This window comes from Ranitomeya imitator, chromosome 2 (assembly GCF_032444005.1).
Source record: "Ranitomeya imitator isolate aRanImi1 chromosome 2, aRanImi1.pri, whole genome shotgun sequence".
NCBI lineage: Eukaryota > Metazoa > Chordata > Amphibia > Anura > Dendrobatidae > Ranitomeya > Ranitomeya imitator.
This window is the reverse complement of record NC_091283.1, coordinates 305,340,848-305,412,936: the sequence shown is the minus strand read 5'-3', so window position 1 is coordinate 305,412,936 and position 72,089 is coordinate 305,340,848. Positions and strand designations below refer to the sequence as shown.

Genomic DNA, 72,089 nt, shown 5'->3' with positions numbered 1-72,089 from the left:
GTATCCAACACAGCCCACGTAGTATTTAGCAGTGTGGGCACATATCCCTGTTAAAAAAAATAATAATTAAAATAAAAAATAGTTATATACTCACCCCCTGGGATCCAGCGAAGCTCCGGCAATACGCGCGCGGCTGCCGCCATCTTCCGTTCCCAGGATGCATTGCAAAATTACCCAGATGACTTGGCGGTCTCGCGAGACCGCTAAGTCTTCTGGGTAATTTCACAATGCATCTCTGGGAACGGAAAATGGCCGCAGGCGCGAGCGCATCGTCGGACGATGGAGGGTGAGAATAGCAGGTTTTTTTTAAATTATTTTTAACATTAGATCTTTTTACTATTGATGCCGCATAGGCAGCATCAATAGTAAAAAGTTGGGGACACACAGAGTTAATAGCAGCGGTAACGTTACCCACGGCATAGCGCTAGCATTAACCCTGTGTGAGCGGTGACTGGAGGGGAGTATGCGGGCGCCGGGCACTGACTGCAGGGGAGTATGGAGCGGGCACTGACTGCAGAGGAGTATTGAGGGACTGATCGGACTATGCCCTTCGCTGATTAGTCGCGGCAGCCATGACAGACAGCTGGCGAGACCAATCAGCAACACCGGATTTCCGTTACGGAAGTTGCAGACAGACAGACAGATGGAAGTACCCTTTAGACAATTATATATATATATGGAGCGCCCCCAGACACAGGGCCACGAGTTCTCGGTACCGGGTCTCTCTGGTTCGGTTCTGAGGCTGTCACGGTGGCTAGACCCGGTCCGCGACCCTGCTAAGGGGCGTCCAATAAAAGGTGATAGGAGTCTGTCAAGGTTTAGTGACGCCACCTGTGGTGTTCGGTCAGGGTGACCGACGCTGCTGTGGGGTCCGCTGGGGTGATGGAATGGCAGCTGGATGGTATAACAGATGAAGTATGTCCCCAGGGCTTCCCAGTAAGGTAGATGGTGATGGTGTGAGGTGCAGTCAATAACGAGGACACAAGGTTGCAGTCTCTTTACCTCTTTACTGAAGACTTCAGGATCCTCAATCCAGAGCACGCTTAACAGGGCTATCTGAGACCGGCCGGTCCGATGGGCACTTTCAGAGTTCCCTTTGCAGGTGGAAATCAGTGCCTACCATTAGCGCCTGTGTGTTGTAGTGCTACCCTGCTGAGCATTCGGAATAGTCCTCACAACTGCTGTTCTCGTTCATTCATTCTCTACAGCTCTCTCTCTCTTTAGTTCCAGATGTTACTAGTTTCTCGTCCCCAGGTATGTTATGGCTAGGATGCACCCGTATGACGGGAAGGCTCGGAGCTCTTCCGGGAGCCTAGAGACGCCCCTCGCCACGCGTTGCCCCCTATGTCTTCGTAGGAAATTTAAGGTAGACAGCCAACCTATAATTAACTGTCCTGCGGAGTTCGAAGTAAGGCCTAGAGTCAGTTACTCCCGCGGTGTTCCGGCCACCGGCTACGCGCCTCAGTAGGATGTTGCCTCGGTCTCACGGCACGACTCCTACTGGTTCTCCTTTGTGCTTGATCTCGTTTCTCACTGTTCCACAATATCCTTCCCTTCGTGTCTCTCTCTTGGATACCGCTGCGGGGTGTGCAGGCGCGTGTTATGAACAGGTAATTCAGAACCACAATGGACATTGAAGTTCAGAGCACACAAAGTGACCTGACAAATACCAAAAACAAAGGACGAGCTCTGAGACGTGGGAACTCTGCTGACCGCAATCCCTAATCCTAACACACCACACTAGAGGTAGCCGTGGATTGCGCCTAACGCTCCCTATGCAACTCGGCACAGCCTGAGAAACTAACTAGCCCTGAAGATAGAAAAATAAGCCTACCTTGCCTCAGAGAAATTCCCCAAAGGAAAAGGCAGCCCCCCACATATAATGACTGTGAGTAAGATGAAAATACAAACACAGAGATGAAATAGATTTAGCAAAGTGAGGCCCGACTTACTGAATAGACCGAGGATAGGAAAGATAGCTTTGCGGTCAACACAAAAACCTACAAACAACCACGCAGAGGGGCAAAAAGACCCTCCGCACCGACTAACGGTACGGAGGTGCTCCCTCTGCGTCTCAGAGCTTCCAGCAAGCAAGAAAAACCAATAAAGCAAGCTGGACAGAAAAAATAGCAAGCAAAAATAACACAAGCAAAACTTAGCTTATGCAGGATAGACAGGCCACAGGAACGATCCAGGAGGAAGCAAGACCAATACTAGAACATTGACTGGAGGCCAGGATCAAAGCACCAGGGGGAGTTAAATAGAGCAGCACCTAACGACTTAACCTCATCACCTGAGGAAGGAAACTCAGAAGCCGCAGTACCACTCTCATCCACCAAAGGAAGCTCATAGACAGAACCAGCCGAAGTACCACTCTCGACCACAGGAGGGAGCTTGGCCACAGAATTCACAACAGGCGTGGTTCCGTTACGTTCTCTCTGTTCGCTAGGCATCTGCCAGGTTCCCACGCCTGACAGGGACCCCCCTGTGTCTTCTCCCTGCAACGCCCCCTGCCACGGGATGTTGCCTGAATCCAACTCAGTCAGCTTCTGACTAACTTCCTATCCAACCCCTAGTTTTACCAGTGTGAGGTGTGGCCCAATAAATAAAGCCTTTTGCTCCCCCTAGTGGCCGGAGTGTGAAGTGTAATGTGTGCTGGTGATACCTGGTCAGTAGAATTCCTTCAGTGCCATCAGACGTACCATCACTCCCCTTAGTGGCAGAGTGTCATACTGCAACGACCAGATCTCTGGAGCTGATAGTCCTACTGAATAGACTGTTAGAATTTGTATTATGGCAAAAAAAAGCAGCTAAGTAAAGAAAAACGAGTGGCCATCAATACATTAAGAAATGAAGGTCAGTCGGTCTGAAAAATTGAGAAAACTTTGAAAGTGTCCCCAAGTGCAGTTGCAAAAACCATCAAGCACTACAAAGAAACTGGCTCACATGAGGACTGCCCCAGGAAAGGAAGACCAAGAGTCACCTATACTTCTGAGGATAAGTTTATCCGAGTCACCAGCCTCAGAAATCTCAGGTTAACATCAGCTCAGATTAGAGACCAGGTCAATGCCACACAGAGTTCTAGCAGCAGACACATCTCTACAACAACTGTTAAGAGGAGACTTTGTGCAGCAGGCCTTCATGGTGAAATAGCTGCTAGGAAACCACTGCTAAGGACAGGCAACAAGCAGAAGAGACTTGTTGGGCTAAAGAACACAAGGAATGGACATTAGACCAGTGGAAATCTGTGCTTTGGTCTGATGAATCCAAATTTGAGATCTTTGGTTCCAACCACCGTGTCTGTGCGACGCAGAAAAGGTGAACAATGGATTCAACATGCCTGGTTCCCACCGTGAAGCATGGAGAAGGAGGTGTGATGGTGTGGGGGTGCTTTGCTCGTGACACTGTTGGGGATTTATTCAAAATTGAAGGCATACTGAACCAGCATGGCTACCACAGCATCTTGCAGCGGCATGCTATTCTTTCCGGTTCCCGTTTAGTTGGACCATCATTTATTTTTCAACAGGACAATGACCCCAAACACACCTCCAGGCTGTGTAAGGGCTATCTGAAAGAGAGTGATGGGGTGCTACGCCAGATGACCTGGCCTCCACAGTCACCAGACCTGAACCCAATTGATATGGTTTGGGGTGAGCTCGACCGCAGAGTGAAGGCAAAAGGGAAAACAAGTGCTAAGCATCTCTGGGAACTCCTTCAAGATTGTTGGAAGACCATTCCCGGTGGCTATGAGCTCTTGAAGCTCATCAAGAGAATGCTAAGAGTGTGCAAATCAGTCATCAAAGCAAAAGGTGGCTACTTTGAAGAACCTAGAATATAATATATTTTCAGTTGTTTCACACTTTTTTGTTAAGTATATAATTCCACATGTGTTAATTCATAGTTTTGATGCCTTCAGTGTGAATGTACAATTTTCATAGTCATGAAAATACAGAAAAATCTTTAAATGAGAAGGTGTGTCCAAACTTTTGGCCTGTACTGTGTATATGTATATATATATATATATATATATAGATGGTGGCCTGATTCTAAAGCATCGGGTATTCTAGAATATGCATGTCCACGTAGTATATTGCCCAGCTACGTAGTACATTGCCCAGTCATATAGTATTCAGCACAGAGCCACGTAGTATACTGCCCAGTCACGTAGTCACGTATATTTGCCAGTCACGTAGTATATTGACTAGCCACGTAGTATACAGCACCTCATAGGACATTGTTTGCAGACCGGTCACCATTCTGGTCGCTCTTCTCTGAACTTGCTCCAGATTGGATGTTGAGGTCTTTTTTTAAAATGTGGTGCCCAAAACTGGACACAGTATTCCAGATGAGGTCTGACCAAAGAGGAGTAGAGGGCAATAATGACTTCACGTGATCTAGACTCTATGCTTCTGTTAATACATCCCAGAATTGCATTTGCCTTTTTTTCTGCTGCATCACACTGTTAACTCATGTTCAGTTTATGATCTATTAGTATACCCAAGTCTTTTTCACATGTGCTGTTGCTTAGCCCTATTCCTCCCACTCTGTATATGCTTTTTCATTTTTATTGCCCAGATGTAGTACTTTGCATTTTTCCTTGTTAACCCCTTAAGCCCCGAGGGTGGTTTGCACGTTAATGACCGGGCCAATTCTTACAATTCTGACCATTGTCCCTTTATGAGGTTATAACTCTGGAACGCTTTAACGGATCATGGCGATTCTGACAAGGTTTTCTCGTGACATATTGTACTTCATGGTAGTGGTAAAATTTATTCAATACAACTTGCATTTATTTGTGAAAAAAACGGAAATTTGGCAAAAATTTTGAAAATTTCGCAATTTTCCAACTTTAAATTTTTATGCCCTTAAATCACAGAGATATGTCACGCAAAATACTTAATAATAACATTTCCCACATGTCTACTTTACATCAGCACAATTTTGGAACCAAAATTTTTTTTTTGTTAGGGAGTTATAAGGGTTAAAAGTTGACCAGCAATTTCTCATTTTTACAACACCATTTTTTTTTTAGGGACCACATCTCATTTGAAGTCATTTTGAGGGGTCTATATGATAGAAAATACCCAAGTGTGACACCATTCTAAAAACTGCACCCCTCAAGGTGCTCAAAACCACATTCAAGAAGTTTATTAACCCTTCAGGGGTTTCACAGGAATTTTTGGAATGTTTAAATAAAAATTAACATTTAACTTTTTTTCACACAAAATTTATTTCAGCTCCAATTTGTTTTATTTTACCAAGGGTAACAGGATAAAATGGATGCCAAAAGTTGTTGTACAATCTGTTCTGAGTACGCTGATACCCCATATGTGGGGGTAAACCACTGTTTGGGCGCATGGAAGAGCTCAGAAGGAAAGGAGCGCCATTTGACTTTTCAATACAAAATTGACAGGAATTGAGATGGGACGCCATGTTGCGTTTGGAGAGCCCCTCATGTGCCTAAACATTGAAACCCCCAACAAGTGACACCATTTTGGAAAGTAGACACCCTAAGGAACTTATCTAGATGTGTGGTGACCACTTTGACCCACCAAGTGCTTCACAGAAGTTTATAAAGCAGAGCCGTAAAAATAAAAAATCATATTTTTTCACAAAAATGATCTTTTCGCCCCCAATTTTTTATTTTCCCAAGAGTAAGAGAAGGGATTCAAGCTTCAGGAGGCTAATTTGCATATTCCAGGTGCCTTCTGGGAGAAGCGAAGTCTCCCTAAGCTAGAAGATCGTTGGGTACAGCCGGGACCAGCTGCTTCGAAAGCATCACCAAACCGCGCGCCGAATTTTTGCCTGTAGGACATTATTGCAAGAGAGCTTGGCTGAGTAGATTACACAAGAAGGAAAACACACAGCAAGTCAGCAGGATCTAGGAGCAACATGGCAGATGTGACAACCTACATGGTGAGCTGCAGCATGTGCTACATGTTCACAGATCGACCAGAAGAAGAATCCAATTTCACCTGTCAGAAGTGTAGACTAGTGGCCCTTTTAGAAGAAAAGGTGCGGGGTCTGGAAGAAAGAATAGCAACTTTGAAACTCATCAAAGAGAATGAAGACTTTCTAGACAGAACAGAAGCATCTCTACTGGTCACAGAAGGTGCAAAAAGTGTCAGAGAACCTCCAAAAGCAGATGAGTGGAAGCATGTGACCAAAAGAAGCAAGAAGACCATGGAGAAATCACCAACCACACAACTGAAGAACCGATATCAAATCTTTGTAGAGGATGAAGATGGCACACCTAAGAATGAAGCAATACCAGCAAGCAAAAAAGAAAAGGGCACACAGCAACAAGTGACAGCAAAAAGTACAGCCAAGAAGCAACGAAGAGTGGTGGTGGTGGGAGACTCACTACTGAGGGGCACAGAAGCAGCCATCTGCAGACCGGACATAACAGCAAGAGAAGTATGCTGCCTTCCAGGTGCGATGATCAAGGATGTGACCGATAGGATACCAAAGCTCTTCAGCTCCAAGGACGTCCACCCATTTCTTCTGATACATGTTGGCACCAATGACACGGCAAGGAAGGACCTACCGACAATCTGCAAGGACTTTGAAGAGTTGGGGAAGAAAGTAAAGGAACTGGATGCACAGGTAGTTTTTTCTTCTATCCTTCCAGTAGATGGGCATGGCACCAGGAGATGGAACAGGATCCTTGATGCAAACAACTGGCTAAGACGATGGTGCAGACAACAAGGATTTGGATTCCTGGACCACGGTGTGAATTACTGGTATGATGGACTCCTCGCCAGAGACGGACTACACCTCAACAAACCTGGGAAACACACATTCGCCAGAAGACTCGCTACACTCATCAGGAGGGCGTTAAACTAGAAGAAGAGGGGACGGGAAGAAAAACATTAGACTCGAACAAAGACGACCCAGGAAAACATACTCAGAAGGGAGGTAAGAACATTTCTAAAACAATCCACAGTGAGGAGATTGGAACAAAACAAAATCCTCTAAACTGCATGCTCGCAAACGCCAGAAGCCTGACAAACAAGATGGAAGAACTAGAAGCAGAAATATCTACAGGTAACTTTGACATAGTGGGAATAACCGAGACATGGTTAGATGAAAGCTATGACTGGGCAGTTAACTTACAGGGTTACAGTCTGTTTAGAAAGGATCGTAAAAATCGGAGAGGAGGAGGGGTTTGTCTCTATGTAAAGTCTTGTCTAAAGTCCACTTTAAGGGAGGATATTAGCGAAGGGAATGAGGATGTCGAGTCCATATGGGTTGAAATTCATGGAGGGAAAAATGGTAACAAAATTCTCATTGGGGTCTGTTACAAACCCCCAAATATAACAGAAAGCATGGAAAGTCTACTTCTAAAGCAGATAGATGAAGCTGCAACCCATAATGAGGTCCTGGTTATGGGGGACTTTAACTACCCGGATATTAACTGGGAAACAGAAACCTGTGAAACCCATAAAGGCAACAGGTTTCTGCTAATAACCAAGAAAAATTATCTTTCACAATTGGTGCAGAATCCAACCAGAGGAGCAGCACTTTTAGACCTAATACTATCTAATAGACCTGACAGAATAACAAATCTGCAGGTGGTTGGGCATTTAGGAAATAGCGACCACAATATTGTGCAGTTTCACCTGTCTTTCACTAGGGGGACTTGTCAGGGAGTCACAAAAACATTGAACTTTAGGAAGGCAAAGTTTGAACAGCTTAGAGATGCCCTTAATCTGGTAGACTGGGACAATATCCTCAGAAATGAGAATACAGATAATAAATGGGAAATGTTTAAGAACATCCTAAATAGGCAGTGTAAGCGGTTTATACCTTGTGGGAATAAAAGGACTAGAAATAGGAAAAACCCAATGTGGCTAAACAAAGAAGTAAGACAGGCAATTAACAGTAAAAAGAAAGCATTTGCACTACTAAAGCAGGATGGCACCATTGAAGCTCTAAAAAACTATAGGGAGAAAAATACTTTATCTAAAAAACTAATTAAAGCTGCCAAAAAGGAAACAGAGAAGCACATTGCTAAGGAGAGTAAAACTAATCCCAAACTGTTCTTCAACTATATCAATAGTAAAAGAATAAAAACTGAAAATGTAGGCCCCTTAAAAAATAGTGAGGAAAGAATGGTTGTAGATGACGAGGAAAAAGCTAACATATTAAACACCTTCTTCTCCACGGTATTCACGGTGGAAAATGAAATGCTAGGTGAAATCCCAAGAAACAATGAAAACCCTATATTAAGAGTCACCAATCTAACCCAAGAAGAGGTGCGAAACCGGCTAAATAAGATTAAAATAGATAAATCTCCGGGTCCGGATGGCATACACCCACGAGTACTAAGAGAACTAAGTAATGTAATAGATAAACCATTATTTCTTATTTTTAGTGACTCTATAGCGACAGGGTCTGTTCCGCAGGACTGGCGCATAGCAAATGTGGTGCCAATATTCAAAAAGGGCTCTAAAAGTGAACCTGGAAATTATAGGCCAGTAAGTCTAACCTCTATTGTTGGTAAAATATTTGAAGGGTTTCTGAGGGATGTTATTCTGGATTATGTCAATGAGAATAACTGTTTAACTCCATATCAGCATGGGTTTATGAGAAATCGCTCCTGTCAAACCAATCTAATCAGTTTTTATGAAGAGGTAAGCTATAGACTGGACCACGGTGAGTCATTGGACGTGGTATATCTCGATTTTTCCAAAGCGTTTGATACCGTGCCGCACAAGAGGTTGGTACACAAAATGAGAATGCTTGGTCTGGGGGAAAATGTGTGTAAATGGGTTAGTAACTGGCTTAGTGATAGAAAGCAGAGGGTGGTTATAAATGGTATAGTCTCTAACTGGGTCGCTGTGACCAGTGGGGTACCGCAGGGGTCAGTATTGGGACCTGTTCTCTTCAACATATTCATTAATGATCTGGTAGAAGGTTTACACAGTAAAATATCGATATTTGCAGATGATACAAAACTATGTAAAGCAGTTAATACAAGAGAAGATAGTATTCTGCTACAGATGGATCTGGATAAGTTGGAAACTTGGGCTGAAAGGTGGCAGATGAGGTTTAACAATGATAAATGTAAGGTTATACACATGGGAAGAGGGAATCAATATCACCATTACACACTGAACGGGAAACCACTGGGTAAATCTGACAGGGAGAAGGACTTGGGGATCCTAGTTAATGATAAACTTACCTGGAGCAGCCAGTGCCAGGCAGCAGCTGCCAAGGCAAACAGGATCATGGGGTGCATTAAAAGAGGTCTGGATACACATGATGAGAGCATTATACTGCCTCTGTACAAATCCCTAGTTAGACCGCACATGGAGTACTGTGTCCAGTTTTGGGCACCGGTGCTCAGGAAGGATATAATGGAACTAGAGAGAGTACAAAGGAGGGCAACAAAATTAATAAAGGGGATGGGAGAACTACAATACCCAGATAGATTAGCGAAATTAGGATTATTTAGTCTAGAAAAAAGACGACTGAGGGGCGATCTAATAACCATGTATAAGTATATAAGGGGACAATACAAATATCTCGCTGAGGATCTGTTTATACCAAGGAAGGTGACGGGCACAAGGGGGCATTCTTTGCGTCTGGAGGAGAGAAGGTTTTTCCACCAACATAGAAGAGGATTCTTTACTGTTAGGGCAGTGAGAATCTGGAATTGCTTGCCTGAGGAGGTGGTGATGGCGAACTCAGTCGAGGGGTTCAAGAGAGGCCTGGATGTCTTCCTGGAGCAGAACAATATTGTATCATACAATTATTAGGTTCTGTAGAAGGACGTAGATCTGGGGATTTATTATGATGGAATATAGGCTGAACTGGATGGACAAATGTCTTTTTTCGGCCTTACTAACTATGTTACTATGTTACTATGTAAATTGGACCTCAAAAATTGTTGTCCAATTTGTCCTGAGTACGCTGATACCCCATATATGGGTGTAAACCATTTGTTTGGGCGTATGGCAGAGCTCGGAAGGGAAGGAGCGCCATTTTACTTTTCAATGCAAAATTGACTGGAATTGAGATGGGATGCCATGTTGCGTGTGGAGAGCCCCTGATGTGCCTAAACATTGAAACCCCCACAAGTGACACCATTTTGGAAAGTAGACCCCTTAAGGAACTTATCTAGATGTGTGGTGAGCACTTTGACCCAACAAGTGCTTCACAGAAGTTTATAATGCAGAGCTGTAAAAATAAAAAATCATATTTTTTCACAAAAATGATCTTTTTGCCCCCAATTTTTTATTTTCCCAAGGGTAAGAGAAGAAATTAGACCACAAAAGTTGTTGTGCAATTTGTCCTGAGTACGACGATACCCCATATGTGGGGATAAACTACTGTTTGGGCGCATGGCAGAGCTCGGAAGGAAAGGAGCGCCATTTGACTTTTCAATGCAAAATTGACTGGAATTGAGATGGGACGCCATGTTGGGTTTGGAGAGCCCCTGATGTGCCTAAACATTGGAACCCCTCACAAGTGACACCATTTTGGAAAGTAGACCCCTTAAGGAACTTATCTAGATGTGTGGTGAGCACTTTGACCCAACAAGTGCTTCACAGAAGTTTATAATGCAGAGCCGTAAAAATAAAAAAATCATATTTTTTCACAAAAATGATTTTTTGCCCCCAATTTTTTATTTTCCCAAGGGTAAGAGAAGAAATTAGACCACAAAAGTTGTTGTGCAATTTGTCCTGAGTGCGACGATACCCCATATGTGGGGGTTAACCACTTTTTGGGCGCATAGCAGAGCTCGGAAGGGAAGGAGCGCCATTTGACTTTTCAATGCAAAATTGACTGGAATTAAGATGGGACGCCATGTTGGTTTGGAGAGCCCCTGATGTGCCTAAACATTAAAACCCCCCACAAGTGACACCATTTTGGAAACTAGACCCCCTAAGGAACTTATCTAGATGTGTTTTGAGAGCTTTGAACCCCCAAGTGTTTCACTACAGTTTATAACGCAGAGCCGTGAAAATAATTTTTTTTTTCGCAAAAATTGTTTTTAGCCCCCAGTTTTGTATTTTCACAAGGGTAACAGAATAAATTGGACCCCAAAAGTTGTTGTCCAATTTGTCCTGAGTACGCTGATACCCAATATGTGGGGGGGAACCACTGTTTGGGCGCATGGCAGAGCTCGGAAGGGAAGGAGCGCCATTTGGAATGCAGACTTAAATGGATTGGTCTGCAGGCGTCACGTTGCATTTGCAGAGCCCCTGATGTACCCAAACAGTACAAACCCCCCACAAGTGACCCCATATTAAAAAATAGACCTCCCACGGAACTTATCTAGATGTGTTGTGAGAACTTTGACCCCCTAAGTGTTTCACTACAGTTTATAACGCAGAGCCGTGAAAATAAAAATTCTTTTTTATTTCACAAAAATTATTTTTTAGCCCCCAGCTTTGTATTTTTACAAGGGTAACAGAATAAATTGGACCCAAAAGTTGTTGTCCAATTTGTCCTGAGTACGCTGATACCCCATATATGGGGGGGAACCACTGTTTGGGCGCATGGTAGAGCTCGGAAGGGAAGGAGCGCCATTTGGAATGCAGACTTAGATGGATTGGTCTGCAGGCGTCACGTTGCATTTGCAGAGCCCGCCCCCTGATGTACCCAAACAGTACAAACCCCCCACAAGTGACCTCATATTGGAAACTAGACCTCCCAAGGAACTTATCTAGATGTGTTGTGAAAACTTTGAACCCCCAAGTGTTTCACTACAGTTTATAACGCAGAGCCGTGAAAATAAAAAATCCTTTTTTTTCCCACAAAAATGATTTTTAGCCCCCCAAATTTTTATTTTCCCAAGGATAACAAGAGAACTTGGACCCAAAAAGTTGTTGTCCAATGTATCCTGAGTACGCTGATACCCCATATGTTGGGGTAAACCCCTGTTTGGGCGCACAGGAGAGCTCGGAAGTGAAGGAGCACTGTTTTACCTTTTCAATGTAGAATTGGCTGGAATTGAGATCGGACGCCATGTCGCGTTTGGAGAGCCCCTGATGTGCCTGAACAGTGGAAACTCCCCAATTCTACCTGAAACCCTAATCCAAACGCACCCCTAACCCTAATCCCAACGGTAACCCTAACCACACACCTAACCCTGACACACCCCTAATTCTAATCCCAACCGTAAATGTAATCCAAACCCTAACCCTAGCCCTAACCCTAGCCCTAACCCTAATGGGAAAATGGAAATAAATACATTTTTTAAAATTTTATTATTTTTCCCTAAGGCTAGGTTCACATTGCGTTAGGGCAATCCGTTTAGCGCTAGCGGATTGCGCTAACGCAATGTCTTTTTAGGTGTCGCGTTTAGTGGTCGTGTTAACGTCACCGCTCTGGAAGATCGGGAATCGGACCTCGGGCGCGCCGCGGACGCTGCAAGCAGCGTCCGAGGCGCGCCACAAAAGAACGGCACCTTGCTAGCGCGAGCCAAAAATGGCACTACACCCGAAAATCACATTGCTGTCAATGGGTGCGCTAACGGACTCGTTGCACGGCGATAATTGCAACATTTTCGCCGTGCAACGCTGTCCATTAGCGTTAACCCATTAACGCAATGTGAACCTAGCCTAACTTAGGGGGTGATGAAGGGGGGTTTGACTTACTTTTATAGCGTTTTTTATATCGGATTTTTATGATTGGCAGCCGTCACACACTAAAAGACGCTTTTTATAGCAAAAAAGTTTTTGCATCACCACATTTTGAGACCTATAATTTTTCCTTATTTTTGTCCACAGAGTCATGTGAGGTCTTGTTTTTTGCGGGACGAGTTGACGTTTTTATTGGTATCATTTTCGGACACGTGACAGTTTTTGATCGCTTTTTATTCCGATTTTTTGTGAGGCAGAATGACCAAAAAACAGCTATTCATAAATTTCTTTTGGGGGAGGCGTTTATACCTTTCTACGTTTGGTAAAATTGATAAAGCAGTTTTATTCTTCGGGTCAGTACGATTACAGCGATATCTCATTTATATCATTTTTTTATGTTTTGGCGCTTTTATACGATAAAAGCTATTTTATAGAAAAAATAATTATTTTGGCATTGCTTTATTCTGAGGACAATATTTTTTTTATTTTTTTGGTTATGATGCTATATGGTGGCTCGTTTTTTGCGGGAGAAGATGACGTTTTTAGTGGTACCATGGTTATTTATATCCGTCTTTTTCATCGCGTGTTATTCCACTTTTTGTTCGGCGGTATGATAATAAAGCGTTGTTTTTTGGCTCGTTTTTTTTTTTTTTCTTACGGTGTCACTGAAGGGGTTAACTAGTGGGACAGTTTTATAGGTTGGGTCGTTACGAACGCGGCGATACTAAATATGTGTATTTTTATTGTTTTTTTTTGTTTTTTTTTTAGATAAAGAAATGTATTTATGGGAATAATATTTTTTTTTTCTTCTTTATTTAGGAATTTTTTTTTTTTTTTTTTACACGTGTGGAAATTTTTTTTTTTACTCTTTCACTTTGTCCCGGGGGGGACATCACAGATCACTGATCTAACAGTGTGCACAGCACTCTGTCAGATCGGTGATCTGACAAACAGCCGGGCAGGATTAGAGCTGCAGCTGCAGCCTGCTCCTGACCCGGAAGTGCTCCCTGCAGGACCCGGATGCAGCCCCGCGGCCATTTTGGATCCGGGGACTGCAGGGAGAAGACGCTCGGTACACGGTGAGTACATCACCGTGTACCGATCGTCTCAGGGAAGCCCGCAGGGAGCCCCCTGCCTGCGCGATGCTTCCCTGCACCGCCGGCACACCGCGATCATCTTTGATTGCGGTGTGCCGGGGGTTAATGTGCCGGGAGCTCATAGGCAGTTGACACCCGGCCGCGATCGGCCACGCTCCCCCCGTGAGCGCTGCCGATCGCATATGACGTACTATCCCGTCACTGGGAATTAAGTCCCAGGGCACCTCGACGGGATACTACGTCATATGGGATTAAGGGGTTAAAAACACTTCTGTTAGTTGCTGCCCACTGCACCAGTTTATTTATATCTTTTTGAATCCTCTCTCTCTTCTCTAGTATTAGCTATCCCTCCTAGCTTTGTGTCATAAGCAAATTTAATCAGTTTACCCTCAATTCCTTCATCTAAATCATTGATAAAGATGTTGAACAATACAGGGCCCAGGACAGAGCCCTGTGGTACCCCACTTGAGACATTCTTCCACCTGGATGTGCAGCCATTTATGACCACTCTTTTGGGTCCGATCACTAAGCCAGTTATGAATCCACCTAACAGTTGCCTTGTGTGACGGGGTGTACGGCAGAGCAAGAAGGGACAACAGGCCGAGGGATGATTCAACAGATTTATTATCAAGAACGCTGGAACAACACATGCAGGTAGATCTACAGAGTCCACAATTAGTCCAATGGAACAGATTCGGGGGCACCTCCCGATAATCCTTGTGCCAGGTAACAAAGCAATAGTCCACAATTAGTCCAAGGGATCCCAAAACAATCTCACGAACGACGAGATATGTCCTCAGCTCAAGTCTCGCCCCGTTCGCTTCCACAGTCCTAGATGGGCGTGGGGTCTTGCCTCAGCTAAGAATCCCCACTCCTTCTCCTTCAACTCACATCTGATCTCAAAATAAGAATGGATTGTCTGAGCTCCTTGGATCCGCCCATGAAGGGGGGTAAGGGTCACACCTTCTATTCAATGGTTGGGTCCACCAGAAGATTCTAGACTGATGGGCTCCACTTAATCTATGTAGTATGTACATTTGACTAGCCACCTGCTGTGAGGAAGAATGGCTATTCCTCCACTAGTGATGTTGACAAAGCTTAATTACATTAGAGCTTAGGGCTGCAAGTATTGGGGGAAGGAGACATATTGTTACAGGTGAACTCCCAGCACAAGAGAATACATAAATTACAGCTGATAGAAACCAGAGAACAGTTACATACATCAAATGGCATATCATTCAAATACAGGACAGGGCAAAAGTACATATCATGACACCTTGTCCATTCCAGTTAAATAAATAGGGCAGCACACTGCAGCGCCAAAACATGCAAACTTGAAAAAACGAAATTTGAACTGCATTACTGCACTAGAAATATGAAAAATGAGAGCTTCGTTTTTTCAAGTTTGCATGTTTTGGCGCTGCAGTGTGCTGCCCTATTTATTTAACTATATACGAGTTGGCGACTCTGGGTTCAGCACCTGTTCACACTTAGTCTATGTTTGGATGTGCAGATCAGGTTTTTTGAAATGTATTCTCTAGCCTTCTGATCGTGCACTCCCCGCCTCCTAGCTTCAGGTGTTTTAATTATAGTAGGTCCAATACCCCTCCACATAGAGAGAGAATTTGAGTCCAAGAAGAGGTTTTCACATGTACCCATTCAGATGGAGACGTTTATTCTCAGTGAGGTAGGTCAAACGTAGGACCTCGTATAAGAGAGATGCCTTAACGTGGCTACGAGGTACACATAAAATTGGCCATTTTTGTGCGCTAAAAGCTCTCATTTTTCATATTTCTAGTGCAGTAATGCAGTTCAAATTTCGTTTTTTCAAGTTTGCATGTTTTGGCGCTGCAGTGTGCTGCCCTATTTATTTAACTATATACGAGTTGGCGACTCTGGGTTCAGCACCTGTTCACACTCAGTCTATGTTTGGATGTGCAGATCAGGTTTTTTGAAATGTATTCTCTAGCCTTCTGATCGTGCACTCCCCGCCTCCTAGCTTCAGGTGTTTTAATTATAGTAGGTCCAATATCCCTCCACATAGAGAGAGAATTTGAGTCCAAGAAGAGGTTTTCACATGTACCCATTCAGATGGAGACGTTTATTCTCAGTGAGGTAGGTCAAACGTAGGACCTCGTATAAGAGAGATGCCTTAACGTGGCTACGAGGTACACATAAAATTGGCCATTTTTGTGCGCTAAAAGCTCTCATTTTTCATAATTCTAGTGCAGTAATGCAGTTCAAATTTCGTTTTTTCAAGTTTGCATGTTTTGGCGCTGCAGTGTGCTGCCCTATTTATTTAACTATATACGAGTTGGCGACTCTGGGTTCAGCACCTGTTCACACTCAGTCTATGTTTGGATGTGCAGATCAGGTTTTTTGAAATGTATTCTCTAGCCTTCTGATCGTGCACTCCCCGCCTCCTAGCTTCAGGTGTTTTAATTATAGTAGGTCCAATACCCCTCCACATAGAGAGAGAATTTGAGTCCAAGAAGAGGTTTTCACATGTACCCATTCAGATGGAGACGTTTATTCTCAGTGAGGTAGGTCAAACGTAGGACCTCGTATAAGAGAGATGCCTTAACGTGGCTACGAGGTACACATAAAATTGGCCATTTTTGTGCGCTAAAAGCTCTCATTTTTCATATTTCTAGTGCAGTAATGCAGTTCAAATTTCGTTTTTTCAAGTTTGCATGTTTTGGCGCTGCAGTGTGCTGCCCTATTTATTTAACTATATACGAGTTGGCGACTCTGGGTTCAGCACCTGTTCACACTCAGTCTATGTTTGGATGTGCAGATCAGGTTTTTTGAAACCTTGTCCATTCCATACTGTAATTTTTTCAATAAGGATGGTGTGAGATACTTTGTCAAATGCTTTGCTGAAGTCGAGATATACAGTGCCTTGCGAAAGTATTCGGCCCTCTGGAACTTTTCAACCTTTTCCCACATATCATGCTTCAAACCTAAAGATCCCAAATGTAAAGTTTTGGTGAAGAATCAGCAACAAATGGACAATGACCCCAAACATAAAAGCAAAATCTACAATGGAATGGTTCACAAATAAACATAACCAGGTGTTAGAATGGCCAAGTCAAAGTCCAGACCTCAATCCAATCGAGAATCGGTCTAAAGAGCAATCTCCATCAAACCTCACTGAGCTCGAGCTGTTTGCCAAGGAAGAATGGGCAAGAATTTCAGTCTCTCGATGTACAAAACTGATAGAGACATACCCCAAGCGACTTGCAACTGTAATCACAGCAAAAGGTGGCCCAACAAAGTACTAAGTTAAAGGGGCAGAATAATATTGCATGCCCCACTTTTCAGTTTTTGAATTTCCACGAAAATTTAAAATAACCAATAAATTTAGTTCAACTTCACAATTGTGTTCCACTTGTTGTTGATTCTTCACCAAAAATTTACATTTGGTATCTTTATGTTTGAAGAATGATATGTGGAAAAGGTTGAAAAGTTCCAGGGGGCCAAATACTTTTGCAAGGCACTGTACTATATCTACAGCATTTCCCTGATCCACCCAGTCAGTGATTCTCTCATAGAAGGAAATTAAGTTAGTCTGACATGACTTATTAGTTACAAACCCATGCTGACTCTGGTTAATCACTTCATTCCTATCCAGGTACTTACATACATGTTGTTTAACAATTTGTTCAAAGATCTTTCCTGGTATGGATGTCAGACTCACCGTCCTATAGTTCCCTGAGTCCACCTTCTTCCCATTTTTGAAGATAGGAACATTTGCTCTTCTCCAGTCTTCCGGGACTTCTCCTGTTCTCCAAGAATTTTCAAAGATTATGGAGAGTGGTTCAAAAATTTCTTCTGCTGTCTCCTTCAGTACTCTGGGGTGTAATTCATCTGGACCTGGAGACTTGAATCCATTTATGTTAGCTAAGTGTTTCCTCACTATCTTTCTGTTTATAGATATCCTGGATTCTTCTATTCCTTTAATAGGACAGTGAAGATCAGTTGATGTTACATTTCCTTTCTGAGAGAAAACGGATGCAAAATAGGAATTTAAAAGTTCTGCCTTCTCAACATCCTTTCTTACCACTTCATCATTTTCATCCTGTAAAAATCCTATAGCATCTTTGACTTTTCTTTTACTTTTTACATATTCCAAAAATCCTTTTTTATTGTTTTTTTCATCTTTTGCAAGCCTTAATTCGTTGTCTGCTTTAGTTAATATGATGCGTGCCCTGCAGGTTTTGCACACAGCATTATAGTCTTCTTTAGATATGTCTCCCTATTTCAATTTGATAAACATTTCTTTCTTCCTTTTTAGCATGTGTTTAAGTTCTGTGTTCATCATCCTGGTTTCCTTAAATGCTTTGTATTTCCTTAAATGCTTGGTAATTCGTTACTAGACAGCTTTTAGATGGATTAAAAATCTTCATCAATGAAGCCATCGCTGTATCTACACCCCAAATGCTATCCACACTGCACTGCGCGATTCAATCTTTACACTCCCATCATTAGGAATCACACAAGGAACTTGTTACCTTAAAAAAAAGTTATCTTCTGATCCTTGAATCCATGTTGCTCATGATGTAAGTGATGTGTAGGATAAATGATTTAGCTGGATTGTAACGCTCCATATTTTTCTGCAAGAATTCTAATGATGTATATTACTCATTGCATAATAATACAACATACAAGGGAAAAATATTGTCACACCATGATCAGCGCACATATTACCAGCACATAGTGACTGAATAATACCACATACAAGGAGCAAATACCGCCACACCATGGCCAGGCCATATATAACCACCACATAGTGACTGAATAATACCACAAACAAGGAACAAATACCGCCACATCATGACCAGACCACATAATACCACCACATAGTGACTGAATACTGCAATACTGATCATTAATTAAAAAGAAAACACAATACTAAGAGCCATTGTATACAAAAACTCTGTATTTACTCTCAGTGTACAGGTTATAGTGATCACTGGTGACATGATACACAGGAGCTCTGTATATAGTGTCAGTGTACAGGTAATACAGGGATCACCAGTGACATTACACACAGGAGCTCTGTATAAAGTGTCAGTGTATAGGTAATACAGTGATCACCACTGCCATTAACATTATACACAGGAGCTCTGCATATAGTATACAGTGTATAGTGTCAGTGTACAGGTAACACACTGACTCACCAGTGACATCTCTAGCTGAAGTCCTTCATCTTTGCTTTTCTTTTTCCTCCATCCTAAACTGCCATCATGTTGATATGTGTTTGTTGTTATGCTTAATGTCCATTGTCTGTACAAGTCCACTCTAAAATGTAAAGTGTTGCGGAATATGATGGCACTATAGAAATAAAATTATTATTATTAACCCACCATTCCAAATATAAATTATAATTCACTACTGTGCACCCACTAACTATAAATAGCCACTTTCCCCATTTAATATATAAATAGCACCTGTCCTCTTTCCCCCAATTCATTACCAGTCACTTCATCCTCAACACCCCCCACTATGTACCTCCAGCTCCAACCCTTACTCCGATTCATTATATTTACATGTACCTCCCGCCCCAATACATTGTCATGTCTTTCTCGCCCACCCTCTATTCATTATCAACTGCTCTACCCCACATTCAATACATCATTTACTCCCCCACCCTCAAAATTCATTATTCTCTCCCTAGATCATCATTTGCTCTCCCCACCCCCTTCAATTGATCATTTGCTCTCCCCACCTCCTACCTTCAATTAAATTGGTGTCCCCCGTCCATCACACTGAATTCACCATTTGCCCGTCCTCTCCCCACTTCAAATTAAAGTGGGGGGACTGCAAATGATGAAGTCCCCTTACTTCATCCATTGCAGTCCCCTATCACCCCCTCACTTCATCAGCTTTGCCCTTTCATAATTTTCAGCTCCCTTTCCCCCTTCCCTTCCATTTCATCATGTGCAGTCCTTCATCAGACACTTCATCATGTGCAGTCTCCCTTACCCCCTCTTCATCATGTGCATCCCTCTTACCTCCCAATTCATCATGTGCAGTCCCCCTTAACCCCTACTTCATCATGTGCAGTCTCCCTTAACCCCCCACGTCATCATGTGCAGTCCCCCTTACCCCTTCACTTCATAATGTACAGTCCCCTTACCCCCCACTTGATCATGTGCAGTCTCCCTTACCCCCACTTGATCATGTGCAGTCCCCCTTACCCCCCAATTCATGTGCAGCCCCCTTACCCCCACTTTATCATGCGCAGTCCTTCTTAACCCCCCACTCCATCATGTTCAGTCCCCCTTAACCCCCCACTTAATTGTGTGAAGTCTCCCTTACACCCCACTTCATCATGTGCAGTCACCCTTACCCACCCAATTCATTATGTGCCATCCCCCTTACCCCCCACTTCATCATGTGCAGTCCCCTTTACCTCCTAATTCATCATGTGCAGTCTCCCTTAACCTCCCACTTCATCATATGCAGTCTCCCTTACCCCCACTTCATCATGTGCAGTCCCTATTACCCCCACTTCATCATGCGCAGTCCCTCTTAACCCCCCACTTCATCATGTGCAGTGCCCCTTAACTCCCCACTTAATCATGTGCAGTCCCCCCTTAACCCCAATTCACCATGTGCAGTCCCTCTTAACCCCCACTTAATCATGTGCAGCCCCACTCCCCCATCATCATGTGCAGTCCCCTTTACTCCCCCCACTTCATCATGCACAGTCACCCTTACCCCTCCACTTCATGTGCAGCCCCACTCCCCCTTCATCATGTGCAATCCACCTTACCCCCACGTCATTATGTGTGGCCCCACTCCATGATGTACAGCCCCACTCCTCCACTTCATCATGTGCAGTCTCCCTTACCCCCCACGTCATCATGTGTGTACCCACTCCATCATGTACAGCCCCACTCCCCCCACTTCATCATGTGCAGTCTCCTTTAACCCCCAAACTCCCATCATGTGCAGCCACACTCCCCCTTCATCATGTGCAGCCCCACTTACCCCCTACTCCATCATGTGGAGTCTCCTTTAACCCTCAAACTCCATCATGTGTAGTTCTCCTTACACCCGCCACTTCATCACTTGCAGTTACCCTCACCCATTGAATTCATTTTATAAAGAAAACAAAAAAGTGTTTCATACTTGCCTCACAGTCGCTCAACAGCAATGCCTCCGAACTTCCAGCCTCCGGGACATGTCGGCGCATTACCCAGAAGTACAGAGAACATGGAGGAAGTGGGAGCTGCACAGCTGTCAAGGTTAGATGGCAGTGCACAGCTCCCAGCCTCAGGGCAGACGTGTGCGCTGATAGACTGTGATGCGGCTGTGTCTGCTGCTGGCCGTATCGCAGTACAGCAGACATGGCCACGCACAATTTGCTGTGCATAGCCATCAGGCTATGGGCCCTGTACAGCTGCTGGGTGAGCAGCCTGGGGGGCATTTGCCTCTCTGCCCCCTGGCCCTGCCAGCCCCTGGCATATAATCACATATGTAACATAACTGGTGGAACATGACATGGGACATTGCTAGGGAAAATGTCACCTGTAGAATGAAAGGTGAGTTCAGAGAGACCATGGCAGATCGCGTGACAACATAGACAATTTTACATATCACATGTAATGATTTTATTCGGAAGACACGCCACTTTTAGTGAATCTTCCATCTTCTTTTTTATCTTTCTTGGTGCTAGGACATTTTTTAATGATGGAGCTCTATTCAAAATGTCAAAAAGGAGGATTGCTGGGTAATGTTTTTCCCACTCCAGCTGTCTGACATGCTCATGATGCTCCTGCAGAGTACGTGAGTAACTCAATATATTATACAGGTAAACTCCCGCAAATCTACTCACCAGTGAGAAAAACATATAATTTATGAAATCTTCAAAGACTGATGGAGCATTGCTTAATCCGAATGGCAGCACCAAATTTCAATCTGACCCTCAGGTGTATTGAATGCGGTCTTCCATTCGTCACCATGGCGTATACGTATAAGGTTATATGCCCCTCTCACGTTGAGTTTGTAAAATCATATATCTCCAGATAATTGGTTAAACAGGTCAGGTATAAGGGGTAAAGGATAGGGAGTGTGCACCGTGATTTTATTAATAAAAAAAGAGGGAGAAGCCAGCGCTGCTTTTGGTCAGAACGCAATACAAAAACTGCAACTGCACATATTAATTTCTAACTGTATGTCAAAATGAGACATTTAGCAAACAATTGATCAATTCTTTGAGCCACCCCGCCACGTCAAGGCATTCTCATAATGGGGCAGTCCTACTCTATGTTTTTTATATTCGCTCCTAAATGTATTAAAAGTGGGACCATGTTAAATGCAAACTGTAGAAACTGCAAGAAAGGGTACGCGCAGATAAAGATCGACCAGGTCCAGACAAACATTTCAGATCTCACCTCCACACTGCCTGACCAGCACCACAGATAAAGGATGAGACAGGTCCAGACACAGGTGCACAAATCAAACAGAGCCTGGGGCAGGGCAGGGCTACTGTATGTGTGTATGACAATGACATTTATGAATGTTTTAGAAGTATGTTAAAAATATTAAAATAATTAATTAAGATCCCCAATGAATAGAGCAATAAAATATATGATGAATATGACAATAAAATGTTATAATAATTTATGAAATCTAAAAGGTGCTCACAAAAATACATCTGTAAATCTGTAATTTCGCTGAGACCATGTGGAGTAAGGATGTTTAGTTTATAAATCCAAAAGATTTCTTTCCGATTTAGTTGTCCAGTGCGATTCTGAACCTGTGGGGGAATCTCCTCTATGGGGAATATTTTCAGTTGTGTGTAATCTTTATTGTGTTTGATGGTGCAGTGGCGTAAAAGCCCATGATTGAGAAAACCCTATTGAATATTGGAACGGTGTGGGTTCAGCCTCTTGAGGAGCGGTTGGTTAATCCTTCCCACATATACATTCTGACATTAGCATATAATCACACATATAACACAACTGGTGGAACGTGACATGGGACTTTTGATAGGGAAAAAGTCACCTGTAGAATTAAGGGTGAGTTCAGAGACACCATGACAGATCGTGTGACAACATAGACAATTTTACAAATCGCATGTAATGATTTTATTTGGAAGACACGCCACTTTTAGCGAATCTTCCATCTTTTTTATCTTTCTTGGTGCTAGGACATTTTTTAATGATGGAGCTCTATTCGAAATGTCAAAGGAGGATTGCTGGGTAATGTTTTTCCCACTCCAGCTGTCTGACATGCTCATGATGCTCCTGCAGAGTACGTAAGTAACTCAATATATCATCCAGGTAAACTACCGCAAATCTACCAACCAGTGAGAAAAACATATAATTTATGACATTTTCAAAGATTGATGGAGCATTGCTTAATCCGAATGGCATCAGCAAATGTTCAATCTGCCCCTCAGGTGTATTGAATGCGGTCTTCCATTCGTCACCATGGCGTAATAAGGTTATATGCCCCTCTCACGTTGAGTTTGTAAAATCATTTATCTCCAGATAATCGGTTAAACAGGTCAGGTGTAAGGGGTAAAGGATAGGGATTGTGCACCGTAATTTTATTAATCTTTCTAAAATCCAAGCATGGACGCCGCCCTCCATCCTTTTAACAAAAAAAAAACGTGACTGGAGAGGTGGATGGTCGTATGCGAGTCTTAGACGGACTCTGGAAGGGGTTAAATAAACGAGATTCTGGCATTTTAGCTCCTTATATGGAGTCGATAGCACAATCCTATCATACAATGAGGCCCCTGATCATGTGACCACTGACTCCTCCCCTCCTGTGACCTCTTCACAGGTCTTGTGTGCACAGAGCAGCCATACATGTGGACTGCGGCTCTGCGGGTGGAGGGTCCACACCAGAACTGTAGCAGGTAAAGACCCCAATATCCACAGGTGCCCCTTCTATTTGGGGGGGAAACAATCACCTCTAATAATCCTCAGACAATTCTGACAAACACGGTAAAGTGCCCCTTTATGGAGGTGACAAAGTCTGTTTAGTCACTTCAGCCTAATTGTATACATACCTCAAAAATTACCATAGGCCTAGTGAAATGTCACTTACATAAATATATAGTCCTACAGATAAAGGGAAATCAGCTGTCAAGTACTTATAAAATATTATTTACCTTTTTAAAATTTAAAACAATCTAATAAAAAATGTTCTCACGGAGATACAGGTGCATAATAGACTACAATGGCCAAGCATTATAGTTTCTATCCCCCTAAGAAAAAGCAAGCGCGAAACGCGTGTCGGGGCCCACGGCTACATCCCAGGTTATGTATTTGAACCTCTTTATTACTATTATCTTGCCATTTATCTCGCCTGTATATCTGTTTCACAGGTTTTACGCTGCACGCTTTTTGCACAGGAAACCTGCTTTCTCTCAATATATGGTATAAGGCATAGGGCTGACATATGAAGGATTTGCTTCTAATTCACCTTTCTATGTTGCTGCTTCATTCTAACTTGCTGCTATAAATCTGTTGCTATAAATATATCGTATGCACTTTACTGTGGCTACACATACTAGCGGGTCAAACAATTGCTGATGCACTATGCTAGATATATAAACCTATGGAAATTATTTGTAGCACTAAGCACTTTATAATACCCAACAACCCCTTTTTGTGAGACAAACTAATATTAATTGTACTCTACGTGCATCTACCTGATTTGAGCAGTAATCTAACTATGAATCATGGTTTTGATCCTGTGAGACCTAAATCCAGGAATGTGTAATTTGTATCTGTACTATCTAACAACAATAATGCACACCTGACCATTGTGGTCTATTTTGCACCTGTATCTGAGAAAAGATTTTATTAGATTTTTGTATGTTTAATAAAGGTAAATAATATTTTATAGATATTTGACAGCTGGCTTCACTTTATCTGTAGTATTTATATAATTGTATACATAGTATAGCGTTTTTACAGTACGGCCATCCTCTCGCGTACAGTATATTGTTCTCACAGTACCTCTATCCCAAAAGAAAAATGGAGAAAACTACAAAAATATAATCCTATCCAGAGACGAAAAAACCCAGTACAGGGAGACATTGGCATCAAATATATCCTTTCTTGGTTCTTACAAACAATTTTTATAAAAGCCTCAAACTTCTGTGTGTGAATCAGACCTGAGCTCTAACGTGATAGAAGATTACAGTGCGGGGAAGACGGGAATCCTTCATATAGACGGCCGGTGGGGATGGAGTCAGTGATGGACTCTGGCCAAATATGTTTCTAGAGCCGTAGTAGAAGATGAAGATGTCCTACTCATCATGAAGTAGTTATTTCTCCTGTCACGTGTAATGAATATCTCCTGCAGTATTGCTAATTCCAGGGTCGGTAATTGAGACGAGAATTAGCGTTATGGAAGATGAGTCTATGAGAAACGTATTCAGCTGCCGACTCCAAGGAAGAAACTGCTTGTTGTCTGTGGCCTAAATATATAGGTTTTATTAGTAGATGAAAAGAAGAAAACTAAATACTGTAAAATAACAAAAATCTCCTCATATGTTTCCCTTATTATCTCCAGTAGAGTTGAGCGACTTTTACTTTTTTCGGATCGAGTCGGGTTTCTCGAAACCCGACTTTGTCAAAAGTCGGGTCGGGTGAAATCGGCCGATTATTGCGAAAAGTCGGGGGCCGATCGAAACACAAAACCCAATGCAAGTCAATGGGGAATCAAAGTCGGCAGTGAGTAGAGGACAGGAAAACACCTACAGTGCCAGTTTTAAATGCCAAAAACATCAATTCGTATTACTGAAGCTTGTCAATATTAATTTACTTTATAATAATAGTTAGGCATTGAAAATTGGGGGTCATTTGGCTAAAGTTGTGGGGGAGGTAGGGCTGGCTCAAGATTTTTGTGGGCCCAGGAAACGCGGAATACGTCACGGCGGTGGAGCAGGGAGAGGTAAGTATTTCAACTTTGCAAGTGCTCTGATCCTGAGCAAGCACCGGGGGCCCACTCGTTGGCACTGGCACAGGGTCCCTCATAGTACGGCGGTGTGTTTGACGGTGGGTGGCGCCTCCCACTGGCAGAGACACTTTTGCCTACTATGAGGGGCCCTGTGCCAGTGACGTCGCCAACGAGTATGGCACTTTCATCTGCACCTTCCTCTTTGTCCCCATGTAAGGGGGTATAGTATGTGGGAAGGGGAACCTGACTTTCAGCAGGGTCAGATTCTGGCTGTGTAGAGTGCAAGGGGAATGTAGTGGTCTGGGTCAATGTACCAGCAGACTCATCTAGCAGTGGCTGGGCAATGGGCAGGATGAGAAGGAAACACAGTTAGTAGGCCCAAATAATAAAGTATGCTAAATGCAGTTCAAATGTGGTAACAGGACTAAACAAGCGGCATTGCTTTGTTCAGTGGAGGACAACTGTAATGAGTGGCAGACAGTTAGTAGGCCCAAGTAATAAAGTGGGCCAAATGCAGTTAAAAATTGGTAACAGGACTAAACTGGCGGCATAGCTAGGTACAAGGGTGGGCTCCTCTGCTGAGTAGCAGACAGTGGTAGTAGGCGCAAAGTATTAACTGGTCTAAATGGAGGCCAGGGCCCCTGTATATAATAATAATATTTATTTATAAAGCGCCAACATATTCTGCAGCGCTTTACAGTTAAACAGTTTCAAACACAACAGTCATAAGTAACAACGTTAACAATACAATAATTAAAGCAAAATAAGATGACCTTACTCATGAGAGCTTACAGTCTGCAATGAGGTGGGGGAGATACAAAGTACAGGTGTGTATCTACAATGATGTATTTACAATGATGTTCCAGCCATCTTCAGGGTGTGGGGGATAGATGGAGATAGAGAATGGGCTACACACACACAAACATAAAATGACTTTGATTAGTTACATAGTTACATAGTTATTAAGGTTGAAGGAAGACTTTAAGTCCATCTAGTTCAACCCATAGCCTAACCTAACTTGCCCTAACATGTTGATCCAGAGGAAGGCAAAAAAAACCCATGTGGCAAAGAGTAAGCTCCACCTTGGGGAAAAAATTCCTTCCCGACTCCACATACGGCAATCAGACTAGTTCCCTGGATCAACGCCCTATCAAGGAATCTAGTGTATATACCCTGTAACATTATACTTTTCCAGAAATGTATCCAGTCCCCTCTTAAATTTAAGTAATGAATCACTCATTACAACATCATACGGCAGAGAGTTCCATAGTCTCACTGCTCTTACAGTAAAGAATCCGCGTCTGTTATTATGCTTAAACCTTTTTTCCTCCAAACGTAGAGGATGCCCCCTTGTCCCTTATTCAGGTCTATGATTAAAAAGATCATCAGAAAGGTCTTTGTACTGTCCCCTCATATATTTATACATTAACATAAGATCACCCCTTAGTCTTTGTTTTTCTAAACTAAATAGCCCCAAGTGTAATAACCTATCTTGGTATTGCAGACCCCCCAGTCCTCTAATAACCTTGGTCGCTCTTCTCTGCACCCGCTCCAGTTCAGCTATGTCTTTCTTATACACCGGAGACCAGAACTGTGCACAGTATTCTAAGTGTGGTCGAACAAGTGACTTGTATAGAGGTAAAATTATGTTCTCCTCATGAGCATCTATGCCTCTTTTAATGCATCCCATTATTTTATTTGCCTTTGTAGCAGCTGCCTGACACTGGCCACAGAATATGAGTTTGTCATCCACCCATACACCCAGGTCATTTTCATTGACGGTTTTGCCCAGAGTTTTAGAATTAAGCACATAATTATACATCTTATTACTTCTACCCAAGTGCATGACCTTACATTTATCCCCATTAAAGCTCATTTGCCATTTATCAGCCCAAGCTTCTAGTTTACATAAATCATCCAGTAATATAAAATTGTCCTCCTCTGTATTGATTACCCTGCAGAGTTTAGTGTCATCTGCAAATATTGAAATTCTACTCTGAATGCCCCCTACAAGGTCATTAATAAATATGTTAAAAAGAAGAGGGCCCAATACTGACCCCTGTGGTACCCCACTGCTAACCGCTACCCAGTCCGAGTGTGTTCCATTAATAACCACCCTTTGTTTCCTATCCCTGAGCCAGCTCTCAACCCACTTACACATATTTTCCCCTATCCCCATTATTCTCATTTTATGTATCAACCTTTTGTGTGGCACCGTATCAAAAGCTTTTGAAAAGTCCATATACACTACATCTACTGGGTTCCTTTGGTCCAGTCCGGAACTTACCTCTTCATAGAAACTGATCAAATTAGTCTGACATGAATGGTCCCTAGTAAACCCGTGCTGATACTGGGTCATGAGGTTATTCCTCTTCAGATACTCCAGTATAGCATCCCTTAGAATGCCCTCCAGGATTTTACCCACAGTAGAGGTTAAGCTTACTGGCCTATAATTTCCAAGTTCAGTTTTTGTCCCCTTTTTGAATATTGGCACCACATTTGCTATACGCCAGTCCTGTGGTACAGACCCTGTTATTATGGAGTCTTTAAAGATTAAAAATAATGGTCTATCAATGACTGTACTTAATTCCTGCAGTACTCGAGGGTGTATCCCATCTGGGCCCGGAGATTTGTCAATTTTAGTGATTTTTAGATGCCGCCGCACTTCCTGCTGGGTTAAGCAGGTGACATTTAATGGGGAATTTTTATCACTAGTTATTTTGTCTGCCATGGGATTTTCTTGTGTAAATACTGATGAAAAAAAGTCATTTAGCATATTGGCTTTTTCCTCATCCTCATCCACCATTTCACCCAGACTATTTTTAAGGGGGCCAACACTATCATGTTTTAGTTTCTTACTATTTATGTAGTTAAAGAATATTTTGGGATTATTTTTACTCTCTCTGGCAATGAGTCTCTCTGTCTCTTTCTTTCAACTTTCTTTTTATTGAAAAAAAAAGGTATGTAATACAGGAAGAAAAAGAACAGGTTGAACGATACACAATATAATATGATAAATCTTGTAAAAAAGAAGAGACAATCATGTGTAATCATATATTTTGCATTGAATCAAGATGAAGGGCCCAAGTTTAATCTTAGATAAGTGAGCCAGCTCATTACAACGAAGAGTAGGGCATGGTGGATCAAGATTGACTCTGTTAATAAGTGTTTCATCAACTTAAGGATAAGGAAATGAGAGGGGAAGAGGGGGGAAAGGAAAAGGGGAGTTAAGGGTTAAGAGAGGATGATGGTAGGGGGGGAAGAAAATGAGGGGGAGGGGTGGGGAGGAGGTTGGTGATCCAAGGTCAGGCGGAAATTCAAGATTCAGGGCGAGCCATCCCATATAGCTTGAAAATAGTTAGTTTTCTGTGTTTATAGAGGTGTTTGAGAAAAATTCAGGGCTGGAGCGGTACACGGACCAGGGCCCCCAAATATTCTGGAAGGAGGTGAGAGACTCCTGGGTATTGGCTACCAATTCAGCTGTGTAATACAATAAATCTATTTTGTCTAGGGTTTGCTTTTTTGTGGGAATAAGAGTAGATTTCCACAGGGTGGGAATTAGGTATTTTCCAGCTGCTATGATATTACTGGCTAGTTTGGACATTGATGAGTCTTTGGGCCATATGGGAAAGTTGAGTAATACAGACTGGGGATTTAGGGTTGGAGCTCGGCCTAGTACTGAAAGTATGATATCTGTTATCAGTTGCCAGTAGCGCATAATTTTTGGACAAGTCCACCAGATATGTAGGTAAGAGCCCACATCAGTGCAGCATCTCCATCATGTCTCAGGAGTGGGTGAGTGCCATAAGTGTATCTGGGAAGGGGATCGATACCATCTTGATACCACTTTATAGGAGTTTTCTTGTAACTTCACACATTGGGAAGGTCCGTGTGAGTTGTTGTAAATAGAAGTGATTTGGTCTTGAGTGAATGAGATATTGAGATCCCGTTCCCAGAGTCCTATAAATGCTCTCTTAGCGACAGCTTTTTCGGCAATTAGAATTTTGTAGAGTTTGGATAAGACCTTTTTTGGCGGGTTACGTTGGGCGCAGAGTTGTTCAAAAGGTGTAATGGGGCGGAATAAATTAAGCTGGTCTTTCTTTTTATAGCAATAGTCCCTTAATGTTTTGTAGTGAAGGAAAGTAACATTTAAATGAGGATTAGAAGCCTGAAACTCGGGGAAACTCATCACTGAGCCTTCAGTGAAGAAGGTGTCTATTGGTAGTGGTGGCCTGGGCAAGTCATTATATGGTAATTTAGGGGGGATGGGGCCAATGACGTCCTGTATTGTCAAAATTGGGGAGATAGGTGGAGTTAGTTTGGGGAACACGGTTCTCCAAATTTTAAGTACAGCTATAGTTAATTCATTGGAAAGGAGTTGATTTAAATTGGAGTAGTCATGTAGTAGTGCCATGGTTCGTAGAGGGATAGGAGCGAGGTGTTCTTCAATGGGCAGCCAAAGTTTTTCAGTGGGTTTCCTGATCCAATCAACTACTCTAGAGAGCATAGCGGCTTTATAATATTGGAAAATATCAGGTATACCCATGCCTCCCTCCGACCTTGGTAGAACTAATGTGGTAGCATTAATTCGAGGGCGTTTATTATTCCAGACAAAGTTGATGAAAAAGGAGTTAATTTTGGCCAGGTAGTGTTTGGGGATATAGATAGGGAGCATCTGGAAGAGATATAAGAATTTGGGTAGTATAATGCTTTTCAACAGATTTTTCCTTCCCATCCAAGATAGGAAGGGAGCTTTCCAGGAGTTGACCGTGAGGGTAGCCTGTTTTAGTAAGGGTGCAATATTGAGCTCCAAGAGCTCCCCCATCGACCTCCCAATTTTGATACACAGATTTGTTATGAACTTAGGGGGCCATTTGAAGGGGTAAAGTTTTTTCAGTCTGTCAATTCCAGATTTGGAAATATTAAGGCTTAATGCTTCTGACTTTGTGATGTTAATTTTGTAGTTGGATAGTTCCCCATAGATTTCTATTGTATGGACAAAGGCAGGGATACCTCTCCCAGGATCGGACAGTACCACTAGAAGATCATCCGCAAATGCTGCAGATTTGTGATGGAAGCCGCCAACCTGGATCCCCTTGATATCTACATTTTGTTGAATGCTTTGGATTAGAGGTTCCATGGCCAGCACATATAGAATCGGAGAGAGAGGGCACCCCTGCCTCGTGCCATTTTGGATATAGAAGGGGTCTGATAGTAAGTTGTTAATTCTCAGTCGAGCCGAGGGAGTGGTATACATCTGAAAGATTGCATCTACTAATTGGGGGGGGAAGTGAAAGGTGAGAAGAGTTTCGCGTAAGAATGTCCAGTCCTCGCTGTCAAAGGCCTTTTCGGCGTCTGTCCCCAATAAAACAAGAGGAATTTTGTGCATTTTTGCGTATTGTATTAGGTGTAGGATTCTGGAGGTGTTGTCCCTCCCCTCCCGGCCTGTCACAAAACCCGTTTGGTTGGGTGAGATGAGTTGTGGTAGTAGTTCCGCTAATCTCCTCGCAATAAGACTGGCATACATTTTTAGGTCAACATTAAGCAAGGAGATAGGTCTGTAGCTTCCACAACTTTCAGGGTCTTTCCCCTCTTTATGAAGAAGGGAGATATGGGCTTCAAGTGATTGGGAGGGGAAAGATTTACCATCCAGAACTGCATTACATACATTTATTAGGTGGGGGCCCAAAATGTCAAAAAAGAATTTGTAATATATTTTAGGGAGTCCGTCCGGCCCCGGGGACTTCCCTTTTGCCCTACCAGACAGGGTGGACTGAAGCTCAGAGAGATCAAAGGGTCTGAGCAGGCATTCCTGTTGGGGAGCAGAAAGTTGGGGGAGGTGTAAGGAGGATAAAAAGGCTTTTGTTTGCCTTTGATTTTTGTCTTCTGTGGAATCACTCTGGCGGAGTTGGTATAGGTCTTTAAAGAAAGTCAAAAAAGCATCAGTGATCTGGTTATATTGTTGCGTAGTTTGACCTTCAGTAGATTTGATTTTATGAATAAAGGTTCGAGTTTGGCGTTTTTTGATCAAAGAGATCATGAGTTTGGATGCTTTATCCCCATGTGCAAAAATTTTGTTCTTCCAGGAAAGGTAATATTTGGAAGTGCGGGTGTTTAATAGATCTTTTAAAGATTGGCGTTTTTTCATAAGTTGTGAAAGTACGTCACCGGATAATTCTTTCTTATGGCAAGCATCCAAGGCCACAATGTCAGCGTATAGGGCTAGGATTTCTGCTTTTTTCTGCTTATTTAAGAACGAAGCAATTGAAATGAATACACCGCGAATCGTGGCCTTATGGGCTTCCCACAATAGTGGAGGGTCAATGTCAGGGGTAGAGTTAAGTTCGAAATATTCTTGGAGCGATTCACGGATACGTTTTTTAACGTCTTCACGTTGTAGTAGCGATTCGTTGAGCCTCCATGACCTGGAGTTAGAGTATGGTTTGTGGAATTCTAGGTTAATTAGAACTATAGAGTGGTCAGAGTGGATAGCGGGAATTATATTTGTGCTTATGGTAGAATGGAGGAGGGGTCTGGAGATAAAGATGTAATCCAGGCGATGATAGGAGTTGTGAGGATGTGAGTAAAAAGTGTAGTCAATATCTGTTGGGTGTAAATAGCGCCATGCATCTATTAGTTCAAGGGAGTGTAATAGTGATTTGAGACGGGCTAGATCTTTTAATGAAATGGAGCTTTTCTTGGTTGAGGTGTCTAGAGTGGGTTCTAGTGCTACATTAAGGTCGCCTCCTAGTATAACCGCGCCTTCTTGAAAGGTCCGTAATTTAGTTAAGGTTTTGCACAACCATTTTAGGTGATGTTTATTAGGGGCGTATATGTTACCCACAGTGACCATATTGCCAGCTATGAGGCCTTTGACAAAGATGTACCGGCCCTCAGGATCAGATAGGCATTCCACAAGGAGAAAGGGTATATCTCTAGCGAATGCTATTGATACTCCCCTTGAACCCTTTTGAGGGGTTGTAGCATGGTACCATCTGTCAAAAAAGCATTTTTCAAATGTGGGGGTTTTATCTTTAGTGAAATGGGTCTCTTGTAGGAGTAGAATGTCATATTTAGATTTTTTGAAAGAATTTAGGGTTTGCGATCTGGGGATTGGAGAGTTTAGTCCGTGTGCGTTGTGTGAAATAATCTGGAAGGACTTACGGTTCACAGCCATGACGTATGTAGTCTAGAACAGGTCAAGCAGAGGAATGGCTCGTCCCACGGATCATGAGGAAAGAAGGGGTGTCTAGGAGTGAGGGTGGATGAAAAGGAAAAACAGTTAAAATCATGAGAACATAGGAAAACAGAATGAACAGAACATGGTGGGTAGGAGGGGATAACGTTAGGTGATATGAAACTTTTCATAGCTTAGATAGGGGACATGGAGAAGGAGGTCAGAGAAGGGAGTCATATAAACAACAACATGTTGAAGTTTTTATACTTCAAAAATTGCAGCAAGAACGTTTCGTAAGTGTAAGTCTTTATCGACCGGGAGGAACAGCAAATAAAACAGTGAGCTTAATAAGCTCGGGAGCAAAAAATTGTATGAGATCAAAGAAGAGAACATATGTAATAGAACAAAAAGGTAACAGGAAAATCTTCTTTCTTTTGATTTTTCAACCCTTTACTCCCAGTCTCACTCAGTCTGGGTCATGGTCTTTGTCTCTTGGTGATGTATTTTTGGAGGAGCGGCGTTTTGAGCGCGCAGATTTTGAGGCCGAGGAATCTTGCCAGAGAGAAGGTACCGGCAAAGGCCCCAGCCTATGGGTTTCATGAACAGTCTCCAAAATAGGCGGTTGATCAAGTTGGATCTCCAGTTCCTTGCAGACCTTTTTAATATCAGCTGTGGATTTGATCACAAATTTCCGGTCCTTAGCCGATATAGAAATACCAAAGGGGATTAACCAGCGGTATGGGTAGCGTCTCTGTTGAAGAACAGAGGTGAGGGGTTTCAAGAGACGTCTTTTATATAGAGTGGAGGCTGAGAGATCTTGGAAGATTTGGATTGAAGTCCCAGCATGTGTGATTGACTCCGCCTCCCGAGCTCTTTTTAGCAACAGGTCTTTGGTTCTATAATCAAGGAAGCGGCATAGAACATCTCGTGGAGCTTCGTCAGGTTTTGGTTTGGGTCTCAGAGCTCTATGAACTCTTACTAGGTCAATCTCAAGAGGGTCTGACGGGTTGAGAATTGAGTGGAAGATTTCAATGACAGTAGGGGTCAGTGCTTCTGGAAGGGTCGATTCCGGAACTCCTTTTAGCCTAAGATTATTTCTTCTCTCCCTATTTTCGTGGTCCTCTAGTATGTTATAGATTCGGTTTATGTGCTCTTCTTGCTGCACGTGGCAGCTCAGGGAGGAGTTAGTACTATGAATTAATTCTGCTTGAGAGGATTCTACTGCTTCTATTCTATGGCCCAGTTGATTAAGGTCTTGCTTAATAGTTGAGAGGTCTTTGCCTATAGGACCCAGGGCCTTGCTTAGGATTCTCTTGATAAATGATCTGGTGACTTGATCTCCACTAGTCTGATCATCCGTATCTCCGTCGCTTTCACATTCAGATTCTGTGTGAGTCTCCATTTCTCTCTCTTGTGATTGGGGAGGTTTGGTTGTAATGGCTGGGTTATTACGTTTTTTTAGGAATTTTTCTATATCTGCTTGAGGAGTAGAGATAGCGGATCTAGAGTTCGATCTAGTTGGTTTTTGTGTGGATTTGACCATTGTAGGTAAATTACTGCAAGTCAAAGAAAATAAAGAATTCCCAAGTCTCCTCCAGCTCCTCTTTGTGGTAGCTACATTCTACTTTGTGCAGGCAGGAGTGGGAGAAGGTAGGATATTATGATGGAGCCCCGATGGGGGGGGGATCCTTTAGAGGTTGTCAGAAAAACGTGCCACAATAAAGTTATCAGGAGGCTAGATGGTAGTGGTGGGGAGGGGGTCAATTCTGATATCAGCGTAACGTTCGTGGTGGAGTATAAAAAGCCTCAATGACCCCAAAGATGGGGGCTAGTTTGGGCAGAACCGCTGGATGTCAAATAACGGTGGCTGCAATGATCTGCGGCTAGTTTCCCCAATTCTCTGATCTGAGCTGTGCCCACAGTCTCCTGTTAAAACCCGGCACCTAGCCTTCTAGTGTGGAAGGACCCACCTCAGGGTTAAAGATGCTCTGTTGGTTTTCGCCGCCGTCGGTTCCGCAGCAGCAGCTGCGGCAGGCACCAGAGGTCACAGCAGTCCCTTGGTCGGCGCGGTGCAGGAGCCGCTATCTAACCAGCGTCGGCTGTTGAAAGGAGATCACTCCGCTGGTGTCTGCCCGGTAATCTCGCAGCCAAGCGGACGTCCCCCTGGAGCTGGTCTCTATGTTCGTCAGGTCGAGCGTGCACCCTCACCTCTTGTGCCGCTCGGTGATCCGGCGGTCTGTTCCAGCGCCCCCCACCAGGACGAGCCGCTCAGCCTCCTCGGCGCCACGCGGCTTCTTCTATTTACCGGCGGTCTCAGGCGGACGAGTCCCGACGGCGGCCGCCGGAGACAGGTATAGAGCGGGGGTTCAAGTTGGTCCGACCCCTGTGCCTTCAGATCTTTCCCGCCCGCGGTCCCAAGATGGCGGCTAGCGTTGCCGCCGGCTCCCTCACCAGTCGCCTCCTCTGGGACCAGATAGCGCAGCTGGGCGCCCTTTCCAGGAGGTCTCTCTCTCCGGTCCAGGGACCTAGGACAGTCCTTTAGGCTCGGCAAGAAGCTTCCCAGTGGATCTTTTTGCTATAATAGCTGGGTGACAAGCGGGAGCTCCTCTGTAGCACGTCTGCTCTCCTGCTCCGTCAGGCCACGCCCCCCGAGTCTCTCTGTCTCAATCTTTGCTGCCTTGATTTGCTTTTTACAGAATTTATTAAATTTTTTGTATTTATTTAATGCCTCCTCGCTACCTACTTCCTTTAATTCTCTAAATGCTTTCTTTTTGTCACTTATTGCGCCCCTTACAGCTCTATTTAGCCATATTGGTTTCCTCCTATTCCTAGTATGTTTATTCCCATATGGTATATACTGTGCACAGGTCCTATCCAGGATGTTAATAAACGTCTCCCATTTTCTTTGTGTATTTTTGTGTCTCAGGATATCGTCCCATTTAATTGCACCAAGATCCTCTCTCATCCGTTGGAAATTTGCCCTCCTGAAGTTTAGTGTCCTTGTAACCCCTCTATTACACATCTTTTTAAAGGATACATGAAAACTTATTATTTTGGGATCGCTATTTCCCAAGTAAACCCAACCCTTATATTTGCTATGCGGTCTGGCCTGTTGGTTAATATTAGGTCTAGCAGTGCCCCCCTTCTTGTTGGGTCCTGAACCAGTTGTGAAAGGTAATTGTCTCTCATAGTTGTCAAAAACCGATTACCTTTGCTGGAACTGCAGGTTTCTGTTCCCCAATCTATTTCAGGGTAGTTGAAGTCCCCCATAATAATGACTTCTCCTTGAGTCGCAGCTTCATCTATTTGCTTTACGAGGATATTCTCCATTGCTTCCATTATTTTTGGAGATTTATAACAAACCCCTATCAGTAATTTATTATTTTTCCCCCTCCCCTTATCTCCACCCACAGGGATTCTACATTTTCATTAAATTCACCTATATTATCACGCCGGATGGGTTTTAAGGACGATTTTACATATAGACACACCCCACCCCCTCGCTTATCTGTACGGTCATTTCTGAACAGACTATAGCCCTGCAAGTTAACAGCCCAGTCATGGCTCTCATCCAGCCATGTTTCAGATATCCCCACCATGTCATAATTATGCTCCAACATTAGTTCTAATTCATCCATTTTGTTGGCGAGGCTTCTGGCATTTGTATACATGCACTTGATGTTCCTCTCTGTACCTCTACTCTTTCTTAAATTATTAATTGTTCTAACCCCACCCCCCATGCCACCGCCACCCCCAACTTCCTTATTTGTGCCCAGGTCTCTGTCTGCACTATCTTCCCCTCCTATAAATTGAATACCCTCCCCCCCAATCCCTAGATTAAACAATCCTCCAACCTTCTAGCCATTTTCTCCCCTTGCACAGCTGCACCTTCCCCATTGAGGTGCAGTCCATCCCTAGCGTAGAGCCTGTAGCCAACTGAGAAGTCAGCCCAGTTCTGCAGGAACCCAAACCCCTCCTTCCTACACCAATTCTTGAGCCACTTATTAACCTCCCTAATCTCCCGTTGCCTCTCTGGCGTGGTACAGGCAGTATTTCGGAGAATACCACGTTGGAGGTCCTTGCTTTCAGCTTGCAGCCTAATTCCCTGAAATCATCTTTAAGGACCTTCCACCTACCTCTAACTTTGTCATTTGTGCCTATGTGCACCATGACCGCTGGGTCCTCACCAGCCCCTCCCAATAATCTGTCCACCCGATCAGCGATGTGTCGGACTCGAGCGCCAGGAAGGCAGCACACTGTTCGACGATCCCTGTCTTTGTGACAGATTGCCCTATCTGTTCCCCTAATAATTGAGTCCCCCACTACCAGCACCTGTCTGGCCTGCCCTGCTCTCCTATTTCCCTCCTTACTGGAGCAGTCACTCCCCCGGCTTTCAGAGGACATGCCTGGCTGCAGTAGTGCTACCCCTGTACTGGCACCCCCCTCATCTGCCAACTTAGCAAACTTATTGGGGTGTTCCAGATCAGGACTAGCCTCCCTGGCACTCTTCCCTCTACCCCGCTTCCGTCACCCAGCTTGCTACTTCATCGTCCTGCAGCTCCATCCTACCATCCCCCCTCATCTGTCCCATTGAGCGTCTGCTCTGTGAGCAGAAGACTCCTCTCCATATTGTCAATGGATCTCAGTGTTGCCAGCTGCACATTTAGAGTCAGAATCTGGGTTTCCAAATGCACAACGTGCTCACATCTCGCACAGCAGTATGCACCCTCGATCGGCTGCTCAAGGACTGCATACATGTGGCAAGATGTGCACTGGATGCCATTAACAATCGTGGAGCACATTTCCTAATGGGGATTGCACCAGACAGAAAAGTTAAATAATAAAAAAAATAAAAATAAATACAAAGTATTAATACAAAACAGACAGCAATTCAGTAATTCCTCCCTTGGAAACTCCCTGACTCCAAAGTCACTGAATCACAAGTCACACTTACCGCCGTCCACACTTACGCTCTGGTCACACTCAGCTCGCTCACACTCGCTATGCTGAAGATTTATAGATTTTTTTTTCTCTAGTTCCCCTCAACAGCAATCCACCTTGCTGTTCAAATGCACTTCCAAAACGTGGTAGGCCGCTCTGAACAAATGTGTTTTGAGCGAGCGCCTAAAACTATGCAAGTTGTGGATGGTCCTAATATCTTGGGGTAGAGCATTCCAGAGGATTGGCGCAGCACGGGAGAAGTCTTGAAGTCAGGAGTGGGAGGTACGGATTAGGGCAGAGGTTAGTCGAAAGTTTTTTGCAGAGCGCAGCGGTCGGTTAGGCCGATAGACAGAAAATTCAACAAATTTGTATTGGCAGTGCCACTGAAGGATTTAACAGCACAGACTACACAGTGGTGGAGCAGGGAGAGGTAAGTATTGCAAGTGGTATAGCACTGTTCGAGCTGGGGGGGAACACTTTCTCGTGGGCGGCGGTACTGGCACAGGGCCCCACATATTATGACGGTGTGTCTGACGTTGGTTGTGCACCACCACCGTCAGAGACACTTCATTGTACTATGAGGGACCCTGTGCCAGTGCCGTCGCCCAAGAGTGGGCACACCCACCTATCCAGGCAAACGGCACTTGCACGGGTGCTTGCGCCAGGTGGTGACCACGGCCCTGTGGGGGGAGTCAGCCCATTTAGGGAGGTATAAAAATGGCCCATGATGGGCATTCAGCAGCTGCAAATGGAGGAATTGGAGAAGTCAGTAAGAGGAGGCCAAAAGCAAGACATTTTTCCGGCAAGCTACGTGTCAGCAGGGGAAGGTGGGGCAAAATAATTTGAAATCCATGATTGGTTCATTTTAATGAAGGTTAGATCATCCGGCTTTAAAAGCTGTTTTCCTACTCTCAGATAAGGGAGCCTTCGAGGCCTTGTGTAGCCAGACGATGACGCTGGCTCTACACCTCCAGCCTTAGGTGCTATTGTGCTTTTGCCACTACCACCAGATGCACCACCACCATCAGTACCAGCTGGCAACCACCGCCCATGGGTTCTTCCACCAGACTTCTTCATTTTTTGGAAAATCTAAACAAAATAACAACCGTTATTTGGTACTGTAAAACAAGGTAAAAGGTGTATATAAACTTGTTGAGAATTTCAATCTCCCTTTTTTCGGGGGAGACTGAACCAAAACTCAGGCACTGTGCATAAAACAACACCATGTAAGTGGCAGAAAGTGGCTGGCTGATATACGACAAACTAACAGGACTGAAATATATCCACTTTGTGACAATTTGAATCTCACTTATTTTTTTGGGAGACTGAACCAAAGCTCAGGCCCAGTGCATAAAACAACACAATGTAAGTGGCAGAAAGTTGCTGGTAGATATATGAAAAAATACAAGGGCTGTAGTACAATTTCAATCTCCCTACAATGAACTCAGGAAAAGTATGGCAGCAATAAAAAGGACTGCTGCACACAAAAGTGTGGACAAATAAACAAGATAACTGTGCAGAAAGGAGCAACAGGATTTTTGCTTTTAAAAAAGCAGTTGGTTTGCACAGCAGTGTGCAAACAGCAATGCAGCTATCAGGGAGCCTTAGGCTAGGTTCACATTGCGTTAGGGCAGTCCGTTTAGTGCATACGCTAATGGACTGCACTAACGCTATGTCCCAAAAGGGATCGCATTTGCCGATCCCGCTAGCGCAGATGCCCGATCTGCGCTAGCAAGGAACGGACCGCGAACGCTGCAAGCAGCGTTCGAGGTCCGTCACTCAAATGACGGCACATCGCTAGCGATGCGTTCGCCATTACAAGCAATGGCGACATTAACGGACTACGTTACACCGCATTATGCCGTAATCCGTTTAACGGGTTCACAGAACGCAGTGTGAACCTAGCCTTATAAGGCAGCCTAATAACCTACAGAGCTGATGCACAAAAATATAGCCTCCACTGTCCCTGCAAAAAAATGGTGGTGTTGGACAGTGGAAATCGCTACAGCACAAGCGGTTTGGGGGTTAATCTTCCCTCCCTAACTAAATCCCTTCTTCTGATGAAGCTGCAGCAACCTCTCCCTATGCTAAGATCGGCAGAAGTAAGATGGCGGTCGGCGTGCACGCCCCTTTATAGCCCCTGTGACACTGCAGAAAGCAAGCCAATCACTGCCATTCTCTTCTCTAAGATGGTGGGGACCGAGACCTATGTCATCACGCTGCCCACACTCTGCGTGCACCTTCATTGGCTGAAAAATGGCGCTGAAAGCGTCATACAAAATGCAACTTTTGCGCGCAGATCACCGACCTCATGGCCGATCCCACACTAGGGTCGGGTTTCATGAAACCCGACTTTGCCGAAAGTCAGCGATTTTAGAATTTGTCCGATCCGTTTCGCTCAACCCTAATCTCCAGTAATTGTATTACACAGAATTTTTATGATGTTACATCGGCTCATCCTTTTCTCATTCAGGTCTCTACAATATCCGATCCTCTCAGTGAAGATTTTTTATAGAAGAGAATTTTCCTGATTTACCCATCAGAGATGGATATGGACAGAGCCAAGATGGCGGAGAGGATATTACACCTCACCCTAGAGATCCTCTTCCGGCTTACTGGAGAGGTGAGAGATTCTGATGACGCCACATTACATCATTCTTATCTATGGGAATAACCGATGGACAGAACTGGAGAGGTGAGGACTCTGGAAATGTCTGTAGTGAGATTTATTAATGTGTTTCTCCATAACCAGGATTACACAGTAGTGGAGAAGACCTCTAATGAGCGCTGTCAGGACCCTGTGTCTGAGGGATGGGGAAGACCCCTGAGCCCAATCACAGGGTCTCCATCTCACCCCCTGATACATGAGGACATCAATGACCAGAAGATCCTAGAACTCATTTACAAGATGATTGAGCTGCTGACTGGAGAGGTGACACTGCTGGGAATGCTGGGACATTATAGAGTAATGCTATGAAGGGATCGGGGGGATGACGATATCATTGTATGTGTCAGGTTCCTATAAGGTGTCAGGATGTTGCCATCTATTTCTCCATGGAGGAGTGGGAGTATTTAGAAGGACACAAAGATCTGTACAAGAACATCATGATGAAGGTTCCCAAGCCCCTCACATCATCAGGTAATAGACAGGACTAAATACACACGGCATGTAATTATCTGTATGTAAAGAATGAATTCAGTCCCTGTATGTGTTTCCTCCAGTTCTATCCAGTAAGATAACAACACCAGAGAGATGTCCCCATCCTCTTCTTCCAGAGGACTGTAAACAAGAAGATCCCAATGTTCCTCAGGATCATCAGGTAGATGGAGAGAAGGTGTCATGAGATCTCCCCTATGATGTATAGACGGCTGTGAAGGTCTTGTGCTCAGTCTTGTTTTATCCACCAGTATTATATGAATTATACTTGTGTAATGAGAATGGTGGAGATGGCAGGATTAGAGCTGATCATAGATGTGACTTCTCCATCTCTCTGTGACTTTTACAATATTTGTTTCAGGATGAAGATCTGACCCATATTAATACTACAGAGATATATGTGAGGGGTGATGAGCGGTGTAAAGAGGAGATTCCTACATATGACTACCCAGGTGAGTAGTGACAACTAAATGCAGTGAAGTCACAGATTCTACTCAGTCACCGTCTGTGGCTGCTTTATCGGAGGTGTAGTGCGGCCGTATCACAATCGTGTGGTCACCATTTTACCTCTAGACCACAACATTCTCCTCCACCCAAAACTGTTCAAATGACTTTGGACATTGAAAGCCCTTTTCTATATAACTTAAAACCTGGAGGATCCACCTACCCCCTGGGATTAGAAGACGCTGACCGTTACCTGCCCAGATCTGTAAACTACAAAGCCAAATGACAGCGTGCATAGAATGTTCTGACAAGTTGGAAAATCACTTGAAGGGTATGTGCACACGCTGCGGATTGGTGTACGGATATTTCCACACTGTTTTTGGTAAATCCGCAGGTAAACCACACTGGATTTACCGCGGTTTTTCCCTGTTTTTTTGTGCGGATTCCACCTGCGGATTCCTATTGAGGAGCAGGTGTAAACCGCTGCGGAATCCGCACAAAGAATTGACATGCTGCGGAAAATAAGCTGCTGCGTTTCCATGCGTTTTTTTTTCTGCAGCATGTGCATTGCGGATTTTGTTTTCCATAGGTTTTCATGGTACTCTACACTTTATGGAAAACTGCTGCGGATCCACAGCAAAATCCGCAGCTTGTGCACATAGCAGAACGTAAATATTATGATGGTCCTGTAAGAGAAAGCGGAGGGTAATGATGCTGTTGGCTTCCTAGAATCCTGATATCTTATTGGATGAATCCACCTTCTCTCCCTTCTGTGCTGCTGAATGTGCTCATATGGTCCCTACAAGACCAGGTCCAGTCTTTCTGGCCAAACTTCGCTTTTATGATTGACAACGTTAATGTGCAGTGAGGCCAAGTGTGAATTTCTGTACAATAACAGCAGAGTTTCCCTTTATCCTGACTTTTCAATTTCTTTTAAAACCGACTAACTTCAAGAAAGATTACGATAAACTACCGTATATACTCGAGTATAAGCCGAGATTTTCAGCCCAAATTTTTGGGCTGAAAGTGCCCCTCTCGGCTTATACTCGAGTCAAGGTGGGTGGCAGGGTCGGCGGGTGAGGGGGAGAGGGCGCTGAGGCATACTTACCTGCTTCCAGCGATCCTGACGCTCCCCCTGCAGTCCCACGGTCTTCGGTGCTGCAGTTCTTCCACTGTTCAGCAGTCACGTGGAACCGCTCAATAGAGAAATGAATAGGCGGCTCCACCTCCCATAGGGGTGGAGCCACATATTCATTTCTCTAATCAGCGGTGCCGGTGACCGCTGATAGAGGAAGAGGCTGCGGCACCGAAGATCAGCTGTGCGGGAGAAGGAGCCGGACACCGGGACCAGGTAAGTATGTCATATTTACCTGTCCCCGTTCCACACGCCGGGCGTCGCTCCATCTTCCCGGCGTCGCTCCACTCTGACTGTTCAGGTCAGAGGGCGCGATGACGCATATAGTGTGCGCGGCGCCCTCTGCCTGATCAGTCAGAGCGGAGAGACGGCGGGACCGGACGCTGAGGAGCTGCAAGCAAGAGAGGTGAGTATGGCAGCAGCACAGATTTATGTGGAGCATCTATGGGGAAATATGAACGGTGCAGAGCACTGTATGGGGCACAGCTATGGGGAAATATGAATGGTGCAGAGCACTATATGGCACAGCTATGGGGAAATATGAACGGTGCAGAGCACTATATGGGGCACAGCTATGGGGAAATATGAACGGTGCAGAGCACTATATGGCACAGCTATGGGGCAATATGAACGGTGCAGGGCACTATATGGCACAGCTATGGGGAAATATGAACGGTGCAGAGCACTATATGGGGCACAGCTATGGGGAAATATGAACTGTGCAGAGCACTATATGGGGCACAGCTATGGGGAAATATGAACTGTGCAGAGCACTATATGGCACAGCTATGGGGAAATATGAACTGTGCAGAGCACTATGTGGCACAGCTATGGGGCAATATGAACGGTGCAGAGCACTATATGGCACAGCTATGGGGCAATAATGAACGGTGCAGAGCACTATATGTCACAGCTATGGTGAAATATGAACTGTGCAGAGCACTATATGGCACAGCTATGGGGAAATATGAACTGTGCAGAGCACTATGTGGCACAGCTATGGGGCAATATGAACGGTGCAGAGCACTATATGGCACAGCTATGGGGCAATAATGAACGGTGCAGAGCACTATATGTCACAGCTATGGTGAAATATGAACTGTGCAGAGCACTATATGGCAGAGCTATGGGGCAATATGAACGGTGCAGAGCACTATGTGGCACAGCTATGGGGAAATATGAACGGTGCAGAGCACTATATGGCAGAGCTATGGGGCAATATGAACGGTGCAGAGCACTATATGGCAGAGCTATGGGGAAATATGAACGGTGCAGAGCACTATATGGCACAGCTATGGGGAAATATGAACGGTGCAGAGCACTATATGGCAGAGCTATGGGGCAATATGAACGGTGCAGGGCACTATATGGCACAGCTATGGGGAAATATGAACGGTGCAGAGCACTATATGGGGCACAGCTATGTGGAAATATGAACGGTGCAGAGCACTATATGGGGCACAGCTATGGGGAAATATGAACTGTGCAGAGCACTATATGGCACAGCTATGGGGAAATATGAACGGTGCAGAGCACTATATGGGGCACAGCTATGGGGAATGTTATGATACGGTGGTTTAGGAACAACATGAGACAAGCTCTGAAGGTGGTGGTATCTGTACTGACCGCAAACCCTGAACCTAGCAGCGCAACTAAAAATAGCCGTGATGATTTTCACCTGCTGAATGGGATCACCAGAAGAACGGGGTTTCAAAGCAAAAAACAATTTGCAGTTATTTTTAAAGTTCAAAAACTTGGATCTGTCCCCAAAAAACTAATCAGGAGTAGGAATTCTGGGCTCTAAAGCCGGAGTCTGGACAACATAGTCCTGGATACTCTGTATTCTTGCAGCAAGTTGATCCACACGAGGAAACAAACCCTGAACATCCATGCCAAAACATATATCCTGAACCACCCAGATATCAAGAGGATAAAAAAAAGACAAACCAAAGCACAGAAAAAAAAATGGTTCAGAACTTTCTTTTCCTTCTTTTGAGATACATTTAATTCATTTTTGGCCACTTGTACTGTTATGATACGGTGGTTTAAGAACAACATGAGACAAGCTCTGAAGGAGGTGGTATCTGTACTGACCGCAAACCCTGAACCTAGCAAGGCAACTAAAAATAGCCGTGGGGGGTACCTGACGCTCCCTAGACCCCTCGGCACAGCCTAAGATCTAACTTCCCCTAAAGATGGAAACAGGAAACCTATCTTGCCTCAGAGAAAATCCCCAAAGGAAAGATAGCCCCCCACAAATATTGACGGTGAGAGGAGGGGAAAATAACATATGCAGAAATTAAATCAGATTTTAGCATAGGAGGCCAGTCTAGCTTGATAGATAGGACAGGAAAGGATACTGTGCGGTCAGTATAAAAACTACAAAACAATCCACACAGAGTTTACAAAATCTCCACACCTGACTAAAGGTGTGGAGGGTAAATCTGCTTCCCAGAGCTTCCAGCTAACAGAAAAAAATCCATACTGACAAGCTGGACAAATATAGAATGCACAGAACAATAAGTCCACAACATGTGGACTGAAATGAGCAAAGCCAGAACTTATCTTTGCAGAACTGGTCAGGAAACCAGGAGAATCCAAGCAGAGATGTGAATCCAGCCAGGAAACATTGACAAGTGGCACAGGCTGAAGAAAGAGCCAGACTTAAATAACGGACGATAAATGGAGGCAGCTGATGACAGCTAACTCCAAGGAGCAGCCATACCACTAGAAACCACAAGAGGGAGCCTAAGAGCAGAACTCACAAAAGTGCCACTTACAACCACCGGAGGGAGCCCAAGAGCGGAATTCACAACAGGGGAAATATGAACTGTGCAGAGCACTATATGGCAGAGCTATGGGGAAATATGAACTGTTCAGAGCACTATGTGGCACAGCTATGGGGCAATATGAACGGTGCAGAGCACTATATGGCACAGCTATGGGGCAATAATGAACGGTGCAGAGCACTATATGGCACAGCTATGGGGAAATATGAACTGTGCAGAGCACTATATGGCAGAGCTATGGGGCAATATGAACGGTGGAGAGCACTATGTGGCACAGCTATGGGGAAATATGAACGGTGCAGAGCACTATATGGCAGAGCTATGGGGCAATATGAACGGTGCAGAGCACTATATGGCAGAGCTATGGGGAAATATGAACTGTGCAGAGCACTATATGGCAGAGCTATGGGGCAATATGAACGGTGGAGAGCACTATGTGGCACAGCTATGGGGAAATATGAACGGTGCAGAGCACTATATGGCAGAGCTATGGGGCAATATGAACGGTGCAGAGCACTATATGGCAGAGCTATGGGGAAATATGAACGGTGCAGAGCATTATATGGGGCACAGCTATGGGGAAATATGGACTGTGCAGAGCACTATATGGCACAGCTATGGGGAAATATGATCGGTGCAGAGCACTATATGGCAGAGCTATGGGGCAATATGAACAGTGCAGAGCACTATATGGCAGAGCTATGGGGAAATATGAACGGTGCAGAGCACTATATGGGGCACAGCTATGGGGAAATATGAACGGTGCAGAGCACTATATGGCACAGCTATGGGGAAATATGAACGGTGCAGAGCACTATATGGCAGAGCTATGGGGAAATATGAACGGTGCAGAGCACTATATGGCACAGCTATGGGGCAATAATGAACGGTGCAGAGCACTATATGGCACAGCTATGGGGCAAGAATGAACCATTTTTATTTTTGAAATTCACCGGTAGCTGCTGCATTTTCCACCCTAGGCTTATACTCGAGTCAATAAGTTTTCCCAGTTTTTTGTGGCAAAATTAGGGGGGTCGGCTTATACTCGGGTCGGCTTATACTCGAGTATATACGGTACATAAAACACATTACACCTATGCCATGATATATCTCTAAGCTGTGCGTTGTTCATGGCTGTAGAACTATATTCATGACACCTCTGCTCTGCACTTAATATAAAGAGTTTTTTTAACCCCTTTATCCCGGTGGGTGGTTTGCATGATAATGACCAAGCCAAATTTAACAATTCTGACCACTGTCCCTAGCTAAGAACTCTGGAACACTTCAATGGATTCTGGTGATTCTGACATTGTTTTTTTTTCGTGACATAGTGTACTTCATGTTACTGGTAAATATGGTCGATATGACTTGTGATTATTTGTGAAAAAAAAACAGAAATTTGGTGAAAATTTCGCAATGTTCCAACTTTGAGTTGTCATGCTCTTAAATCACAGAGATATGTGTAGGAAGATAGACTGGGCGAGTGATGCTTCTCTCGTGCCGGTTCTGGAACTATTGTGGCTGTCACCATTGTTGCAGGTGAGAAAGCTTTCCAACCTGGACAGACCTTTGCACTCCACTGTAGGGGACTTGTGGGGTATAAAAGGGGTGGTGCGTGGGAATGTGGGAAACTTGGCAGGAACACGGGAGTGCGCAGCAGGAGAAGGTTGACTCCCTCTCTGCGGGGCTACGCACAACTCAGGCCTGTGCTGCAGTATCTCAGACCCTGTGCACACTGACCATTAGACTTGAGGTGGTTTGTCTGTCCTTCCTGACTACCGGAGCTCTGACCCCGCACCGCTCCGTTATCAGCCGTGAGTGTGCAGCCTGAAACTGACCAGGCTGACCGTCGAGAACCTGGTACCTACATCCCCAGCGCTGTTCAACGACATCTTCCAGAAAAGGCAGAGACGGCAACACTTAGTGGACTTTCATATGCCGTTTCTGTCGGAACACAAAGCTTCACCTTCTCCAGGAACAGGCCAGAGACTTCACGCATCAACTATGTCGCCACTGCGGGATTTCAAGCTTCCACTGCCCAGAAACAATCGGACTGATAAGTTTACCATTTTCCTAACCGTTTTTTCCTACCCTGATACCAAACCCAAGTTTTTTGCCCCCTTAACCCTTCCTCTCCCTGCGTGGAGTAATCCTTGTAATAAACCCGATAACTCTTGTTCTGCCTCCTGCACGTCACTGCATCCCGCGTTCCTGCTATCTCACATACAGTACAGATCAAAAGTTTGGACACACCTTCTCATTCAAAGATTTTTCTGTATTTTCATGACTATGAAAATTGTAAATTCACACTGAAGGCATCAAAACTATGAATTAACACATGTGGAATTATATATTTAACAAAAAAGTGTGAAACAACTGAAATTATGTCTTATATTCTAGGTTCTTCAAAGTAGCCACCTTTTGCTTTGATGACTTTTTTGCACACTCTTGGCATTCTCTTGATGGGCTTCAAGAGGTAGTCACCTGAAATGGTTTTCACTTCACAGGTGTGCCCTGTCAGGTTTAATAAGTGGGATTTCTTGCCTTATAAATGGGGTTGGGACCATCAGTTGTGTTGAGCAGAAGTCTGGTGGATACACAGCTGATAGTCCTACTGAATAGACTGTTAGAATTTATATTATGTCAAGAAAAAAGCAGCTAAGTAAAGAAAAATGAGTGGCCATCATTACTTTAAGAAATGACGGTGTCAGTTCGAAATATTGGGAAAACTTTGAAAGTGTCCCCAAGTGCAGTTGCAAAAACCATCAAGCGCTACAAAGAAACTGGCTCAAATGAGGACCGCCCCAGGAAAGGAAGACCAAGAGTCACCTCTGCTTCTGATGATAAGTTTATCCGAGTCACCAGCCTCAGAAATCGCAGGTTAACAGCAGCTCGGATTAGAGACCAGGTCAATGCCACACAGAGTTCTAGCAGCAGACACATCTCTACAACAACTGTTAAGAGGAGACTTTGTGCAGCAGGCCTTCATGGTAAAATAGCTGCTAGGAAACCACTGATAAGGACAGGCAACAAGCAGAAGAGAATTGTTTGGGATAAAGAACACAAAGAATGGACATTAGACCAGTGGAAATCTGTGCTTTGGTCTGATGAGTCCAAATTTGAGATCTTTGGTTCCAACCACCGTGTCTTTGTGCGATGCAGAAAAGGTGAACGGATGGACTCTACATGCCTGGTACCCTCCGTGAAGCATGGAGGAGGAGGTGTGATGGTGTGGGCTTGCTTTGCTGGTGACACTGTTGGGGATTTATTCAAAATTGAAGGCATACTGAACCAGCATGGCTACCACAGCATCTTGTTTCACACTTTTTTGTTAAGTATATAATTCCGCATGTGTTAGATCATAGTTTTGATGCCTTCAGTGTGAATTTACAATTTTCACAGTCATGAAAATAGAGAAAAATCTTTAAATGAGGTGTGTCCAAACTTTTGGCCTTTACTGTATGTCACACAAAAAACTTAATAAGTAACACTTCCCACATGTCTGCTTTATATCAGCACAATTTTGGAACCAACATCTATTTTTTTTTTGTGTGTGTGTGTGTTAGGACGTTAAAATGGTTAAAAGTTAAATGGCTAGTTCTCATTTTTACCAATTTTTTTTTTAGGGACCACCTCCCATTTAAAGTCATTTTGAGGGGTCTATATGATAGAAAATACCCAATAGTGACATGATTCTAAGAACTGCACCCCTCAAGGTGCTCAAAACCACACAAAAAATGAACATTTAACTTTTTTTTTTCACATAAAATTTAATTCAGACCAATTTTTTTTTTATTTTACCAAGGGTAACACGAGAAATTGGTCCCTAAAAGTTGTTGTGCAATTTGTCCTGAGTATGCTGATACACAATATGTGCAGGTAAACTACTGTTTGGGCGCATGGCAGAGCTCGGAAGGGAGCGAGCGCCGTTTGACTTTTTCAATGCAGAATTGGCTGGAATTGAGATCGAATGCCATGTCGTGTATGGAAAGCCCCTGATGTGCCTAAACAGTGGAAACCCCCCGCAAGTGACACCATTTTGGAAACTAGACCCCCAAGGAACTTATCTAGATGTGTGTTGAGCACTTTGAACCCCCAAGTGCTTCACAGAAGTTTATAACGTAGAGCCGTAAAAATATAAAATCATATTGTTTTTTCACAAAAATGATTTTTGCCCCAAATTTTTTTATTTTGTCAAGGGTAATAGGAGAAATTGGACCCAACAAGTTATTGTGCAATTTGTCCTGAGTATGCTGATACCCCATTCTGGGGGTAAACCACTGTTTGGGCACATGGCAGAGCTCAGAAGGGAAGGAGCGCCAGATTTTACTGTTATGGTTTGCAGGTGCCATGACCACTGGGAGAGCCCATAAGGTGCCAGAACAGCAGAACCCCCCCATAAGTGACCCCATTTTATGAACTACACCTCTCAATGATTTCATCTAGGGGTGCAGTGATCATATTGACACCATGGGTGTGTAACAGAATATTATACCATTGGGCAGTGAGGACAAAACTACATTTTTACCACCAAAATTTTGTTTTAGCTAAAGACTTTACAGTTTTATTATTTTATTTTTATTATAGGAGATCGATGGCTTTGGTTTCCTTTGAATTGTGCATGGTTGATAGTAAGCTTTAATTAAGATTATTAAAGGAGTCTGTGTCATATTTTTAAAAAAATAAAGGATCTTATTCTGGCTCTGTCTTTACCATACAACTATAGGATTAGCAATGGATAGGTGTCTTTATAGACGCTTCTCCATTACTAAGCCATGGGCTTGATGTCACCGGTGACATCAACCCCACAAATATGAACCCCACTTGCCACCGCTACAGGGCAAGTGGGAAAATCCGGGCAAGGCGTCGGAATTTGCGCATCTAATAAATGTGCTTTTTCAGGGCATCTGCGAGCTGCTATTTTTAGGCTGGGGGTTCAATATCTATGGCCCCTTACCAGCCTGAGAATACCAGCCCCCAGCTGTGAGCTTTAGCAAGGCTGGTTGTCAAAAATGAGAGGGACCCCATGCCATATTTTTTTAAAATTATTATTTATTTAAATAATTTAAAAAATGGCGTGCGGACCCCTCTATTCTTGATATCCAACCTTGCTGAAGCTGACATCTGAGGGTGAGTTTTGTATGGCTGGTCAAAAATAGGGGGGAACTCACAGTTTTTGTTTTTTTTTGTTAATTTTAAATTACCGTATTTACAGTGCAGATGCTGCAGATGGATACTCCCATCCACCAGTCCTGCTGTCACTGTAATTAGCAGCATCAGGGGTAGGCTAATGGGAGTGATAGCTTCATCAGCCGCTGCCTGCTGTCTCTTTTATTACTGATTAAATGTAACTCTTATCATTCTACCCTGATCACCAGCAGAGCAGGGGAGAATGATGAGAGCCGTGTTCAGCACCTGCCACTGGGGAACAGCAGTTACTGTAACGCTTCTTCTTCTGGTGCCCATCCTTGTGGTACTGATGCGGCACATGCATGCCACACGTGTGCTGCAAGTATTACACACACGGACACTGACCTCTCCGGTACCTTGAAATATCAGGACGTGTGAAAGACCTTATAGCGGGTATTTATGTTTGGCTGCTGTCACACACTAAAAGATGGTTTTTATTGCAAAAAATTGTTTTTGCATCGCCATATTTTGAGAGCTATAATTTTTTCCATGGCCCACATAGTCATAGTTGAATTTTTTTTTTTTTTGGTACCGTTTTTGGGCACATGACATTTTTTTGATTGCTTTCTATTCCGATTTTTGGGAGGCCGAATAAACAAAAGCTAGCAATTCATGAATTTCTTTTTGGGGGGCGTTTATACTGTTCCATGTGTGGTAAAATTGATAAAGCACAGTTTTATTCTTTGGGTTAGTAGGATTACAGCAATACCCCATTTATCATTTTTTTAAATATTTTGGCGCTTTTGTGCAATAAAAGCTATTATAGAAAAATAAACTTCTTGCATCCCGTTATTTAGAGAGCTATAACTTTTTTTTTTCTTTTTTTGGTGTTGGAGCTGTATTGGGGGCTTGTTTTTTGCGGGACAAGATGACGTTTTCAGCGGTATCATGTTTATTTATATCCATCTTCTTGATCGCGTGTTATGGTGGGACAGTTTTAGGGTGTGTGCACACGTTGTGCAGATTTTTCCACGCAGATTCTGAAAAATCGCCCAGCGTTTTACCTGCGGATTTACCGCGATTTTTGTGCAGATTTCAACTGCGTTTTTACACCTGCGGATTCCTATTAACTTTGACTTTGGGAGAGCGGATATTGTTGGCTTGGTTTATGGAAGCCATGTCTCTTTTAAAGAGACTTGGAGTTACTAATAATGTGGAAACCTCTGTTTTTCCGTTGACAGATTATGGACTTGAGTCGGGGCTTGATTTTTTTAAAGGAGTAGAACTTTTTATTGGTATTTTTTTTCTCCTACATAACATTGGTGGCTTTTTATTCCATACTAGATGGTGGCCCAATTCTAACGCATTGGGTATTCTAGAATATGCATGTCCACGTAGTATATTGCCCATTCACGTAGTATATTGCCCAGCCACGTAGTATATTGCCCAGTCAGGTAGTATATTGCCCAGCCACATAGTATATTGCCCAGCCACGTAGTATATTGCCCAGCCACGTAGTATATTGCCCAGTTACGTAGTATATTGCCCAGTGACGTAGTATACAGCACAGAGCCACGTAGTATATTGCCCAGCCATGTATGTCACAGGTTAAAAATAAAAAATAAACATATACTCACCTTCCGAGGGCCCCTTGTAGTTCGGTCACATGACCATGACGTCATGGCAGGTTGTTCTCGCTCAGGCGCACAGACACTGTGATGACGTCGCAGTCACATGACCGTGATGTCATGGCAGGTCGTTCTCGCTCAGGCGCGCAGACACTGTGATGACGTCGCAGTCACATGACCGTGACGTCACAGCAGGCCGTTCTCGCTCAGGCACCGCAGGCCCTGTGATGACGTCGCAGTCACATGACCGTGACGTCATGGCAGGTCCTTCTCGCGCAGGGCCTGTGATGACGTCGCGGTCACATGACCGTGACGTCATGGCAGGTCCTTCTCCCATACCATCCTTGACACCGGAACCTGCCGGAGGTCACCGGAGCGTTGCGAAGGGTGAGTATATAATGATTTGTTATTTTTTTTATTATTTTTAACATTAGATGTTTTTACTATTGACGCTGCATAGGCAGCATCAATAGTAAAAACTTGGTCACACAGGGTTAATAGCAGCGGTAACGGAGTGAGTTACCTGCAGCATAACACGTTCTGTTACCGCTGGCATTAACCCTGTGTGAGCGGTGACTGCGGGGAGTATGGAGTGGGCGCCGACTGCAGGGAAGTAGGGAGGGACTAATCAGACGATGGCCGTCGCTGATTGGGCGCGGCAGCCATGACAGGTAGCTGGCGAGACCAATCAGTGACTTGGATTCCATGACAGACAGAGGCCGCGACCAATGAATATCCGTGACCAATGAATATCCGTGACAAACAGTTGGACACCACGTTCTACTGGTTAATGCTATAAAGTTTTGTATTCTACAGTGAACTGTCATTTTCTTTGTGAATGATTCAATATTTTTACATAACTTCCCATTTTTATTGACAGTTAACCCCTTTACCCCCAAGGGTGGTTTGCACGTCAATGACCAGGCCAATTTTTACAATTCTGACCACTGTCCATTTATGAGGTTAAAACTCTGGAACGCTTCAACGGATCCTGGTGATTCTGACGTTGTTTTCTCGTGACATATTGAACTTCATGATGGTGGTAAAATTTCTTTGATATTACTTGCATTTATTTGTGAAAAAAACAAATTTGGTGAAAAAGTTTGAAAATTTTGCAATTTTCCAACTTTGAATTTTTTTTGCCCTTAAATCACAGAGTTGTCACACAAAATACTTAAGTAACATTTCCCACATGTCTACTTTACATCAGCACAATTGTGGAACCAAATTTTTCTTTTTAGGGAGTTATCACAGTTAAAAGTTGACCAGCAATTTCTCATTTTTACAACACCATTTTTTTAGGGACCACATCACATTTGAAGTCACTTTGAGGGATCTATATGATAGAAAATACCCAAGTGTGACCCCCATTCTAAAAACTTCACCCCTCAAGGTGCTTAAAACCACATTCAAGAAGTTTATTAACCCTTCAGGTGTTTTACAGGAATTTTTGGAATGTTTTCACAAAAAATTTACTTAGCTCCAATTTGTTTTATTTTACCAAGGGTAACAGGAGAAATTAGACCACAAAAGTTGTTGTACAATTTATTCTGAGTAGGCTGATACCCCATGTGTTGGGGTAAACCACTGTTTGGGCGCATGGCAGAGCTCGGAAAGGAAGGAGCGCCATTTGACTTTTCAATGCAAAATTGACTGAAATTGAGATGGGACGCCACGTTGCATTTGAAGAGCCCCTGATGTGCCTAAACATTGAAAATCCCCACAATTGACACCATTTTGGAAAGTAGACCCCCTAAGGAACTTATCTAGATGTGTGATGAACACTTTGAACCCCCAAGTGTTTCACTACAGTTTATAACGCAGAGCCGTGAAGATAAACACTTTTTTTTCCACAAAAGAAAATATTTAACCCCTTTACCCCCAAGGGTGGTTTGCACGTTAATGACCGGGCCAATTTTTACAATTCTGACCACTGTCCCTTTATGAGGTTATATCTCTGGAACGCTTCAACATATCCCAGTGATTCTGACATTGTTTTCTCGTGACATATTGTACTTCATGATAGTGGTAAAAATTCTTTGATAGTACCTGCGTTTATTTGTGAAAAGAAACGGAAATTTGGCGAAAATTATGAAAATTTTGCAATTTTCCAACTTTGAGTTTTTATGCAATTAAATCACAGAGATATGTCACACAAAATACTTAATAAGTAATATTTCCCACATATCTACTTTATATCAGCAAAATTTTGGTTAGGGAGTTATAAGAGTTAAAAGTTGACCATCAATTTCTCATTTTTACACCATTTTTTTTAGGGACCACATCTCATTTGAAGTCATTTTGAGGGGTCTATATGATAGAAAATACCCAAGTGTGACACCATTCTATAAACTGCACCCCTCATGGTGCTCAAAACCATATTCAAGAAGTTTATTAACCCTTCTGGGGCTTCACAGGAATTTTTGGAATGTTTAAATAAAAATGAACATTTAACTTTTTTTCACAAAAATTTACTTCAGCTCCAATTTGTTTTATTTTACCAAGGGTAACAGGAGAAAATGGACCCCAAAAGTTGTTGTACAATTTGTGGGGGTAAACTACTGTTTGGGCGCATGACAGAGCTCGGAAGCGAAGGAGCGCCGTTTGACTTTTCAATGCAAAATTGACAGGAATTGAGATGGGACGCCATGTTGCGTTTGGAGAGCCACTGATGTGCCTAAACATTGAAACCCTCCACAAGTGACACCATTTTGGAAAGTAGACCCCCTAAGGAACTTATTTAGAGGTGTGGTGAGAACTTTGACCCACCAAGTGCTTCACAGAAGTTTATAATGCAGAACCGTAAAAATAAAAAATCATATATTTTCACAAAAATTATCTTTTTGCCCCCAATGTTTTATTTTACCAAGGGTAAGAGAAGAAATTGGACAACAAACGTTGTTGTACAATTTGTCCTGAGTACGTTGATACCCCATATGTGGGGGTAAACCACTGTTTGGGCGCATGGGAGAGCTCAAAAGGGAAGGAGCGCCGTTTGACTTTTCAATGCAAAATTGACAGGAATTGAGATGGGACGCCATGTTGCGTTTAGTGAGCCACTGATGTGCCTAAACATTGAAACCCCCCACAAGTGACACTATTTTGGAAAGTAGACCCCCTAAGGAACTTATCTAGATGTGTTTTGAGCGCTTTGACCCACCAAGGGCTTCACAGAAGTTTATAATGCAGAGCCGTAAAAATGAAAACAAAAATTTCTTCCCACAAAAATTATATTTTAGCCCCCAGTTTTGTATTTTCCCAAGGGTAACAGGAGAAATTGGACCCCAAAATTTGTTGTCCAATTTGTCCTGAGTACGCTGATACCCCATATGTGGGGGGAACCACCGTTTGGGTGCATGGGAGGACTCGGAAGGGAAGGAGGGCCATTTGGAATGCAGACTTAGCTGGAATAGTCTGCAGGCGTCACATTGCGTTTGCAGAGCCCCTAATGTACCTAAACAGTAGAAACCCCCCACAAGTGACCCCATATTGGAAACTAGACCCCCCAGGGAACGCATCTAGATGTGTGGTGATAACTTTGAACCCCCAAGTGTTTCACTACAGTTTATAATGCAGAGTCGTGAAAATAAAAAATCTTTTTTTCCCCACAAAAATTTTTTTTTAGCCCCCAGTTTTGTATTTTCCCAAAGGTAACAGGAGAAATTGGACCCCAAAAGTTGTTGTCCTATTTGTCCTGAGTACGCTGATACCCCATATGTTGGGGTAAACCCCTGTTTGGGCACACGGGAGAGCTCGGAAGGGAAGGAGCACTGTTTTACTTTTTCAACGCAGAATTGGCTGGAATTGAGATCGGACGCCATGTCGTGTTTGGAGAGCCCCTGATGTGCCTAAACAGTGGAAATCCCCCAATTATAACTGAAACCCTAATCTAAACACACCCCTAACCCTAATTCCAACAGTAACCCTAACCACACCTCTAACCCTGACACACCCCTAACCCTAATCACAACCCTATTCACAAATGTAGATGTAATCTAAACCCTAACTTTAGCCCCAACCCTAAAGGCCCCTTCACATTAAGCGACGCTGCAGCGATACCGACAACGATCCGGATCGCTGCAGCGTCGCTGTTTGGTCGCTGGAGAGCTGTCACACAGACAGCTCTCCAGCGACCAAATATCCCGAGGTCCCCGGTAACCAGGGTAAACATCGGGTAACTAAGCGCAGGGCCGCGCTTAGTAACCCGATGTTTACCCTGGTTACCATGCTAAAAGTAAAAAAAAAAAAACACTAGATACTTACCTACCGCTGTCTGTCCTCCAGCGCTGCGCTCTGCTTCTCTGCTATCCTCCTGTACTGGCTGTGAGCCGGAAAGCAGAGCGGTGACGTCACCGCTCTGCTTTCCGGCTCACAGCCAGTACAGGAGGAGTGCAGAGCACAGCGCTGGAGGACAGACGGCTGTAGGTAAGTATCTAGTGTTTGTTTTTTTTTACTTTTAGCATGGTATCCAGGGTAAACATCGGGTTACTAAGCGCGGCCCTGCGCTTAGTTACCCGATGTTTACCCTGGTTACCAGTGAAGACATCGCTGGATCGGTGTCACACACGCCGATCCAGCGATGTCAGCAGGAGTCCAGCGACGAAATAAAGTTCTGGACTTTATTCAGCGACCAACGATCTCCCAGCAGGGGCCTGATCGTTGGTCGCTGTCACGCATAACGATTTCATTAACGATATCGTTGCTACGTCACAAATAGCAACGATATCGTTAACAATATCGTTATGTGTGAAGGTACCTTAACTGTAGCCCCAACCCTAGCCCTAACCCTAGCACTAACCCTAGCCCTAACCCTAACCCTAGCCCTAATGGGAAAATGGAAATAAATACATTTTTTTAATTTTTCTCTAACTAAGGGGGTGATGAAGGGGGGTTTGATTTACTTTTATAGCGAGTTTTTTAGCGGATTTTTATGATTGGCACACTGAAAGACGCTTTTTATTGCAAAAAATATTTTTTGCGTTACCACATTTTGAGAGCTATAAATTTTCCATATTTTGGTCCACAGAGTCATGTGAGGTCTTGTTTTTTGCGGGACGACTTGACGTTTTTATTGGTAACATTTTCGGACATGTGACATTTTTTGATAGCTTTTTATTCCGATTTTTGTGAGGAAGAATGACCAAAAACCAGCTATTCATGAATTTCTTTTGGGGGAGGCGTTTATACCGTTCCGCGTTTGGTAAAATTGATAAAGCAGTTTTATTCTGCGGGTCAGTACGATTACAGCGTCACCTCATTTATATCATTTTTTTATGTTTTGGCGCTTTTATACAATAAAAACTATTTTACAGAAAAAATAATTTTTGCATCGTTTTATTCTCAGGACTATAACTTTTTTATTTTTTTGCTGATGATGCTGTATCGTGGCTCGTTTTTTGCGGGACAAGATGCCGTTTTCAGCGGTACCATGGTTATTTATATCTGTTTTTTTTATGTTATTCCACTTTTTGTTCGGCGTTATGATAATAAAGCATTGTATTTTGCCTCGTTTTTTTTTTTTTTTTCTTACGGTGTTTACTGAAGGGGTTAACTAGTGGGCCAGTTTTATGGGTCGGGTCGTTACGGACGCGGCGATACTAAATATGTGTACTTTTATTGTTTTTTTTATTTAGATGAAGAAATGTATTTATGGGAATAATATATATATATATTTTTTCATTATTTAGGAATATTTTTTTTTATTTTATTTTTTACACATTTGGAAAACATTTTTTTTACTTTTTTATTTTGTCCCAGGGGGGGACATCACAGATCGATGATCTGACAGTTTGCACAGCACTCTGTCAGATCACCGATCTGATAGCAGTGCAGGCTGCTTCACAGTGCCTGCTCTGAGCAGGCTCTGTGAAGCCACCTCCCTCCCTGCAGGACCCGGATCCGCGGCCTTCTTGGATGCGGGGCTGGAACAGGCAGGGAGGGAGGTAAGACCCTCGCAGCAACGCGATCACATCGCCCGTGAGCGCTGCCGATCGCATATGACGTACTATCCCGTCGGTGGTCATAGGGGCCCACCCCACCTCGACGGGATAGTACGTCTAATGTCAGCAAGGCCCACAGTTTTGTATTTTCCCAAGGGTAACAGGAGAAATTGAACCCCAAAAGTTGTTGTCCAATTTGTCCTGAGTATGCTGATACCCCATATGTGGGGGGGAACCACCGTTTGGGTGCATGGCAGAGCTCGGAAGGGAAGGAGCGCTGTTATGAATAGGTAATTCAGAACCACAATGGACCTTGAAGTTCAGAGCACACAAGTGACCTGACAATAACCCAAAAACATAGGACGAGCTCTGAGACGTGGAAACTCTGCTGACCGCAATCCCTAATCCTATCACACCACACTAGAGGTAGCCGTGGATTGCGCCTAACGCTCCCTATGCAACTCGGCACAGCCTGAGAAACTAGCTAGACCTGAAGATAGAAAAATAAGCCTACCTTGCCTCAGAGAAATTCCCCAAAGGAAAAGGCAGCCCCCCACATATAATGACTGTGAGTAAGATGAAAATACAAACACAGAGATGAAATAGATTTAGCAAAGTGAGGCCCGACTTACTGAATAGACCGAGGATATTGGAACAGACTGGCCACAGGAACGATCCAGGAGGAAGCAAGACCAATACTAGAACATTGACTGGAGGCCAGGATCAAAGCACTAGGTGGAGTTAAATAGAGCAGCACCTAACGACTTAACCTCATCACCTGAGGAAGGAAACTCAGAAGCCGCAGTACCACTCGTGACCACAGGAGGGAGCTTGATCACAGAATTCACAACAGTACCCCTTCCTTGAGGAGGGGTCACCGAACCCTCACCAGAGCCCCCAGGCCGACCAGGATGAGCCATATGAAAGGCACGAACAAGATCGGCAGCATGGACATCAGAGGCAAAGACCCAGGAATTATCTTCCTGACCATAACCCTTCCACTTAACCAGATACTGGAGTTTCCGTCTCGAAACACGAGAATCCAAAATCTTCTCCACTATATACTCCTACTCCGCTGCAACCTGTCCACCACAGTATCCACACCAGGACAGTCCGAAGACTCAACCTGCCCTGAAGAGAAACGAGGATGGAACCCAGAATTGCAGAAAAACGGTGAAACCAAGGTAGCCGAGCTGGCCCGATTATTAAGAGCGAACTCAGCCAACGGCAAAAAGGACACCCAATCATCCTGATCAGCAGAAACAAAACATCTCAGATATGTTTCCAAGGTCTGATTGGTTCGTTCAGTCTGGCCATTTGTCTGAGGATGGAAAGCCGAGGAAAAAGACAAATCAATGCCCATCCTAGCACAAAAGGCTCGCCAAAACCTCAAAACAAACTGGGAACCTCTGTCAGAAACGATGTTCTCTGGAATGCCATGTAAACGAACCACATGCTGGAAGAACAATGGCACCAAATCAGAGGAGGAAGGTAATTTAGACAAGGGTACCAAATGGATCATCTTAGAGAAGCGATCACAAACTACCCAAATGACCGACATTTTTTGAGAGACGGGGAGATCCGAAATAAAATCCATAGAGATATGTGTCCAAGGCCTCTTCGGGATCGGCAAGGGCAAAAGCAACCCACTGGCACGAGAACAGCAGGGCTTAGCCCGAGCACAAATCCCACAGGACTGCACAAAAGAACGCACATCCCGCGACAGAGACGGCCACCAAAAGGATCTAGCCACCAAATCTCTGGTACCAAAGATTCCAGGATGACCAGCCAACACCGAACAATGAACCTCAGAGATAACTATTCGTCCACCTATCAGGGACAAACAGTTTCTACGCTGGGCAACGATCAGGTTTATTAGCCTGAAATTTTTGCAGCACCCGCCGCAAATCAGGGGAGATGGCAGACACAATTACTCCCTCTTTGAGAATACCCGCCGGCTCAGGCAAACCCGGAGAGTCGGGCACAAAACTCCTAGACAGGGCATCCGCCTTCACATTTTTAGAGCCCGGAAGGTACGAAACCACAAAGTCAAAACGGGAGAAAAACAGCGACCAACGAGCCTGTCTAGGATTCAACCATTTGGCAGACTCGAGATAAGTCAAGTTCTTGTGATCAGTCAAGACCACCACGCGATGCTTAGCTCCTTCAAGCCAATGACGCCACTCCTCGAATGCCCACTTCATGGCCAGCAACTCTCGATTGCCAACATCATAATTTCGCTCAGCAGGCGAAAACTTCCTGGAAAAGAAGGCGCATGGTTTCATCACCGAGCAATCAGCACCTCTTTGCGACAAAACAGCCCCCGCTCCAATTTCAGAAGCATCAACCTCAACCTGGAACGGAAGCGAAACATCTGGTTGACACAACACAGGGGCAGAAGAAAAACAACGCTTTAACTCTTGAAAAGCTTCCACAGCAGCAGAAGACCAATTGACCACATCAGCACCCTTCTTGGTCAAATCGGTCAATGGTTTAGCAATACTAGAAAAATTACAGATGAAGCGACGATAAAAATTAGCAAAGCCAAGGAACTTTTGCAGACTCTTCAGAGATGTCGGCTGAGTCCAATCATAAATGGCCTGGACCTTAACAGGTTCCATCTCGATGGTAGAAGGGGAAAAATGAACCCCAAAAATGAAACCTTCTGAACACCAAAGAGACACTTTGATCCCTTCACAAACAAAGAATTAGCACGCAGGACCTGGAACACTATTCTGACCTGCTTCACATGAGACTCCCAATCATCCGAGAAGACCAAAATATCATCCAAGTATACAATCAGGAATTTATCCAGGTACTCTCGGAAGATGTCATGCATAAAGGACTGAAATACTGATGGAGCAGTGGCAAGTCCGAATGGCTTAACTAGGTACTCAAAATGGCCCTCGGGCGTATTAAATGCAGTTTTCCATTCATCGCCCCGTTTAATACGCACAAGATTATATGCACCACGAAGATCTATCTTGGTGAACCAACTAGCCCCCTTAATCCGAGCAAACAAATCAGATAGCAGCGGCAAGGGGTACTGAAATTTGACCGTGATTTTATTTAGAAGGCGGTAATCAATACAAGGTCTCAGCGAACCATCCTTCTTGGCCACAAAAAAGAACCCTGCTCCCAATGGCGATGACGACGGCCGAATATGACCCTTCTCCAAGGATTCTTTTACGTAACTCCGCATAGTGGCATGCTCAGGTACAGATAAATTAAACAGTCGACCCTTAGGAAACTTACTACCAGGAATCAACTCGATAGCACAATCACAATCCCTATGCGGAGGTAGGGCATTGGACTTGGGCTCATCGAATACATCCCGGTAAGCAGACAAGAACTCTGGGACCTCAGAAGGGGTGGATGATGAGATGTTCCATTTCTGTCTATCACCATGTACCCCCTGACAACCCCAGCTGGACACAGACATTGATTTCCAATCTAATACTGGGTTATGGACTTGTAGCCATGGCAACCCCAACATGACCACATCATGCAGATTTTGCAACACCAGAAAGCGAATATCCTCCTGGTGCGCAGGAGCCATGCACATGGTCAACTGGGTCCAATACTGAGGCTTATTCTTGGCCAAAGGTGTAGCATCAATTCCTCTCAATGGAATAAGACACTGCAAGGGCTCCAAGACAAACCCACAGCGCCTAGCAAACTCCAAGTCCATCAAATTCAGGGCAGCGCCTGAATCCACAAATGCCATGACAGAATAGGAAGACAAAGAGCAGATCAAAGTAACGGACAAAAGAAATTTCGACTGTACTGTACCAATGGTGGCAGACTTAGCGAACCGCTTAGTGCGCTTAGGACAATCGGAGAAAGCATGAGTGGAATCACCACAGTAGAAACACAGCCCATTCTGACGTCTGTGTTCTTGCCTTTCAGCTCTGGTCAAAGTCCTATCGCACTGCATAGGCTCAGGTTTATGCTCAGATAATACCGCCAAATGGTGCACAGATTTACTCTCACGCAAGCGTCGACCGATCTGAATGGCCAAAGACATAGACTCATTCAGACCAGCAGGCATAGGAAATCCCACCATGACATCCTTAAGGGCTTCAGAGAGACCCTTTCTGAAGATTGCTGCCAAAGCACATTCATTCCATTGAGTGCGCACAGACCACTTTCTAAACTTCTGACAATAAATCTCTATCTCATCCTGACCCTGACACAGAGCCAGCAAATTTTTCTCTGCCTGATCCACTGAATTAGGTTCATCGTACAGTAATCCGAGCGCCAGAAAAAACGCATCAATATTACATAATGCAGGATCTCCTAGCGCAAGGGAAAATGCCCAGTCTTGAGGGTCGCCACGTAATAAAGAAATAATGATCTTAACTTGTTGAACTGGGTCACCAGAGGAGCGAGGTTTCAACGCCAGAAACAGTTTGCAATTATTTTTGAAACTCAGAAATTTAGCTCTATCTCCAGAAAACAAATCAGGAATAGGAATTCTTGGTTCTAACATAGAATTCTGAGCCATAAAGTCTTGAATATTTTGTACTCTTGCAGTGAGAAGATCCACACATGAAGACAGACCTTTAATGTCCATCACCACACCTGTGTCCTGAACCACCCAAATGTCTAGGGGAAAAAAAAGGCAAAACACAGTGCAAAGAAAAAAAAATGGTCTCAGAACTTCTTTTTTCCCTCTATTGAGAAGCATAGTACTTTGGGGCCTCCAGTACTGTTATGAATAGGTAATTCAGAACCACAATGGACCTTGAAGTTCAGAGCACACAAGTGACCTGACAATAACCCAAAAACATAGGACGAGCTCTGAGACGTGGAAACTCTGCTGACCGCAATCCCTAATCCTATCACACCACACTAGAGGTAGCCGTGGATTGCGCCTAACGCTCCCTATGCAACTCGGCACAGCCTGAGAAACTAGCTAGACCTGAAGATAGAAAAATAAGCCTACCTTGCCTCAGAGAAATTCCCCAAAGGAAAAGGCAGCCCCCCACATATAATGACTGTGAGTAAGATGAAAATACAAACACAGAGATGAAATAGATTTAGCAAAGTGAGGCCCGACTTACTGAATAGACCGAGGATAGGAAAGATAGCTTTGCGGTCAACACAAAAACCTACAAACAACCACGCAGAGGGGCAAAAAGACCCTCCGCACCGACTAACGGTACGGAGGTGCTCCCTCTGCGTCTCAGAGCTTCCAGCAAGCAAGGAAAACCAATATAGCAAGCTGGACAGAAAATATAGCAACAAAAATAACACAAGCAGCACTTAGCTTATGCTGGGCAGACTGGCCACAGGAACGATCCAGGAGGAAGCAAGACCAATACTAGAACATTGACTGGAGGCCAGGATCAAAGCACTAGGTGGAGTTAAATAGAGCAGCACCTAACGACTTAACCTCATCACCTGAGGAAGGAAACTCAGAAGCCGCAGTACCACTCGTGACCACAGGAGGGAGCTTGATCACAGAATTCACAACAGAGCGCTGTTTGGAATGCAGACTTAGATGGAATGGTCTGCAGGCTTCACATTGCAGAGCCCCTGATGTACCTAAACAATAAAAAAAACCACAAGTGACCCCATATTGGAAACTAGACCCCCTAAGGAACCCCCAAGTGTTTCACTACACTTTATAACGCAGAGCCGTGAAAATAAAAAATCATTTTTTTACCACAAAAATGAATTTTTAGCCCCCAAAATTTTTATTATTCCAAGGAAAACCAGAGAAATTGGACCTCAAAAATTGTCCAATTTGTCCTGAGTATGCTGATACCCCATATGTTGGGGTAAACCCCTGTTTTGGCGCACGAGAGAGCTCGGAAGGGAAAGAGCACTGTTTTACTTTTTCAGAATTGGCTGGAATTGAGATCGGACGCCATGTCGCATTTGGAGAGCCCCTGATGTGCTTAAACAGTGGAAAATACCCAATTCTAACTGAAACCCTAATCCAAACACACCCCTAACCCTAATCTCAAGCATAACCCTAACCACACCCCTAACCCGAACATGCCCCTAACCCTAATCCCAACCACACCCCAAACTCCAACACATCCCTAGCCCTAATCCCAAACATAACCCTAACCACACCCCTAACCCTGACACACTCCTAACCGTAATCACAACCCTAATCCCAACCGTAAATGTAATCCAAACCCTAACTTTAGCCCCAACCCTAACCCTAACTTTAGTTCCAACCCTAACTGTAGCCCTAACTTTAGCCCCAACCCTAATGGGAAAATGGAAATAAATACATTCTTAAATTTTATTTTATTTCCCTAACTAAGGGGGTGATGAAGGGGGTTTTGATTTACTTTTAGGCTGCCGTCACACTATCAGTTTTTGGTCAGTATTTTACATCAGTATTTGTAAGCCAAAACCAGGAGTGGGTGATAAGTGCAGAAGTGGTGCATATGTTTCTGTTATACTTTTCCTCTAATTGTTCCACTCCTGGTTTTGGCTTACAAATACTGATGTAAAATACTGACCAAATACTGATAGTGTGACGGCAGCCATAGATGTTTTTTACCGGATTTTTAGGATTGGCAGCTGTCACACACTAAAAGATGCTTTTTATTGCAAAAAATAGTTTTTGCATCTCCACATTTTGAGGTCTTGTTTTCTGCGGGACGAGTTGACGTTTTTATTGGTACCATTTTCGGGCATGTGACTTTTTTTGATCACTTTTTATTCCGATTTTTGTGAGGCAGAATGAACAAAAAACAGCAATTCGTGAATTTCTTTTGGGGTGCGTTTTTACCGTTCCACGTTTGATAAAATTGATAAAGTGGTTTTATTCTTCGGGTCAGTACGCTTAGAGCGATACCTCATTTATATCATTTTTTTTATGTTTTGGCACTTTTATACGATAAAATCTATTTTATATAAAAAATAATTATTTTTTGCATCGCTTTTATTCTGAGGATTATAACTTTATTTTTGTGGTGATGATGCTGTATGGTGGCTCGTTTTTTGCGGGACAAGATGACGTTTTTAGCGGTACCATGTTTATATCCGTCTTTTTGATTGCATGTTATTTCACTTTTTGTTCGGCGGTATGATAATAAAGCGTTGTTTTTTGCCTCGGATTTTTTTACGGTGTTCACTGAAGGGGTTAACTAGTGGTACAGTTTTATAGGTCGAGTCGTTACAGACGCAGCAATACTAAATATATGTACGTTTATTGTTTTTTTTTATTTAGATAAAGAAATGTATTTATTGGAACAAATATATATATATATATATATATATATATATTATTATTATTTTTTTTTTCTCATTATTTAGGAAATTTTTTTTTTTTTTACACATGTAAATATTTTTTGTTTTTAATTTTTACTTAGTCCCAGGCTGGGACATTGCTATATATTGTCAGATTGCTAATCTGACACTTTGCAAAGCACTGATCGCTGATCTGACAGGCAGTGCTCCAGGCTTGCCAACTCCCTGCAGGACCCGGAAGGAGCCCCGCAGCCAATTTGGATCTGGGGCCTGCAGGGAGGAGGAGGTAGGAGACCCTCGGAACAATGCGATCACATCGCGTTGTCCCGAGGGTCTCGGGGAAGCACGTAGGGAGCCCCCTGCCTGCGCGATGCTTCCCTATGCCGCTGGAACGCTGCGATCATGTTTGATTGTTGATTATGGGGGTTAATGTGCTGGGAGTGGTCCGTGACCACTCCTGGCACATAGTGCCGGATGTCAGCTCTAATAATTAGCTGGCGGCCGATCGCCTATAACGTACTATTCCGTCCATGGGAAGTAGGGCTCGGGTCACATGGACGGAATAGTACGTCTAATGGCAGAAAGGGGTTAAGTAGAAATGTTCAAAAATATGAAATTCAAGGATATTTTATTGAAAAATAATGATTGATTTTATTCTTAGCAGATGACTATATCAGGAGATCAGAGGGACAGCTGGCATCTTCAAATTTTAAATCGGATGATTTTGAGATCCCACAGGATACAACTAAAGTGAATGCCATTACTCCAGATATACCATCATCCCTTCACAGCAAAGATCTGTCATCTGATCCATTAAAACAGGTCCTGTCTTCTGATTCATTACCGACTACTAAGGAAAATCAAAGTCACAAAATAAGTATTAAAAAACGAACAGCTCCTAAAGGAAAGAAGGCGTTTTCACGTTCAGAATATGGAAATAGTTTTCCCTCTGAAAAGTCTTTTCTTAAACCTCAAAAAATTCACAGAGCAGAGAATAGATTTTCTTTTTCCAAGTGTGGGAAATGTTTCAACCAGAAATCAGATCTTTTTACACAAAAGAGAATTCACACAGGGGAGAAGACTTTTTCATGTTCAGAATGTGGGAAATGTTTTAACCGGAAATCAAATTTTGTTAGTCACCAGAGAACCCACACAGGGGAGAAGCCTTTTTGCTGTTCAGAATGTGGGAAATGTTTTAACCAGAAATCAAATTTTGTTAGTCACCAGAGAACCCACACAGGGGAGAAGCCTTTTTGCTGTTCAGAATGTGGGAAATGTTTTAACCGGAAATGGGCTCTTGTTTTACACCAAAGAACTCACACAGGGGAGAAGCCTTTTTCATGTTCAGAATGTGGGAAATGTTTTTACCAAAATTCAGATTTGGCTAGGCACCGGAGAATTCACATAGGGGAGAAGCCTTTTCCGTGTTCTTAATGTGGGAAATGTTTTAAATGGAAATTGTATTTTCTTAAAGGGGTTGTCATCATGTTTGACCTCGTTAAAATAAATAAATAAATAAAATCATATTCACCTTCCGTGCCGCTGCTGTTCCGGCTGTATGGGCACTCGCATTCCTGGTGCTCATATGAGGTTGTAACATCACATGAGCCCTGTGCCCGATCAGCCCCAGCTTCACTATCCACACTCTCAGACGTATTTAACATCAACAGGAAACCAGGGCTGCAAATTTTTTTACTTCCTTTTATTGTTCGATTTGTCCAAAGGTGAGAACAATGATGCCAGCGCTAATTGGATGCAGGGCTCACATTACATAACAACCATATACAAGTCCCCAAAACGCAAGTGCTGACATCGCTGGAACCACGCCAGCATGGGAGGTTTACATAAATGTTTATATTTTAACAGGACTAAACATAAGGAATGAGAAGTCAAAATCCCACACAGAGAAGACATTATCATACCTAGAGTGTGAAAAATGAATTACTGGAAAAATCGTATTTTGTTGACCATCAAAAATAATTCAGATGAGGAAAAAAAACTATATACAGTGGGTACAGAAAGTATTGAGACCCTTTTAAAATTTTCACTCTTTGTTTTATTGCAGCCATTTGGTAAAAAAAAAAAGGTTTTTTGTTATTAATGTACACTCTGCACCCCATTTTGACTTAAAATAACAAATGTAGTAATTTTTGCAAATTTTTAGCTAGTACAGCAATGAGTCTTCTTGGGAATGCTGCAACAAGTTTTTTCTCACCTGGATTTGGGCATCCGCTGCCATTCTTCCTTGCAGATCCTGTCCAGTTCCGTCAGGTTGGATGGTGAACGTTGGTGGTGGACAGCCATTTTCAGGTCTTTCCAGAGATGCTCAATTGGGTTTAGGTCAGGTCTCTGGCTGGGCCAGTCAAGAATGGTCACAGAGTTGTTCTGAAGCCACTCCTTTGTTATTTTAGCTTGTGCTTAGGGTCATTGTCTTGTTGGAAGGTGAACCTTCAGCAAAGTCTGAGGTCCAGAACACTCTGGAAGAGGTTTTCATCCAGGATATCTCTGTACTTGGTCGCATTCATGTTTTCTTCAATTGCAACCAGTCATCCTGTCCCTGCAGCTGAAAAACACCCCCATAGCACAATGCTGCCACCAGGTTTCACTTGTATTGGGCAGGTCATAAGCAGTGCCTGGTTTTCTCTACATATACCGCTTAGAATTATTACCAGAAAGTTCTATCTTGGTCTCATCAGACCAGAGAATCTTATTTCTCATAGTCTGGGAGTCCTTCATATTTTGTTTTTCGCAAACTCTATGCGGGCTTTCATATGTCTTGCACTGAGTAAGGGCTTCCATCGGGCCATTCTGCCATAAAGGCCCGACTGGTGGAGGGCTGCAGTGTTAGTTGACTTTGTGGAACTTTCTCCCTCTCCCTACTGGATCTCTGGAGCTCAGCCACAGTGATCTTGGGGTTCTTCTTTACCCCTCTCGCCAAGGCTCTTCTACCACAATTGCTCAGTTTAGCTGGGCGGCCCCGTCTAGGAAGACTTCTGGTGGTCCCAAACTTCTTCCATTTAAGGATTACGAAGGTCACTGTGCTCTTAGGAACCTTGAGTACTGCAGAAATTCTTTTTGTAACCTGGGCCAGATCAATTATGTCTCTGAGCTACTTGGTCAGTTCCTTTAACCTCATGATTCTTGTTTGGTCAGGCATGCACTGTGAGCTGTGAGGTGTTATATACTGTAGATAGGTGTGTGCCTTTCCAAATCAAGTCCTATCAGTTTAATTAAACACAGCTGGACCCCAATGAAGGAGTAGAACCATCTCAAGGAGAATCACAAGGAAATGGACAACATGTGACTTAAATATGAGTGTCTGAGCAAAGGGTCTGAATACTTATGACCGTTTTTCTATTTTAATTTTCAAAAATTTCAACATTTCTGTTTTTTTAAAGTCAAGGTGGGGTGCAGAGTGTACATTAATGAGAAAAAAATGAATTTACGAAATGGCTGCAATGAAACAGAGTGAAAAATTTTAAAAGGTCTGAATACTTTCCGTACCCACTGTATGTTATTGACAAATTGTACAAAAACATAACAAACAGTCGTATAGTTAAATGAGAAAGGGAAATTACTTTAGAACTTACTGTATTTCTTGGACTATAAGACACCTTTTTTTTAATCGGATCATTTTCATTAAGAAAATTACACAAACATTTTAACAGACATCAGTAGATCAAAAGATATTTTCAATATTAGATGGTATCATTATATGTTATTGTTATACATAAAATGCAATAAAGTTGTCATCTTCTTCCAAAGATTCAATTTTTTTTTATTCAAACAAACTAATACAACACTCCTCCCCTGATAACACTCCAGAGAAATCTGTATTCATATTATTCATTTTTTTTATTCATTTTTGTTATGATGTGTATACATTAGAATATGTGCCATTCAGTTATAATATTTAGTTTGCATGTGTACTGCCCCTACTTATATCATTTAACCTGTAATGATCCTACCACAAGTGTTCGTAAAGCCAGAAATTGCCATATGTTATCTCTCAGGAGTACTCCAGATGGCAGGCCTGGAACATTCAACCAGAATCCCCAGATGTTGTCAAGTTTCTTGATTGTTTTTCTATTTTTATATACCCCTTTTTCCAACTAAATAACATTGTTTAGCTCAGTTGTTAACTCATTAACAGCCAGAGGTTGCGCATTTGGCCAATGTTGTGCGATAAGTTTACGTGTTTGATACAATGTTCACGGAAAACCTACAGCCATCGTGGAATCAAAATTATTGAATCTCCCAAATATCTCAATATGCATGTTCTGGGGTCTGCTTGGATTTGCACACCAAATACTCCTTTTATTACAGATATTGTGTTTTCTCCAGTAGGCGTCCAATCCCCTGCACTCCCAAAACATGTGTAACAAATGTGCATCTCCAGTTCCACATCTTGGACAATCTGTATTTGGACATACCCCAATTCTAAAAAGAATGGTCTGTGTTCTATATACTGTATGAACAAGGTATATCTTCGAGAGACTAGTAAATAATTTTTTTGTATCTCCGGTGCCGCAGTGCTAAACTGAGTCAGATATGCATGCCTAAGTTGTAGGCATCGAAAAAAGAAACTGAGGCAATCCAAACTATTGTTGTAGTTTCTTAAAGCTTTTAAGTGTTCGATTTCCTACTAAATGATCTAAAGTCTGAATTCCTCTTTATGACCAACCTCTGAAGCCAACCAACTTGTCAGACTCCACCAGACACTGATTTTGCCATTATGGGGTAAAATTAGAGTATTCCCTAATCCCCAACAGTCTCTTCCCCTGTCCCACACATTGTACATCATTGCAAAGGTCGTTCTCTCTGTGTACTTAGTGCCCACCTCCAGCACGTATATGGGTGGCACACATTTTTTGTCTTGAAGGACGAGACTACCATTCTAAGGGGTGCACGCGTGTAGAATGCATGCATGCTTCCCTTCAGCAAAGTATCCCTGTATCGAATTATCTAGAAGACGCAGTTAATCAATGGCTGGGAATTAACATCCATCTTCTCTCTTTCCAAAGGTATATAGCACTGCTTACTGATTCTTTGCTATAATTCATCTGTTGCATTGTAATCAAAACTCACTGCTCTATATCCATCGTGAGGTCACTGTAGAAGTTATCTGGTGAAAGGTGTTATAGCATAGAGATTAGTGATGAGCGGGTGACCTCCGAGTATTTTTTAGTTCTCGGAGATTTAGTTTTCCTCACCTCAGCTGAATGATTTTTATCTCTTAGCCAGCTTGATTACATGTGGGGATTCCCTAGCAACCAGGCAACCCCCACATGTACTTATGCTGGCTAACAGATGTAAATCATTCAGCTGTGGCGATGAAAACTAAATCTCCGAGCACTAAAAAATACTTGGAGGACACCTGAGCGTGCTCGAGAAATCTCGAGTAACGAGTATATTCGCTCATCACTAATAGAGATGTAACCAGGCCTAGAGTCTTTCATGATCTATCCACCCCCTGATGTGTTGAGCAGCTCCTAATTTATCCTAAACCAGCTCGCACAATCCTTCTCACTTAACACTGTAGTGAGCCCTATAAAATTAGAAGCATTTTAAGGGGTGCACGCATGTGGGGGGCATGCAGGCATACCTTCAGCAAAGTATCCCTGTAGCAAAGTATCTAGAATACTTATGGTACCTTCACACACAACGATATTGTTAACGATATCGTTGCTATTTGTGACGTAGCAACGATATCGTTAATGAAATCGTTATGTGTGACAGCGACCAACGATCAGGCCCCTGCTGGGAGATCGTTGGTCGCTGAAGAAAGTCCAGAACTTTATTTCGTCGCTGGATCTCCCGCGGACATCGCTGGATCGGCGTGTGTGACACCGATCCAGCGATGTCTTCACTGGTAACCAGGGTAAACATCGGGTAACTAAGCGCAGGGCCGCGCTTAGTAACCCGATGTTTACCCTGGTTACCATGCTAAAAGTAAAAAAAAACAAACAGTACATACTTACCTACAGCCGTCCGTCCTCCAGCGCTGCGCTCTGCACTCCTCCTGTACTGTCTGTGAGCCGGAAAGCAGAGCGGTGACGTCACCGCTCTGCTTTCCGGCTCCCAGACAGTACAGGAGGAGAGCAGAGAAGCAGAGCGCAGCGCTGGAGGACGGACGGCTGTAGGTAAGTATGTACTGTTTGTTTTTTTTTACTTTTAGCATGGTAACCAGGGTAAACATCGGGTTACTAAGCGCGGCCCTGCGCTTAGTTACCCGATGTTTACCCTGGTTACCGGCATCGTTGGTCGCTGGAGAGCGGTCTGTGTGACAGCTCTCCAGCGACCAAACAGCGACGCTGCAGCGATCCGGATCGTTGTCGGTATCGCTGCAGCGTCGCTTAATGTGAAGGGGCCTTTAGTTAAAGGGAATCTGTCACCCCAAAATTCGCCTATAAGCTAAGGTCACTGCCATCAGGGGCATATCTACAGCATTCTGTAATGATGTAGATAAGCCCGCGATGTAACCTGAAAGATAAAAAAACAAGTTAGATTAGACTCTGACCTTTCCCGACACCTGTGCACTGCAGTACTTTGCTCTTCCCTCAACAGGGCAGAAAAAGTACGCCTGCGTAGGAGCCGTGTTAGGAAGCAAAGAAGAAGACGTCATCGTATGAAGATGGGAGGTGCTGGACCCGGACCGCGGCGCCCATCGGACCGGACCGCATCGGGACCGCCCCTGGGTGTGTATAATCTAACTTGTTTTTCAGGTTTCAACGGGGGCTTATCTACAGCATTACAGAATGCTGTAGATAAGCCCATGATGCCGGTGGCCTTAAGGTACCATCACACTAAGCGACGCTGCAGCGATACCGACAACGATGTCGATCGCTGCAGCGTCGCTGTTTGGTCACTGGAGAGCTGTCACACAGACAGCTCTCCAGCGACC

The 72,089-nt window shown here is 43.6% G+C and overlaps 1 protein-coding gene across 2 annotated transcripts; it reads left to right on the top strand.

Annotated features, from left to right (window-relative positions):
* Positions 1-23,491: 23,491 nt before the first annotated feature.
* On the top strand, positions 23,492-67,786 carry LOC138666970 (oocyte zinc finger protein XlCOF7.1-like). 2 transcript variants are annotated; one of them, XM_069755183.1, is made up of 7 exons: positions 23,492-23,573; positions 40,219-40,368; positions 40,498-40,677; positions 40,761-40,884; positions 40,968-41,065; positions 41,264-41,354; positions 65,850-67,786. In XM_069755183.1, the coding sequence occupies exons 2-7, from the start codon at positions 40,291-40,293 to the stop codon at positions 66,617-66,619; spliced, it is 1,341 nt and encodes a 446-aa protein (XP_069611284.1). In that variant the 5' UTR covers positions 23,492-23,573; positions 40,219-40,290; the 3' UTR covers positions 66,620-67,786. The 2 variants fall into 2 exon arrangements, with proteins under 2 accessions (XP_069611284.1, XP_069611283.1); XM_069755182.1 differs by having other exon boundaries at positions 65,847-67,786.
* Positions 67,787-72,089: the final 4,303 nt, after the last annotated feature.

Coding starts and splice junctions, on each gene's coding strand:
- LOC138666970 (XM_069755182.1), top strand. CDS start 40,291: ATGGATATGGACAGAGCCAAGATGGCGGAGAGGATATTACACCTCACC. Junction 40,369..40,497: donor TCTTCCGGCTTACTGGAGAG/GTGAGAGATTCT, acceptor CTCCATAACCAG/GATTACACAGTAGTGGAGAA. Junction 41,066..41,263: donor ATGTTCCTCAGGATCATCAG/GTAGATGGAGAG, acceptor TATTTGTTTCAG/GATGAAGATCTGACCCATAT.